Genomic DNA, 65,922 nt, shown 5'->3' on the forward strand with positions numbered 1-65,922 from the left:
AAACATGAGACATTGTACTTTCTCAACAAATTTTGCAGACAAATAAAGTCAATAATCATCATGATTATTCACAAATATGTTACAGAACATTTAAATACATCTACATTATAATAAAGTCAATAATCATCATGATTATTCACAAATATGTTACAGAACATTTAAAACATCTACATTAGATGTTTTAAATGTTCTGTAACATATTTGTGAATAATCATGATGATTATTGATTTTATTTGTCTGCAAAATTTGTTGAGAAAGTACAATGTCTCATGTTTATATGAAACCTGCATAAAATATGAATATGCTATATTATACAAATGAACATTTAACTTTGAGGATTTTGGTATTTGAATGGTTTTGTATGCATGTACTGAAGATGTCGACTTAATAACCTTGTCAACATAATTGTGTGTGTTTTGTTCACTTCATCTCTAAGCTATCGTGCGTTGACTGGTTATCTTGTCGGTTAATACATTTTCATTCTTTAAATATAGGTAGAAAATAAAACTCATACGAACTAAAAGAATTATAAGACTTCTGATATTGAGCACGATCATTGCATGACTACTAGATGGTCAAATCACGTGGAGACCTTCGATATAAATTAACGGCACTCGCTGAGGCAAATATCGTTTAATAGCCATACCTGTTATATGTGTTAGTTATTTACAATGTAGATTAATAAATACATTTTGCATTATACTTAACCAGTTATATACATTTATATGTCGTAATCATTAATATTTTGAGAGAAAACAAGTTCGTTTATTATTTGTTTTGAATTTAAAACATCTTTTTGTTATAAAACTAACAATTTGTATAGATCTGCTTTACACCAAAACCACGAGTTACACCCGTAAGTGTTGTACAAGGATTTTCAAAGGTTTAAAAGATTTATGGACTAGGTATTACAAAACTTTCATTTTAGTTATAGCTGGCAGTGTATTGCATCAAAATAGTCCCTTTTCAAGAATTTCCAATAACAATACTTAACTAAATAGGAATATATGATATAATCATATTGACCAACAGTCCTGGATTTGAATAATTCTTGAACAATTCAAAAAATCTGCAGAAACAATAAAGGACGTCTCCGGGTGCGGGAATTTCTCGCTACATTGAAGACCTATTTTTTTTGTGAATTTCTGCTGTTGTCTGTTCTATGGTCGCTCGGGTTGTTGTCTCTTCGACACATTCCCTATTTCCATTCTCAATGTTATTAATAGCAAAGGAGAAACAACATACAAGAACAGGGTACCTATAAAGTACTTTAAAATGTAATTGCATTATTAGAATTTTGTCTAGTTGTAAAACAGGAAATATTTACATATAATTAGTAGAATTTTTAAATGTCCTGTAATATATATCTGTGAATAATTATGATAATAATTTACTTTATTTGTCTGAAAATTTGTTGAAAAAGTACAATATCTCATGTTTATATGAATTATGAATATGCTATAGTATACAAATGAACATTTAACTTTTATAAATTTTGGTATTTGAACGGTGTTCTACGCGTGTACTAAAGATCGTAATTTATTAACCTTGTTAAGTAAAATTGTGAGTGTTGACTTCACTTCATCTTTAAGATACCGTTCACTGACTGTTGATCATTTCCGTGTTCTTTTTCCCCTTACATGCAGAGAACAATATCAACAATTCCAAATGCAAACAATACATGTATATAGCAGCTCAATGTTACTTTGTGCAATTAGAATCATTGTATATAGCTAGAAAATAAAACTCATATTAACTGAAAACATAAAAGGACTTCTGATTTTTAACACGATCATTGCATGAATACTTGTATATTAAGAGATCCATACGATGGCCGTAACAAGAAATGAGTTGTACTGATATTAATTATTATTTTTTATTCAATCTCATCTTCAACGCATGATAGAGGTTATTTACATGTACTTCATATTCTATAATCGGACAAATCGATTCAATACTAAACAGAAGATTTCATAATACATTAGCATGTTAATATCATGTATATCAATGTTTAATTCCACCTGGATTAAATGCACACCACAATTAAAGTCATATTTAAAAACAAATCCACGTTATCTATAGGGTTTGTGTGTTGTTTAAACGTTTTGACTCATTCCTAATATCTTAATTAATATTAGTTTGTTGTACATGCAGTACAAAAACCATAAATTGAATGCGCTTGTAAACTTATTAATCATAAAACAATAACAAAATGGTAACCTTAAGATTTTCATGTTACACACTCGAGCCAATCGTACCAGTGAAGATACATAAATACCGGTAGGTTGTGACAAGGGAACATCACCATCTATAGATGGATAACTAACGATAGGAAAAGAAAAATCATCTCTTTTATCATAAATATGTGTATTAAGCTTTCCGTTAATGATATAGATATCAATATCAAGATAGAGCAGAGGTCATTGTGTGTATTAGCTTTATTTAAAGTAAGTTCAACAGGATAATTTTTGTAGTATACATACTAAAATCGTAATTATTGACAACCAGTATATCATCAAAATATCCAAAAGAATCATTACATTTTTGTAGCAAATGTTTTGCGATGGGTCTTTGCTGATTTTCGTCAGGAATGAGACTCATAGCAATACAAAAAAAAAACACGTCCACAATTACACAGTAAGACCCTTATTTGAATTCCATTAACTTGATGATCCAAAGCGAACACAGATGACTTGTGCACGGTAGGACCCTTATTTGGATTCCAATAACTTGATGATATATGGAATCTCCAAAGCGAACACAAATGCTATCTAGTTAAAACATGAAGGGCGGTTATAGTATCAAAACATGTCCCATTGACATAGTTCTTTTGTTTATTGCTACTAAAAATGACATAAAAGAATTTTAACATATGTAATCACATTTTAGCTTTTTAAATACCCATTTAATTAGGTGTGTGATTTTTTTCCTAATGAGAATATGAGGCAAAGGGGGATATAGATTTTTTGACGCTCAATAAGTAATAAATTACATTACTTTCAAAAAATTCTTATATGGTCATTTTTAAAAATTTCTTTGAAATTTTCGACAACCAAGGATTTTCTTATCCCAAGAATAGATTACCTTAGCTTGTTTAAAACTTATAGTTTTATTGATTATTTGACCAATACAAACCACTGTTCAACAGTCCATTGAAGATTTTTTCTTGTGGAACAAATCTAAGAAGAAAAGAATGATCAGATAATTAATTAATATATTATGTAATGCACTTATGTATAGCTGTATAAGAGGGTCGCAAAAAAATAGAGGGACAGTCAAACTCATAAATCGAGAATAAACTTACAACGTCATGGCCAAAAATTGGAGATACGCTCTTAGCACCATCGTAACATTTTCGTAAAGCTAAGCTTTCGTTAGTTTTCTCTAAATGCAACTTATGATAGGTTTGCATGATACTAGTGAAAAATACCTAAATCGAAAACAAATACCGAACAACCTCTGTGATTGCACGTGTTATGTACATGCACCTGAATAATTAATTTAAAAAGTGTTTAATATGTACTGATTTGATTATGTAACAAAAGATGTAAGTATTTTCAATGTTTAATTTGCATACAGCTGTCATTTTTAAATCGATTAATCAGTAAGCGATTATGTATAAAATGATTTCCACATAACAATATTGTATTTTAAAGATCTAACAGTTTGATTGTCTGTAAGAACAGGTAATGCAATTATAAATTCTTATAAACATTTGTATGTTTGTTTTTAGAAATAGTAAATGTTTATTAAATGGACATATCCTTCGAACTATCAACTTAAAAACTTTGTTTTTATTTTGTGTGTGCTAGACAAACATTTTTTTTTATTCAAGTTATGAATCGTGTGTCCCGAAAATACCCTTTACCAAAATAGGATGAACAGTATGTATCTCATATATTTTTGTCTGTGTTTTATCTTGTTTAGGGTGACATCATATTTAAAAATAATAATGATAATACTTTTCTACCAATAGACATAGACTGCCTTAGGTTTTTCTTAACAAAATATTTTTTAGAACTACATATAGAAAAATGCAAGGGGACTATACTAAATAGCATAGCGGTAATCATGAAGATACAAATTACAACAGGACGGTACTTTTCTATCCAAAATTCATGTATTTAGTTTTGATGTTATATTTGTTATTATCATCGGATTTTGTCTTATGCTTATTTCGTTTTTGTGTGTTTCATTTTAATGGTGTGACGTTGTTCTCCTCTTATATTTAATGCGTTTCCCTCAGTTTTAGTTTGTAACCCGGATTTGTTATTTTTTTCTATCGATTTATGAGTTGCGAACAGCGGTAAACTACTGTTGCCTTTATTTATACATCCCTAAAATAAAAAAGAAAAATGCAAATATTCCAATTCCTAAGTAGAATCAACAATTTGTCCGCACAACTGTAAATTGAACATGGTTCTTATTTTTCTATTTTAAAAACTGTTGGCCTTTTCAGTTTAAATATCGGGAGCATAGCTGTAAGTAAGTTGATATATCAATTAACGCAAAATAGTAAAAGAGCAAGATTAAAAATAGAAATATATATACAATAAAAATTGTTCGTGATTTGTCCGGTTATTTTAAGTAACTTTATCTTAACTTTATCTGTCTTCTTAAGTTTTTGGGCAAATTGTGTTAAAACATGATCCTTCATCTTTTCCTTTTCGCAAATAATTACGATCATATGTCGTTCAAAATTATTATTCTGGCATGATGAGTTTTGTTTTCTATTCTTAACATTCATGTACGTCAACAAGGACCACTCATTTAGAGGAGAACCTTTCTGTATAACACTAAAGTTTGATGCTCTTGTGATTTGTAGATAATGCTTAAAGAAGAAATGTTGATAGATGGACTATCATTAGGGTTAAAAAATACAATGATTGCTGTTCGAATATACAGTGGTTATAAATAAGGCCATTTGAATGGCCTAAAACTGCTGAATTACACCATGTTATTATTATTTTTGCAAAATATAAGGCCCGGGGTATATTTGCATCTGATATGATGATATACGAAAGCTTCTGATTTTTAAATGTAAACCAGTAATGAAGTAAACATTGCACAAGGTCATGTTTTTCTCTGACTGTTTATGACGTCTTTACACTAAATCCATTGGATGTTGGATGTGTACGGATCGATAGTTTAGTCTTAGAGGCATGATTTTTTTTTATTTGTAAGTGGTTTTTGAACTAGCTGTCAGATAACTGCGAGTACTCTCATATCTATTCCTAGTGTCTTTTTGTTGTCGGGATGTACAAGTACCCGGCCACGTCCATCTGTATTTTTGTCCATCTGATGAGTTAAGCCTTTTTGAACTGATTTTTATAGTTCGTTCATATGTTTTACTGTTATACCACTGTCCAAGATTAGGGGAGGGTTGGGATCCCGCTTACATGTTTAACCCCGCCACATTATTTATGTATGTGCCTGTCCCAAGTCAGGAGCCTGTAATTCAGTGGTTGTCGTTTGTTGATGTGTTTTATATTTGTTGTTCGTTCATTTTTTTATATAAATAAGGTCGTTAGTTTTCTCGTTTAAATTGTTTTACATTGTCATTTCGGGGCCTTTTATAGCTGACTTTGCGGTATGGGCTTTGTTCATTGTTGAAGGGCGTACGGTGACCTGTACTTGTTAATTTCTGTGTCATTTTGGTCACTTGTGGACAGTTGTCTCATTGTCAATCATACCACATCTTCTTTTTTATATTTGAGACCTAGATTTTGGAATATTTTAATGATTTACTTTAAATAATGATATGAAGTTATATGATTATATTGTTTTGTCGACTTTTTTTCTGGATTCCCTTTTAAAATAATACATCAAAATACACAGAAAAAAAGCATTGAGCTGTTGAACCGTTACCAACAGTAAAGAGTTGAATAATATCATAATATAAATATAAATCAATTGCTTTAAAAAAGCAATTGTAGGCGGTCTTTCCCCCTTTAAAATTAATTGAATTTGGGGGGGGGGGTTTGTTTGTTTGTTTGTTTGTTTGTTTCTGTATGGGGTCTATATTATTGTTACCGGAGAAGTTTCATGTTTAGTTTGGAAAGTTTTTCTTTTATTTTAGGTACAGCGCGCGCGCCACATCACGTGACACGGGTTTATAATAACGAAAAGTTAGTCTTTTTATTTCTTTTTAGGTGGGGACTTTGAACAGACAACATGTATAGAGACGGAATAAACACAATGTAATTTCTTTTGTCATTGTAGGAAATTGACATTTGGATCACAGTTCACGGGCAGTGCATGTTTTGGATTTAATTGATCCGGTGTAACTTTAAAACACATTTATTGATTATTTTCTGATATTGTACATTTTTCAGCACCTGTTTGTAACACAGATTAGTATTTCAATCTCGGAGCGGACATTTTATTGTAGGTTTTTACTGAGATTTACGGACCTTGCAAGCGATTTTTACGGCATTGCCATTTCTTTTCTCTAGGAAAAGCTTTGAGAGATATCTGCACCAAGTTTTTTTATAAACTTTAGGTACATGTATGCCCTGCTGACTGCAAATTTTGAGGTCGATTGTACTTGTAGTTTCAGAGTACATGTTGATTTTTTTTCAGAAGTGACGCAAGAACAATATTAAATTTCAATTTTTCATGAAACATGATTGATTGATCATGATCATGATCATGATTGATTGATTACTTGATTTATTGATTGATTGATTGATTAGTTGGTTGGTTGGTTGGTTGATTAAACACGTTGGATAGGGTCAATTGAAACAGCGAAAAGGAAACAAAGAAGATCTTGGACCGTATATTAAACACATGAGACGGATACATGATTGATTGATCATGATCATGATTGATTGATTGATTGATTGATTGATTGATTGATTAGTTGGTTGGTTGGTTGGTTGGTTGGTTGGTTGGTTAAACACGTTGGATAGGGTCAGTTGAAACAGCGAAAAAGAAACAAAGATCTTGGACCGTATAATAAACACATGAGACGGATACATGATTGATTGATTGATTGATTGATTGATCATGATCATGATTGATTGATTGATTGATTGATTGATTGATTAGTTGGTTGGTTGTTTGGTCAAACACGTTGGATAGGGTCAGTTGAAACAGCGAAAAAGAAACAAAGAAGATCTTGAACCCTATGATAAACACACGAGACGGAAACGTGATTGATTGATTGATCATGATAATAATTGGTTGATTGATCATGATCATGATTGATTGATTGATTGATTGGTTGGTTGGTTGGTTGGTTGGTTGGTTGGTTGGTTGGTTGGCAGGCAAACACACATAAAACTCTTCAAGTAGTGCCCCAAATCACATATGTACATGACCTTGACCTTTGACCTTGTGACCTTTGTCAAGGTCATTTCTTCACAATGTCATTGCAGAAGACCCTATGGGTCAAGGTCATTTTGTTTAAGAGTTTTGTCTAATAATGGCTTTATATAAACCATCAATGGGGATTATGTCCCTTACACAATGGTAAAACCAATATAGTTATAATGTAACAAAGTTGCCCCTTGAAGTCCTTAACATTTTTCACTGCTTAAATTTTCTGTATCTATAACCATTTAAGAATTATAGGGAAATCAAAGACATATGAAAATCTCAAATATGACCTTGACCTTTGACCTTGACCTAATTTTCATTTTTTTGGACCAAGGACCTCAAATCAAAAGATCCTAGGTCTCTAGCACTTATGGTTTACAAGATAGAAATGCATATCACTTATAACAAATGCATAAGGGGAAATAACTCTCATATGGAGCGTTCATATCGCTTCGGTCAAAATAGGACAAATCATGCGAAGGATATAACGAGTAATTTTGTAAAATAAATTTGTTATGATATTTTACGGTTGCGAAGGAGTTGCGCTAACAAGGAAAACAGTGTTTGGGGAGATAACTCCTACAAAGAAAAGTATTCGTTTACGCAGGGTAAATTTCAAAAGCGCATAAACTGTTCGATATCATATACCAAATATCTAAGCGACATATTGCGAAACAAATGTTTATCGCAAGAACAAAATTAGGCGGAAGAAAAAAAAAAAAAATTAAAAACCAATTGTTCAGAGAACAATTGAAGGTCTTTCCATCAAAACAATGTATTTTGATATGAAAAGTTGTGAAACTAAGTTTAAAATGTCATTTCAATCGTCAAATGATAGCTCCTAATAAGCTGATTCCAAAAATATATTGTTTCCATCCATTTTTTTTTAAATAAAGGAGATAATTTGTTACTTCCGGTTTGAAAAATGTTACTTCCGATTATATTTGAATATTTACTTGACACTAATTCCAAAAATATCTGGTTCTATATACTTTTATATTAATAAAGTACAAAAAAATAGCTACTTCCGGTTTACAAAAGGTCACTTCCGGTTGTTTTTTTCAAGGTTAAATGGTTTGATAACTTTTTCTAAAAGTTGTATATCTTTATCATGTAAACATATAGAATAAAAGCAAAGGTCAAAATGTAGAACGTCAAATTAAGCTATGACCTTGAGATCAATTTCAAGGTCATAAACCAAGGACCTCAAATCAAAAGACCATAGGTCTAACTTATATCTAGTTAATGAGTTATATCACCAAACGCGTATTTTTAAATACAAGAGGGGAGAAAACTCCCTTTTACATTCAACGTACGCTTGCAATCAAAATTTACATCTTACGACATGTCGCAACTAACAATTTAGTAAAAATAAATTGTTGATATCTTATACAGTCTTTGGATATAAGTGAAAATAAGCCAAATTCAAATATTAGAATATGACCTTGACCTTTGACCTTGACCTAATTTTCATTTTTTGGAACCAAGGACGTCAAATCAAAAGATCCTAGGTATCTATCACTTATGATTTATAAGATAAAAATTCATATCACTTATATCAGATGCATAAGGGGAAATAACTCTCATATGGAGTGGTCATATCGCTTCGGTCAAAATAGGACAAATCATGCCAAGGATATAACGAGCAATTTTGTAAAATAAATTTGTCATAATCTTTTACGGTTGCGAAGGAGATGCGCTAACAAGGAAAACAGTGTTTGGGGAGATAACTCCTACAAAGAAAAGTATTCGTTTACGCAGGGTAAATTTCAAAAGCGCATAAACTGTTCGATATCATATACAAAATATCTAAGCGACATATTGCGAAACAAATGTTTATCGCAAGAACAAAATTAGGCGGAAGAAAAAAAAAAAAAAAATAATCAGAAGAAATACAATAGGTCTTTCCACAGAAAAGTGGAAAGACCTAATAATCAGAAGAAATACAATAGGCTTTCCACAGAAAAGTGGAAAGACCTAATTATCACACTACTAGTACATGCACTATGCCAGACTAGTTGGAATATTACAAGCATACAATAGTAAAAAAGTGATGGACACAACATAATTAAACTGAGTCTGTAATTAAAGATGAAATTTCACCAAATATCAATCTTCGACAGGATTGTCAGTCATGTCATATATTACTTGAATGTTTTATAAAACATTGTGTAAATTTTATTTTTATTTACCTTTGTACGTTATCTTATTTGTGACGTCATTTTGTCCGTCTACAGTTATCTTTTTTAGGTTTTATTTTTCTATTAATCTTGTATTTACATTGTATGTTATATCAAATATATACGTTCCGTATGTATGTTTACTTGTTCTTGTCTTTTAATTGAGATATATAGATTATTACATTGCTACAAGTGGATTATCGGATATATCCAATCGAGATAGTTAAATTATCAGTTTTAAAGTCCGAGCCTTGGCGAGGACTTTAAAATTGATAATTTAACTATCGAGATTGGATAAATCCGATAACCAACGCGTTACCATGTAATAATATGTTTCTCTAATGATTAAAAGATAAATTTCCTTTTTTCTAAACCAAAATCCCCTTCGAGTGCTTTCCACTTTCCACGAAGTTGTCAATTTCAGTAACACCTGTTTTTGATCTTTCAGGGGGCTTAGAAAGGTTATGGCCATTTGACTCAGCCAATCATCTTGTGAGATCACCCGCAACCACACGTTGATTATTTTTTTTTATACAACGGGTTCGGAAAGGGATATTTTTCCATAGAATTAGAGAAAAGCCACTATAGTGTTTACTTATATGTAGTGCCGTTACACTATAATTTCAGGTTAGGATAAAGCTAGGTTGCAATTGGCGCCTGTTCAAACGTTAAAACTTGCTGTATTTGTTAACATCTGTTATATGTCGTTCAATGCTTTCGTTTGTCGATTTGGTTCATAAGGCCTTCTCGTTTTTCATATAGATAAGACAATGGATTTCCCATTTGAATGGTTTCACAATTAGAGCTTCTTTTAAGCTTGCTGTTCGATGTGACCAAAGGCTCTGCGATGAAGACCGTACTTTTACCTTTAATGGTTTATCTTTAAACGTTATAGAAATTGTGACTTGGAATGAGAGTTGTCTCATCGGCGATCCTACCACATTTTCTGATATCTGAGTAAAACTAAACTAATCAGACTTATCAATATAAAAAAAAGCAGATGTAGATTGATTGCCAATGTAACAACTCTCAACAAGAGACTAAAATGACACAAATATTAACAATTTAAGGTAACCGAACGGCCTTCAACAATGAGCAAAGCCAATACCGCATAGTCAGCTTTGAAAGATCCTCAAAAGATAATGAAAACAATTCAAACGATTATCATATCCGTTTGACCATAAAAATATTATATCGATCAATATAATACTTCAGTGGTTTTACTATAAATGTTCAATTTTTTGTCATTTATGTGTTGATACATCTATAATTGAGAATTTGGGTTTTATTGACCTGAATCCTTACTCTCATTGAAGTTATACCGATAATACAAAGCGTTACATGCAATTGTCCTCATCTTTAAAACTGACCAATGTGTATTGATGGTATTAATCCTGACATTAACATGGAACATTAAGTTGAAATTTCGTAGATTTAAACGAGTAAACTCGGTACTACGGACAGTATGTACATGAACGTGTACAGTGATTTTAAACATAAAAAACGACATATCATATTAATGATAAGGTTATTTTCAATGTTCAACTTACCAGGTTAGGAATATGGCAGCTGTTATTTGTTAGATATATTTGAATTTTCAATCATGAATTTTCCTTTGATTTTTGTTATTTTACTTTTTCGTGTTTGTGTTAAGCTGTCATTTTTAAATCGATTAATCGGCATCCGTTCATGTATACATGTTCTACCTCCTTGTAATATTGTACTTTGACGAACTTTATTTTTTGGAAACAGCTGATTTTACTTAAATCGATTACTCAGCATGTGTTCATGTAGTTTCACACCTCTTACATTTTGAGTGTCGCCGAATAGAGGGTAATGCAACTATATTCGTCAGAATATAATTTTGTTTTTGAAATAAGAAAATATACAATTGACATATCCTTTGAACGCACCCATCATTCTTATTCTTTGTGTGCAAAGGAGGGAATCATCCTTTTTAAAACGAGTGTGTGCTTGACATACAATTTAATTAAATTTGTGTGTCCCGAAAATACTCTTATCTAAAGTTGGATGAATAGTATGTACCTTATTCATATACATTTTTTTGTCCGATTTTGGTACAACTTCGAAATTTTCGAAAAAGCGCGAATCTAAGGTTGATTTTCAAATTTATGTTTGTTGTAGTTTAACATTTCTTCAATTTGATTCGAACGGCACTAACGTTTTTGATGTTTACAGAAGTATAGACACACTAAAATATAACACAGTTCACGTGTACACTATATGACAACGTAAACTTTCTTTACTAAATTGACTTTTGAAATACGGGAAGTTATAAGATTTGCGTAACAAATTTGCAGATCTAAAAAAAATTATGATGATGCATATGTGAGCCAAAATTTGTTCCTTTTAAAAAAGTTCCAGTGGAACTAATTTCACAGGAAATATGTTCTGGGAGAACTTTTTTCACAGACAATTTCTATATAATTTGTTCCATCTCTATGAAATAAGTTCCACACTTTACTTGGTGAAATAAGTTCTGGGTTGGTGAAATTTGTTCCTTACCTAGTGAAATAAGTTCCATGTTTGTGAGATTTGTTCCTTACCTGGTGGAATAAGTTCTGGATTTGTGAAATTGGTTCCTCACCTGGTGAAATAAGTTCCTTGTCTGTGAAATATGTTCCACTGGTTAAACAAGTTTTCTTATATACTGAGCACTTGTCATCAGTGAGTTTAAAGTCATCATAAAAAACATGTATTATATTGCATAATGTAATAAATAAAAAGTGTAAACATCCAATTGGATCATGTGGAGTAAAGAAAAAGTTTAATAACATGTTCAAGTAATAATACTAAAAATGGCACTTATGAGCCAGGAAAGAGTAGAACAAGAAATAATAATAAAAGTCATTCCGAAAATTGTATTATAGTTGAAGATGAATATTTGTACTTTTTTGAAAAGGACAAAGTGGCTGATCAATTATATTAAAAGACATAAAGAAACAAAATACACGCTCTTTAAAAACTGTGCAATGACCATAGCTAAGTACATGTATGATTAGAACACCAATGACAGATCATCAGGAAACAAGGAGGTTGAATACCACATAAACGATCAAACATAGATACATTATCATCGCTTTTATTTCTTATCTTTATCCTAAAGTCATTCCTTCAATTGCAAATGTACCCCATGCAAGCACAGAACTTATTTTCTGTGAAATAGGTTCGAGCAGAACATTTTCATTGATTTCTATAAAATACCTTCGTTTAAAACTAATATCACAAGAACTTATTTCACTTTATTTTTAAATTTTAATATTGGAACAAAATTCATGGTGCTGTGATTTTTGTTCCGGAACTTATTTCACACTTAGTTAAAAAAATTAGTTCCAGAACAAATTTTATAGTGCTGGAACATATTTTCTGTGACATAAGTTCCGGTGGAACATATTTCCTATGAAATTTGTTCCAGTGGAACAAATGTCACGCCGGAACAAATTTTTTGTTACACATACACATCATTCGTCTCAACTCGGACGATTCCGTACCCTCGAGAGTAGCGGATTCTACCGAGGATTGCCGAATTTGCATACACATTCGACCATTTTGCTGTCAGATCATTTCTTGCATAAAAATTAACTCCTGAGGAATCGAGTTAGTTATAAAAAGAGGTTTTTTTTGGAATAGAAATAAAATACAAACAGTTGATATTTCTCATGGAAGTTATTGCAACGAAAGGACATGAAAAACAATGTCTAAATGTTTTGCTATGGATGTAATTAATGGATGTGTTTTCTTTTAAATAAGATTTTGACGAAGACCATGAAGCTTCTATGCAGCATAAATGTTCTAACACTGATTTTCTTAGTCGAGATGGTTTGTGGAACCCGTTATGGATATCATTTCAGAAGATATAACAGAGGAAAAGGTTTAACATATATTTTTATGTATTGTTTGTATAACAGTAATAATAAAAATTGTTTCATGAAACGCAATTTCTTTTTCTTATCTTTCATTCTATATTAATTGGTCGAAACTAAACAAGAAAAAGATATAATCGAATCAAACAAGTTTATCAAAGGATTTGCAACATTGAGAAAACTCGTCTTTAATTTAACGGTTTACGGTTATCTTTAAGCGAACATATGTGGTCTTTTCGCCTGTTTTTTTTTTTTTTTAATCTAAATTTTATCGAAAGTAAATATTGTCATCAGACAACAGTAACAAAAATCTAATTATACAAAACTTATAATGTAAAAACATTGAACATTTGCAGATTTCACATTCTTTTATATTTTGGTCTCGACAAAGTCTATAAAGCAGTGTACATGTATCTACTGCAAAGCAATGATCAATTGTAACTAGCAACATTGCACTGGTTTTAAATCGCCATTTTAACAACTTTTGAACAAAATGATCAAAATATACACAGTTTACAGATCGTGCAAATTCACAACCAAGTGTGAAGATTATTCCAATTCATATGCGACTGTAATACATCTGAGAGGTTTTAATAGCTATAAAACTTGGTTTAATTCACCATTTCTACACATGAAAATGCATGTACCAATCATAATATGAGATTTGTTATCCATTCGCTTGATGTATTTGTTGTTTTTTTTTATTTGATTGCCATTTTCTTAGCGACTGTCCATTTCTGAATGTCAAAGCTTAGTATTTTTGTGATTTTACTTTTAGCATAAAATTGTTTGCTTTATATTTTAGGAAACTCCTATTGGCATAAGAAAACATGTGCATGTAAGTACTTATCACTTGATTTATGGCTACATTCTTATAACTTTACAAATTTTATGTTTTTGCTCTGGCTAAAGTACGCAGAGGAAATTGCTGAAATTGCATAAATGCCCAAGACTGGACAGTCAATTAAACTAGGCACCATTATCTTTTTATTTTTCTTTTGTTCTTAGTTAGACTTTTTTCATTTTCAGGCTCTTAATACTTATCAAATATAACTGTTTATTTATTGCAAGGTCTTTTTTATGCGCATTTATCATTGTTTGATATCCTCGTTCCGTCATAATAATGTAACCTGGATTCCCGATTTAATAGAAATTCTGGTACAATTAAATTTTTAGACAATCCACAACATGTTTCCATTCTGTACAACTAATAATATTTTGTTTCTGATCCTTTTTGCTATGCAAAGGCAATACAAGTATAAACACCCTTGATATCATACTATGACGAAGATGTTGTTCACCGAGTCCATAAATGTGATTCTATCCGAGTAAATTTATCGACCAATACATTGGATGCATACTAATTGCTTCTCAGTCTAGTTTGTTTATCATTTGCTCTAATTGGCTTTGAATTGGCTATCAGTGACTGCAAGAACTCTCAGATCTGAATTCAGTGGTTTTTTGTTTGTTTGTTCTCTGATGGAGAGTTGTTTAATTTCAAAAAGTACCAAATGTTTTGTGCTTATTGTTACATCATTTGGTTTAATCACTTAACAGTTGCTCAAACTACATATAATAAAACCAAATAAATCCATTACATCAAAAAATGGTTTTAGTTATCTTATTGATAATATAATTTCAGACGCAAAATGTCCGTGTCTAAACAAAGACACCACACCAAACAAAGACACCACACCAGCGTTTTCAGCTGTACTCACGCAGAAGCAAACTGTTGCATCAAATACAGCTGTCAAGTTTGACAAAGTTGTTACAAATATACAAGACGGCTATGATAACGCTACAGGAATTTTCACCGCACCTACTGATGGAGTATATCATATCTCGAGTACCGTGATGAGCCCCGTACGAAAAAAGCTGTTCGTTAGTCTGTATCACAATGACGTGAAGATAACTAGTATTTGGCCTAATCCTAAAGGTGACACTAATGAACTGGGCACAACAAATATGGTATTGATGTTAAAGGATGGAGACGAAGTCGCCATTAGGTCACGTGGAAATTACCAAGTTCACAGTAATGCCGATGTCTTCAGCTCATTTTCTGGCTTTCTGATTTCAAAATAAAGAAAAATATTCGATCTCAGTATATATATTTTAATTTACGTTTTTTCATTAAGTTAAGCCTTCCAATTGATATTTTATCGTGTGTTTTGCTATGCTGTGATTTTATACTATTGTTTCAGAAAAAGGGAGAAGGTTTAGTACCATTAACACGTTTAATCCCTCTACAAATGTTTGCACCTGTCCTAATTCAGGAATCTGATGTACAGTAGTTGTCGTTTGTTTACGTAATGTTTACGTGTTTTTCGTTTCTCGTTTTTATATAGTTTAGACCGGTGGTTTTCCCGATTGCATGGTTTTACACTAGTAATTTTTGGGCCCTTTATAACTTTTTGTTCGGTGTGAGCCAAGGCTCCGTGTTGAAGGCCGTACATTGAGCTATAATGGTTTACTTTTATAAATTGTTATTTGGTTGGAGAGTTGTCGCATTGGCACTCATAGCACATCTTCTTATATCTATCATTTTACAACAGAAAACAAGCAAACATGTTTTGGATGTTACAACCACAATACCCATAACCTTTGACTATTCTAAGACACTGTATCAGAATAGTTTGAAAAATCAATATTTAATAGTGAAAAAATGCCAAGCTTCTCATTGTCACATTTTGGATCAGTTAAGACGATAACTCACATATAACCTGCCCAGAACCAGAAACCAGGGAAAACAAATGTGACATATTTGATTGCACAGAGTACATAAAAGTTGCAATTAAATCATGTGAAAAACATTCACATTCCCTCAAAACATATAAAAAAACACATTTGGATTAAACATGCATCCTGTCCCAAGTAAGAAGCCTGTAGTTAAAAGATTTTTCGTTGGTTTATGTGTTAATTTGTTTTCCTAAAATTGTTTTGTTATAAATCAGGCCGTTGTTTTTTTCTAGAATATTTTCATATTTTTCATATCGGAACATTTTATAGAGTGAATGTTGGTTTACAGAATATAAAATATCAAATATTATCAAAAACAGAGAAAAATGACCGGTAAAATAAAGAATAAAGAATAACAAGGGCCTAAAATATAAGGAAAAATAAAATGGGTAATGCATGTATCGGTTACCTAAACTTAACTCCGGGATTCGAACCCATGCTACTGTGATATCGTGACACCAAATCGCCTGCACTGCAGCCGTCCCGCTAGACCACACGACCACCTGGGCTCTCAAAAAAAAGAGCTTTCGCTGGCCGTGTGTTACCTTTCCTCGTCAGTTTTAATCTAGCGGCGTACTACAGTACATGATATATAAGGCATGAAGATGTTATTGTTACAGATCAGCTAAATTTTCTATAGTAAAGGATCCTACAAATTAATGTAATATATATATATATATTACGGATTACAAATGTGTCGAGGTTTGTGATTGGATAACAGCACAGAGATGTCAGTATATATTCAGGAAACTGCCGGGGTATATACGACGTTTGTATCCCCAATTAGAACCTCAATAACGTCATCATAACACCGGTTACTATGTGACGTAGTCAAAAGCTATACAGAACACTTAGAAATGTCAGAGGCTCACAGAGGGAAAATAATGACGTGCTTCAGTCAATAATACATTTTAATACAAAATCACGCAATTTACGCTTTTAATACTTAAATTGAATGTTAAAAGCGTATTATGATTTATTACATACACAATAAAATTATGTTCACAGCAAATTAGAAAATCCTTAACGTATGCCGAACATAGCAGGATGGGTTTTTCAATATATGTGTTGTAAAAAACAAAGTCACACACACATACAAACACAAAATATGATATCTAAAACCTTTATTGAAACTATTTTTTAACGGAAAAAAAATGTCAAGATAAAAAACGTGCATTTAAATGAATTACCCAAAAGATTAAAAAGACAATAAACATGTAATGGATATATACAGTGCTGCATTGTGAATGTTCAACAAATACCTGCACTGGAAAATAACGTTAGTCAGGGGTAATCCGTAATATATGTGTAATTCAGGTCTCAGACAGGGTATATACTGTGACATTCCCGGCTTAGGGCTTATATAAACTCTAAGCCGGGACCGGAATGTCACAGTATATACCCTGTCTGAGACCTGAATAACATATAATATCATATATACTGGAGGTGTGATGAAATGATTGAAGCTGTTATTTTCTCCTTCACCGTGTTTATGTAAGTTCTGGCAACAGTGTTTATCGACATACAGCTAAACGCGACTGGACGAAAAAACAACTGTCCATAACAGTCGTTCTACGACTGATAATGTTTGTTAAAGATGCTGTTTTTCACTGTTTCTGTTATTTGTAACTATTCAAACTTTAAAAGTGTTTGTCTCCAACATAAATCAACTGCAACAACGCTTGAAATAGCTGTCACAATCATTAAAGGACTTATCGACTATTTTTAATTTGTCATAAATGGTTTACAACTGGTTCAACTCCAAAAGCGTTAACGTTGTTAAAGTCATAGATAAACTGTTTAAACACCAGAAAGGTTGTAACAGTTAATATATAATTGCTACAATCATTATATATTAGTCATATAGTTGAGCAACTTACCAGACAAATCCTGCAAATGGTTTTACAAGCATGAAATTTGTAAGAACATATGACTTTAGATTATTCAATCATATAAAGGGAGTAGCCACGAAAAAAATCATCCTATCATAGTGGCCATCTTTGATTTTCAAAATGAGGTCTATCATGGTAAAATACATTAAACGTATTTCCCATTCTGCATACATATTGCTTGTATTTCATTCAAAATTTTATTAGAAAAAGTGAATGAAGGTTTATGTGGCTTATTGCAGTAATAAAACATCACTTCCGGTCAAATATCGGTCGATAACTGGCTTCCGATTTATAAATATCTTATATTTGATCCATTCTACCAGACGTCAATGTTTAAGTTGTAGAACTTTGATAGTAATTAACAAGAATAGTCGTTTATAAGTTGGTCATTGGATCTTATTTATATAACCAGTTCTTCACGTTAAGTCTTTAATTGTGACTGTTTTGCTAAGGGGACGACCATTTGATATTCTGGTGGGGGGGGGGGGAGGATTTGTTTTTGATCGGGTATTTATTTTTGTAAACTAAGAGGACAGATTATTCATTTTCTGCACTATTGAAGCAAGATTTTTCATTTTCATTAAAGCAAGGGACTGATTATTCCTTTTCAAACTATATTTATGATATTCGAAAACATACATTTTTTAAATCATTTGTTTATTATAAATAATACATGTATAGTCAAGTCATTGTGTACCATTTAATCAGAATTAATCATCATCCTCTGCAGAAATTAATCTTTTATATTTCCAACTTTATGTACATGTATTGCATACATATTTAGTATTAAAGATTGGTTGTAACTAACTTCTTTAAAAGTATTGGTAAACACATTTGGTCGAGCGGAGAGAGGCAAATTTTTTTTTTGAAGGGTTTTGGAGCCATTGAAGGCCCAAGAAGCTATAGAACAAATGATGTAAAATCATGCTCTTCTAATAGGTGTTTCCCAAACCCTTTCTTAATCTGAAAATGCAAGTTTTGTTTTAATAATTTTTACTTAAGTTTCTAGGGACAATATCAAAAGATCATTAATGTGCATGATAAAGCAAAAATGGATTTCACATAGTTAAGTCTGTGGCTGCTGTCTTTTTTTAGTTCATGATTAAGTTCATAACAAAATTACTAGATTACAAAAGGAATGCAACACTAACAGAATACAGAAGGGCAATCAATGAACAAAAGACAAATAATAAGGAAACATTGATCCCGAAAAAGCAGGCCTACGTCTGAGGGAAAACAGAACTTGCTTCTTGCAAGGCACTCGCCGTGAACACAATTTAATATGGAGACAAGCGTTTGGTCTTTTCCTACATGAGGCATTTGCCTCAATGTAGTTACGGCCCTGTTTAAAAATAAAAGTGAGGTTAGTTTTCCTGAGACAATATACCTCAAGTTAAATGAAACCAATTTTCAGACATTTCAAGTATATTTAAATAATATCTATACTTTAATTATTAAAAAATTGGGAAGTGTTTTCCGATTTTTGTTTGGGGGAAAAGATGAATTTATGAAGAATCTGGTGCCATGTCATACTTTCGATAGACCTGCTGAGTTATTTATTTTTTCAATACATTGCAAGTCAGGTAATTTATTTTCAAACTACCACAGAACAAACCATTTATTTTTGTGATAAGCCAAGCTGAGTTATTTATTTTCAAAATCCTCCCCCCCTCCAGAATATCAAATGGTCGTCCCCTAAATGTGAATTTGCATTGCTATAGGACGTGTCACGGTACTTTTCTATCGCAAATCCATGTATTTAGTTTTGATGTTATATTTGTCATTCTCATCGGATTTTGTCAAATGTCTTAACGTCTTTTCTGTTATATTCGTGTGTTACGGTAAATATAATTAATTACCTCCTTCATTTATTACATTTTAGTTTGGTTCAATGAAAGTTATACGATATATTTGGTATACAGTTTGATTCAGAAGAAACACCGACATAGCTAGATAATACAAATAATTATCTAATTACTACCACAATTTGATATTAATAAGTATTGTAATTTTTATTTTTATTATTAAATGTAATATCAGTATTACAAATCTAATCTTGAATCAATCCTAATTCTATCTTATTTGGGGATTTTTTTTAATTCAAATGTGTCGTTACTTTGTGTCTTTTTTTTTATAGAATTTCTTATGCGACGTCTCTTTGTGCGTTAAGGCTTTGGCTAACTCGCCTGTATATTTTCATGTGCTGGATTAAGTTTTTTTATGTAATATATCCGTTTTTATTCTGTAGTTAGTCACCACTTCGGTTTTATCATGTATATCTATTATATAGTCATTTAAAAAAAATACTGTATGCAAAAGTATTAATTATTCTAAATAATAAGGATGTTCTATCACAGACAGAAAACCTTAGCCGAACTGGGCACATCTTTTTGGAACTTTTGGTCCTTAGTGATCATCAACTTTGTACTTGTTTTGGCTTTTGAACTTGTTTCATCTGAGCGTCACTGGTTAGTCTTGTGTGGACAAAACGCACGTCTGGCGTATCAAATTTTAAACCTGGTACCTTTTGTTAGATATTATTCGTAGGTTTCTCTGTTCTATATATTCTTCAATTTATTTGTATTGTAGTCCTGTCATGTAATGTCGTCATTATTTATGTTATATTTAACATTGCCATAATGCGGGAGGATTGGAATGCCACTAAACCAGGGTCTATCCACCATTTTGTTTCTTAAAATGTCCTGTACCAAGTCAGGAAAATGACCATTGTTATATTATAGTTCAATTCTGTGTGTGTTACATTTTAATGTTGTGTTTCTGTTGGGTCGTTGTTCTCCTGTTATATTTGATGCGTTTCCCTCAGTTTTAGATTGTAACCCGGATTTTTTTTTCGCAATCGATGTATGAGTTTCGAACAGCGGTATACTACTGTTGCCTTTATTTACGTGGCATCCGTCTTTAACCATTGGTTGGTATCTTCCATTGTGAAGTTGCTTAACTTTGTCAAATGTCATTTATTACCAGTCATTTCTTAATGTTTATCACTTATCACTAGAAAGTGATGTTTTTGCACTTCCAGAAAACACTGGTATACATCACTGCCGATGATCACGGCATGGGGTCCAGAGTTGGCTTATTAAGATTAAAGTGCTCCCAAATATTTCATGATTGCCCTAATTATTAAGTCATGGAGTCGTACCTGAATCTACAGAATATTATAATGAAAGAGGAGAACCAAGCCAAAGAAGAGGGCCTATTCCTCTGGATAATGCATAGATGATACGGAAGTTAAATAATACTGGATGAACGATCAGGGTGTTTGTAGGCAATTTTTTACATTTTGTAATTGGATTAACGAAATGCAGCTAAGTTCAATATATAGGAATATAAAATAAATCAGTAATATGTATATATAAACATTGTCATTGCATTAAGTCATTGTTTTGTTAAATACATCTGTTTTCGTCACCAACTCTATTTCCACCTGGAATGAACACTAAGAATATAACGGAGATCTCTTCAATCTGAACTTTGTTACTACATATTTTAAGTTTCAGGAACATTTGTCCAACTAGCTCTGTAGCACTATATGAGTTTTTATGTACACATCTTTGTAATAATACAGTCAATAAATTTATGTGAATGTAACCATTTATCAAAATGTCGCTTATACCTGATAACTATTTTAGACAAACAACGCAAAGTGCATGTAGATCATTTCGAAACTTGAAAGTCATTGTAAGGAACATCGCAATACTAATTGTAAAGCTAAATACATATATTTGCAAGTAAATAAAATCTCAACATACTTCTCTTAAAATATTATGATAACTAGGCTAAGAATATAAAATGCTGGTAAGAAATAATTAAAGGGCGACGGGGGGGGGGGGGGGGGGGGGGTCAAATTGTTGAACTTCAAATTGAAAAAAAATAAGACATAAGTACGTAAAACGTATAAAAAGTGTAAAAATCTTTCTGATTGTAAACGTGATGTGTATTTTTAAAACAAAACAGGTTAACGTTGTAAAGGTATTTGTAAGATACTATTTTGTCTGAATAAAGCAGTTCCTATTTATACTATGATATATTCAAATGACATTGTGTTGTGGTGTTGTTTAAAAACAATGCATGTTTTGAAATCAAATAAAAGTTTAACAATGATTTCTTTGAATGCAAAAAGCAGTTAAAGATTTTTCAAGGTTTGATCGTTTCAGCATAGGATCGTCACTCCTATATTGAAACTCCTTTGAACACAAAGTGGGTGACGAGTCCAAGTCAGGATCGAAAGGGGTCGAAAGAAATACCAAAACTTGGTACGACTGTACCCGTTATACCATTGTTAGAACGTGGAAATAACACCAATTTTGTAATAACTGCTGTTACTTGATGTATGAATTGTCACTGATGTTTGTCTGATAATACGACCATTAATTTGTGTAAAACACTAGGTCCAAATTTACGACAAATATACTATGACAACCCAATATAAATTTAAATGTTGTTATGGTATTACTATTGACAAAACCGTTTGAAGGAAAACAAATATATGACTTTATGTTTTTTGTATATGAAAAACTTGATTATGTTACTATCTATCACATTGTGATGTAACAAAAAACGGCCTTGTACAATGTATAGTATGTAAGTTAACTTTTGCTATTTAACTTGAAAAATTATGTGTAATTGTAATGTATAATTCTACAGAAAAATAAGGTGAAGGGGGGGGGGGGGGTCATTTTTATCTCATTGTTGTACGTGATTTTATACGTTTAGCCTGATCCATACCAACTTCAAATTCGTGCCTTAATTCTGGAGGAATATTTCTTCCGGTTCCCATGAATTGCTTGTGCTACCGAAACCTAACCATTTTATGTAATAATGCATTTTATTGTTTATACGTTTTGCTTTTACTATCCGTTCTACTAGATACAGATCTGAATCATCGTTCTTTCGGTCATCATTTGTGTGCCGTTGAATGGCTATAGGTTTCGGAAAGATGTCAAAATGTGAAAAAGTGATTACACGTGCTGCTGGATCACCTACAAGCACAATAATAATTATTTGTATAACATTATCAATTGAGAATATGTTAAAGACACAACATCCCGAACAAAGAGCAGATATCAGTAGAAGGCCACCAAAGGATCTTAAACGCATCGGGAAATATCACTTCAATAAAAATGTGTTCTAGTACAGTGAAAATGGACTTCATACTTAACTGCATAAAAATATAACTGAACTAAAATTAAAAAAAACATACAAGACTAACAAAGGCCAGAGACTCCTGAATTAGGACAGGTGCAAAATGCGGCAGGGTATAACATGTTTTGTGGAATTTGAATCCTCCCCTATACATCGAAAAATATAACCAATAAAGAATAAAGAAACAGTAGCGAAATGCACAAATAAAATAGTTGAAACAAGTTAAAATAAGTCCAAGTCTTACGTCAGAATAGGTAACAAATGAAACTAAGCAACATGACAATGATACAATTAACAAAGGACTACTAGCAGGTACTGACATGCCAGCTCAATACCTCAACTAAACGTATTGAAAGATTATGACTAAGTCTTTATAATATGAAAATCATGCACATTCCCTCCCGTTACGTGTTTAGTATCATTCCACTGGTTTTAATATAATTTTTATTTCCAATGCAAAGTTTATGTTGTTCATTGTTTGTATATTCACCCACCCTACTTATCCTTCAATAATGGACACAATTTAGATTGTAAAAGGATTAAAACGATAAATTTAAGTCACTAGATAATAATAAAACATCTTTCAACCAGAGACCGTACGACCTACAAAAATGTACGAAACCCATACTACATAGCCAACAATAAAAAAGGAATGATAAATGAAACAATTCATATGAGAAAACTAACAGTGTCATACATAAACAATACAACAAACGAAAAATAAATATGATATACAGCACCAAATTAAATGACAACCGCAGACTTACACATTCCTAATTTGGCAAAGAAACATAATAATATGGCTGGATAAATATGTTTGCAGGTATCGACGACCTCCGATAATCTTGTAACAACACACCATTAAAACAAACTTTTAAAATTCATTGAAAAAGTTCTGACTCAATTTGCATGTTTCATCACTTAACAGATACACACTCAAAACTATCAAGGAGACTTGTGATCATAAGAACTTCGAATACAATTATCGGAATCAAGCTCGGAATTTAACCAGTCAAATCACTAGTTATGCTGTAGCATATCAAAATATTTATATAAATAGTACTGAGTAAAGCTCTTTGCCGCAAGCCCTGCTCTGATAGTGATCACAGTTACTGTAATCAAGCTCAAAGCCAAAAACACGTATAAGGTGTACCCGTTTAATGCATTGATCGTAAACAAATCTCAAACAGCAACAGAAACTTGCTAAATTAACGGTATCGACAGAATATAGGACAACCGGACGTTAAAGTTGTTAAAGTTAAATCCAAATCAAAATTAAGGCGCGACGGAGAAAGAATGAGGATATTCAAAGAACAAAAAGCTATGTTAATTTTTCCATGTGCGGAACTGAACACAATAAAACTGATCGACTTCTTTCCAACCTTAAATTATGATAGAGAATATATAGATAACGTTAGACTCAGGTACGACCGCGTGCATTCAGAAAGAGTAAAACTTGAAATCAAAAGTGTCCATTACGAAAAGAAATTCAAAGAGCTGAAACAAGAGCATAAGAGTGTGGTTCGCAATCTAGAAAAACTTCAAAAACAATGTGTAGATAATAAAACAGAAATGGAAAAATTACAGGAAAGCATTACTGACCTAAAAGGGGCTAATCTTCGGATTTACGATCAAAGATGTGAAGCAATCGACCAGCAATAACAGTTACAACGCAATAAAGAACATATGCAGGATCGAATCACTAAACTAGATGACGAATTGGACAATATTCGGAAAAATACACGAGAAGATAATCATTCAAATCAAAACTATCGATACAGAGGACGTTACAACCATAGAAGAAACTTGCGGAACAATTTCAGATGAATAGTAAGACCCGGGACGTGTCTTCATCGGCCACGGGAACGTATGACCGGGTTGTTGGTCACCTCTGTCATATTAAATAGTTTCTGGGGAAAACTATCGGTAGTTGAGATAAAGTCCAAGTCGCTGGAAAGTTTATATATTTATTCCACATATATGTTAAATATTAAAACATGACTGCATAACAACGTTAACATACTAACAAATATAAAATACAAATTCAAATTCAAAAGACTGATTGACATACGGAAAATGAACCAATCAAATATCCTTTTATTAAACAATATTAATTCGCGTTTTTCCGAAAGTGGGGATTACGGATTAAAAACAATCTTCGTATATAAGTTTGTCAAGAATGGCCGTCGGCAGTTATCCCTTAGTGTCAAATTATCTATGTTCTTTGTTACAGAAACTTTTATCTTAAAGACGGATATAAATCTTTGATAATTAATCTAAATGAAAGGATTATAGTTAAGTGTAAAATACAAGTAACTTTTGAATAGCGTAAAATACAATAAACTAATAAGGACTCGGAATAATAATAAAAAGCATATAATTATTATAAAAACATACAAAATCCTATATGTGAACTTTGAACGAACAATTGTCGGGTCATATACGTATGCATATTTATAGATTTGAAATCAGTCGATACCTGTATCTTGGCATTGCACAAGGTCATGTTTTCTCTTACCTGTTTATGACGTCTTTACACTAAATATATTGGATGTGTACTGTTTGATAAGTTAGTCTTAGATGCAAGATTTGTGTATTAGTTGTTATTTTTTAAAAAGCAGCCAGTAACTGCGATTTCTCTAAGATCTTTTTTTAAGTTGATAAGATGTGAACACTATGTTTTTGTTAGATGTATGTCTATCCATTTTATGAGTTAAAGGGGCACTAGCTACGAAATATATAAAAATCAAAAGTATGGGGTTTTTTTGGTTCAATCCTTAATGAAAAAGAAAAAGTGAAATAATAATTTGCTTTGATCAGCTAAAATGGTCGTAATTTTGTCAAACTAAGCTATTAAACATTGATAATGAATTATTCACTTGCAAGTGAATAATTCGACCTCATTAAATCCATATTCATGCGAGCTCCAATTTAACCCCGTAAAAGTTGATAGAATAACGCATGCATTGTCCGTGTACGGGTATTTAGAGGAAAAGAATGTCAACTTTGAAAGTGAAACAAAGGTAAATAATTTGATTAACTGATTCGATCCCCACAAAATCATTCTTATAAAGGTAAAAACGACGATAAACATAAATTTTTGATATATAATACAAAATTAGCAGACCCATAAAAATCTAATTGCACGAGTTGCTTAATCTATTTATATCTGTCTTTATGTTTACATCGCTTATATGGTCATAGAAGGTCAACTCGACAGTCAATAAGATGGCTCCTTGCCTTAATTTCACACGAAACGAAGCAACATCTTATTGAGACAATGTCCTGTAAATTGTTTATTTGATATTTTTGTGTTTTACATTGTCATAAATAAAATATGAGAATTTTTGTCAAATCGGTGAACATGAATTTGGCAGCTAGTGCCCCTTTAAGTCTTACGCTTTTTCCACTGATTTTATAGTTAGTTCTTATGGTGTGCTATTGTGTAATACATAATAGTGTCCACCTGCCCAATTTTTCCTAGAATTTTGTTTTTTAATAATGTCCACTACCATGAAATATTGTCCCTCAAGTGGACATATTTTTTACTTCAAAAGCCATAAAATAGTGTCCATCCACAGGACAAGTTTTCATAGTAGTTGCTTTTAAATTGTGTCCTCCAAGGGAAGTAATACAAAGGTCATTAAAATGTTTTAATATACTTGAGTTTCAATTAAATCTAAACAATTGAATAGAAACTAATTAATATGCAAATGTAAACAGACAAATAATGGATGGAAGTGAATATCATAGACATTTAAGTTAAATTTGAACAAATTTACAATATTTATTATGAGAAGAAGGCAATAGAAAATATAGAATTTTGATATTAAATTATATCCATAGTAATGAAATGCATGTTGTCCTCTAAGTTGACAGCATTTAACATTAACTTATGAAATATGGACTATTTACAGGACAATAGTTTGTAGTTATTGATATTAAATTGTGTCTGCCTAGGAAAATAATACTGAAAAACATCTGTTACTTTTTTTTTAACTTAAATCATTATACTGTATACATGTTTATATATTAAAAATATAAATTAGAAGATAAGGATGGTATGAGTACCAATAAAACAACTCTCTTTCAAAGTGGCAATGTATTCAAGTTCGCAATTATAGGTCAAAATACGTCTAGTAATAACAAGGCAATGGATATCATTTAATACTTCAATCATATCAAAAATTGTCCTGATGGATACAATATCCACCTGGACAGAATTATAGTACTAAATAATGTGCATGTTCATGAACACTTTTTCATATCTGAGGACATATTTTCATAGGAAATTGTGTCAATGGACAGTATTTACTATCAAATAATGTCCAGTGAACACAATTGCATGGGGGACACTATTAAATCCTACAACTGCACCACTGACCCAGATTAGGGCGCCGCTATAATGTTGAACCATGCCACGTTATGCATGTGTGTGCCTGTACTAATGCAGGAGCCTGTAAATCAGAGGTTGTCAATCGTTTGTGCTGTGTTTGCCAATTTGTTTTTCGTTCATTATTTTGTAGTACATAAACTAAGTCGTTATAACCGTCTATGAGGTATGGGCTTTGGTCATTGGATTATGTCTTATTGTGACCTATCATATAGTTTGTTAATTTCAGTGCTATGTGGTCTCTTGTGAAGAGTTGTCTCCTTGGAAATGATACTGCATCTTATTCTTTTTTTTTTAAGATGGAAAGATCGAGAAAAATGGACCAAATTATAAAAGAATACATAAATGCAAATCCCTATTCATATCATTCATCTGATTGGGGTTTTTTTACTCATAATTCATGTTTTGCCTTTTTTAATCTAATTCAAGCAGCCACATCCTCCTTTTTCCACTAAAAATCTAATGGTAGTTCCCTTAAGGGATGGATTGAGTTAACACAAAATCTTACTGTATAGATTATACAATTTTGCTATTAGGTATGGGTTTTACTCATTGTGCAAGCCTCTAGTGTGACCACAGGCACCCGTCTCAAATTTTCCCCCTTGACAGGTATTAATATAGGGGGAAATCTGAGACAATTTCCAGTGTCTGTGTGACCTATCGTGGCTTATTCCGCTTTATTTTGACTCTACCCAGTGGTAGACAGCCGAAATCATACAAAATTCATTACGTTATCTCAATTACACCTCACAAAATTAAACCAGACCTACGATAATCATGTAAGAATAAACCAATGTAGAGTGGCCTCATCATCAGACACCAAGATAGACACGGATGGAAGTATTTTGGCACATGTGAATGTTTTTATTTTCTCCATTAATTTTCTGCAGATTCCTTTTTTATGCGTGCAATTTACTGCCCTTTCCTCTCTGGGAACGGCCATAAATAAACAAAAGGGATGTAAAGGGGGGGGGGGCATTTGACCACGAAAATGAGGTCAAGAGCATATGAAACCGACTTAAAAGTACATGTATACCTAACAATTATACCATTCACCAAACATAGTTGCCTTATATAGCTATAGATTATATAGAATTATAGGAGAGAACCTAACTACTGAAACTTAACATTAAAACCAGGTTCAAATTACCATTTTCTACACAAGAAAATACCTGTACCAAGTCAGGAATATGACAGTGGTTATCCATGCAATCGCTTGATGTGTTTGAGCTTTTGATTTTCCCATTTGATTAGGGACTCTCCGTGTTTGATTTACCTTAGAGTTCAGTATTTTTGTGATTTTACTTTTGACTACCGAACCATGATAATTAGGTCAAGGACAGATGATACCTCCCACATCAGGAGCATGTACTTCATTGGTTGTAATTTGTTTCTGTATATCATACTTGTTTTTCGTACATTATTTGGTATATAAATCAGCCAGTTAGTTCTCTTGTTTGAATTGTTTCACATTTGTCATTTCAGGCCTTTTTAGCTGACTATGTGGTATGAGTTTAAGTAGTTGTTGAAGGCCGTACAGTAACCTATACTGGTATTTAATTATGTTATTTTCAGTGTCATTTTGTCTTTTGTGGAGAATTGTCTCATAATATTGGCAATCATACCACATATTTTAATGTTTATAAATATATATGAAGACAGAAAGAAATCCATCTTCCTGTCTCTACCTCATCTAAAGTTCACGGGTCAGTGATCAAGGTTAAAGTTACATGATTTAGTATTATCTCCGAGTCAGATACTGTAAGCAGTAGGTCAGTGAATAATCCTTTATCTATGGAATGAATGTACATTTGAGAATCACCTTAAAAACCTGAAATGGTTCTCTATAACTAATACATTGTAATACAAATTAAAATATTTAATCAAAATAACAAATATTTTGTTTTACTATACATATAGTATTAATCACATATGACATACATGTATGACATAGGTTTTTATCAAATACATGTACAACATTAACTTGATTCTTGAAATACATCTTTCTTGCATAATTTGTAATGTTCCCACAAATCATATTTACAATCATATGTTTGAGAGCATGTTGAACAAGTAAATGACTTTGTCTTTTTATGAGTTGCCATATGTCTAACAAGGCCACTTTTGCGCAAAAAAGTCTTGTGACATATTTCACATGCAAAATTTTTTTTCGCAAGCCCCGAATGCGTTTCTGCATTGTGTCTCTCTAAAGAACTTTTTGTCGCCAAATTTTTATCACAAAGGTTACAAAAAAAAATTTGACCTGTATGAATCAACCTATTATGCTTCTTCCTACTGTATTTGTTGGGAAAATCTATTGAACACTTTTTGCAGTGAAATTTTTTTCTTTTTCCGTGCACCAATTTTGCATGGTTTTCTCTATCAATTTTAGCATCAAAAGGAGCTTTACATATACCACACAAAAATATTTTTTGATTGCTATGTTTTTCTATGTGTTTTTGTAAAAGAAAATCGGCTACAAATTTTGCATTGCATATTTCACATGTATAGGTCTTTTTGCAAAGATGCCACTGCAGGCCTTTTAAACATTTGAACTCTTTGTTACATATTGAACAGATGTGTAAGTTACCATGGTTACTGTCTTCTGTTTGTGATAAACAGTTCATGTGTGAAATCAATGGTTCCTTTTGCAACTGTTCAAAAATAGTTGCACTAGCTTGAGCTTGTAATTGTGATGCTTCCAGAATAGCTTCTGCATCCTGTTCCAAAGGATGAATTGTGGGTAATCCAGGTTCTTCCTTTATACAAAATCCAATTGTTTTATCCTGATTATGATTTAAAGAGAGTTTATGTAGTTCTAGGTGTTTTTGTATTCTGTCGTGATTGTGCATTGCATCTCCTTTTGAAGAATGCATTGTGGGTAATTCGGTTTCTTCCAAAGTTACAGATTCTTTCGTATTAGGAACACAAGAAAGGTTTTTTATTTCTTGGTGTTTTTGTAATCCTTCATAATGATTGATATGTACTGCATTTTGGTCTATCACATGAAATTCAGGCCAAGCAGGTTCTTCCTTAATGTGCACTTCAATTGTATCATGATCAGAAGCGACTTTCTGTGTTTCTAGGTGTGTTTGAAATCCCTCTTTCATGTGTACTGCATCTTGATTTAAAGGATGAACGGATGGTAATCCACCATTGGTATGTACTGCAACTAATTCCACAGGATAAACTTTATTTAATTCAGATCTTTTCTTTGTTTCTCCTCGTGTTTCTTGTCCTTCGTTATTGTGTACTGCATCTTGTTTTAAAGGATGAACTGAGTGTATTTCAGGTGCTTCCTCAATTTGAGTTTCTACCCTATTATAACGACTAGACAATTTCTTTGTTTTCAATTCAGTCTGTAATTTATCGTTGCCACTTGGATGAACTGCAACTAATTTTATAGGGTAAATTTTGTATGATTCAGGTTTTTTCTTAATACAAAATTCTATTGAATTAGGATTTGAAAGTTTCTGCATTTTCAAGTGTTTTTTTAATACATCATTATTATGTTTTCCATTTTCATGCAAATTTAGAGATGTGGGTGATTGAGGTAAATCTACCAACTTATGATTATATGAAAGTTTATATGCTTCATATCCTTCAGGATTGTGTACTGCATCTTGGTTCAAAGGATGCATTGTGGGTAATCCAGATGTTTCCTCAACTTGAGATTCTATTGCATTATAATTACAAGAAAAATCCTCAATGGGTCTTTGTTGTCCTTCGTTATTGTGTACTGCATCTTGATTCAAAGGATAACTTGTTGGTGATTCAGGTTCTATCTTTATATAATTTTCTGAAGCATCCTGATCATTATCAAAAGGAGGACTCACTGTTTCTGGTTGTGTTGATGATTTATCATTGAGATTTACTGCATCTTGATTCAAAGGCTGAAATGTGGAAGATCCAAGTTCTTCATTAATATGAATTTCTATTGTTTCATGATCGCCAGAAAATACCTGAAGTTTATTCTGTGTTTGTGATTCCTTGAACTTATCCATAGAAACGATTGCTTGTAAACTTGTTCCCTCCTCAACAGGAATGATTTTGCGATAATATTTATTTTTTTGTGCTTCTATTTGCTTTCGATATAAATCATTATGTACCATAAAGTTATGTTTAAATAATTCTTCCTTTGTTCCAAAGCATTTCCAGCATGATTGACAAATCTGAGGCATCGTACCAGTATGAGTAATTTTGTGCATATTGAGCTCATATTCTGTATCAAATGATCTTCCCGTTTTATCAGTACAGCAATACGGACAAACGAACTGCTTTCCTTGGACCCAGGGTAATACTTTAGCATTCTTGGAATAGTTGTGCTCAAAATCTGATCTAACAAATTGGTAATTATTTTTGGGGATTTCATCAGCACCTTTGGGCAGTCCAGTCTTTACTAGGTACATAGTAGGGTTACTATCATCATCATCCTCATCATCATCATCATCAACTGTGTCTGGAAAATAATTCAAGTGATAAAGCAATGAACATGTATATTATATAAAAACAAGAATGTGTCCTCAGTACACGAATGCCCCACTCGCACTATCATTTTCTGTGTTCAGTGGACCGTGAAATTCGGGTAAAATCTCTAAAATTAGAAAGATCATATCATAGGGAACATGTGTACCAAGTTTGAAGTCAATTGGACTTCAACTTCATCAAAAACTACCTTGACCAAAAACTTTAACCTGAAGCGGGACAGACGGACGAACAGACGGACGGACGAATGGACGCACAGACCAGAAAACATAATGCCCCTCTACTATCGTAGGTGGGGCATAAAAACCTTGATGAATGCAACATTTCACAATTTTTTTGTTGTTATATTACATGTATTAGCAACATATGGAATTTACTGACCCCATATTTATGGTATTAGGTCACAAACACACCATCATGGCTATGTAACTAATACTATAAAGAGGAGGGATAGGACCTTTATCAGGACTCTGGGATCAGGTGATTTTAAGCTGGGGATTTCGGGATTGACCCTTTCAGGATCCAGGAATTCTTTTTTTTGGATTTCGGGACGTCGGGATTTACTTTATTTAAATTGGGGATTTCATGTTTTTAAGACCAGTGTCATATGGTATTTTGAACCCCCTAAAAATTGAACCCGGGGTCAATATACAGCATGGTATTTTGACCCCGGGGTCATTTTTCACATATGGTATTTTGAACCCCCTGCGGTATATTGAACCCCCCTGTTTTTGAGAAATAGTATTGCAGATTATCTAATTTACAATTTATTGGCTATTATTTTTTTTTCTAATATCTTTCCCAGCATGTTAAAATACATACAAACTACTTATTGGAGTATTATTACTATGTTAAGGAGTTTGAAATGGTTTTAAATGGTATTTTGACCCCCCTGTGGTATATTAATCAGAACAATAGTGTATATGTGAGTGTATGGGGGTGGGAGAGAAAGGCTTTTCATTTTTACTTCTTGTTATGAGCCCTATGATTAGGAAATAAAATATCTTTATCTTATTTTATCTTATCGTATCTACTATAGACCCTGAATTTCAAAAATTCTAGCTATTCCAACTCCTAAACATAGTTAGTAATACTCCAATAAGTAGTTTGTATGCAATTAGCATGCTTGAAAAGATATTTTTGAAGAAAAAAATATTTTCATGGTATTTTGACCCCCCAACCATGGTATATTGAACCCCCTACTATAGACCTTGAATTTCAAAAATGCAAGCTATTCTAACTCCTAAACATAGTAATAATACTCCAATAATTAGTGTGTTTGCATTTAACATGCTTGAAAAGATACTTTAAAGAAAAAAAAATTTCGATTGTATTTTGCCCTCCCCCTTTCCATGGTATATTGAACACCCTCCTATAGACCTTGAATTTTATAAATCCAGGTTGTTCCAACTCCTTAATTAACATAGTTTTAATACTCCAAGTAGTCTGTATTTTTTTTATTAGCTTGAAAAGATGTTTTGAAAATTTTACTTTTTAGATTAACTGAGCCATGGTAATTTGACCCCTCCCCCTTTTTTATCATGGAGAATTAAAACTTAAGTCTACCATTCTATATAAAAAATTTAAATTTCAAAGAATTAAAGTGTCCAAGCTACATGGTCTAGTTATAATGCTTTAAGAAGTTTTTTGAATGAAATTTTGTTGGTTAAGACTTCAGAGCACTTATACCAAGCAAATATTTTTCTTTTAAGCAATCATTGAAAATTGACCTCCCCTTCTTGTATTAATGATTTTTAATATTTGATTAGCTTTTATATAATGTTAAACATTTTATTAATCATCTAGAATGAAAAAAAGAGGGGGCTCAATTTTCCATACAAGGGGGGGGTCAATGGCAGTCAATTTACCATAGCGGTATTTTGACCCCGGGGTCATTTTACCATGGGGTTCAAAATACCATATGACACCGGCATTTTGGGATTAGGACCCCTCTATTAACTGTTGTTTGTCTTTTGATTCTATTTTGCAAAAGCATAGTATCAGTTTGTTTTCATCTAATTATGAGATTGATTTGCCATATATATAAATTGTATTTTTTGTCTCTATTTCATTTTTCCTTTTTTTTAAACTTGGATAAATGGTTGGAGAATTTTTAAATTGTAATAGAATTTTAAATGTATGTATGCACTATTAAATAATGTTGACGACCATGTAACAGCTCACATGAATATGTATCACCCAACACAGACATAAAATTGAGAATGGAAATTGGGATATTGTGTCAAAGAGACAACAACCCGAAACATAGAACAGACAACAGCAGAAGGTCACCAATAGGTCTTCAATGCAGCGAGAAACTCCCGCACCCCGAGGCTGGCCTGTAGACAAATATCTATACTAGTAAAGTGATAATGGAGGCCATACTAAACTCCGAATTCACCACAAGAAACTAAATTGAAAATCATACAAGACTAGCACACAAGGCTCTTTTTTATTCTGACTGTGAGCAGACCAGCCTTCCCTCTTACTTCTATATGTAGTGAACATTGTGAAGCAGCAAATATTAAATTCAAAGTCTTTCATAAAACAAAGCTGGGAAAAAAACCTGTGGCCTCGAAGAATGAATTGAGCAGGCTACCATGACACACAACAAAGCTGCATAATTAATTCTAACATTGTTTTTTGTAGTAAATATATATCTTATCCTGATTAAGAGTAATTCCTTGTAATTTGATTGGTTGATATTTTCCTAATAAATGTTAGTGCAATTTTTTATTAAGTCAATTCCAATTATCTCCCTTTTACCATTGACGTAATATTTAATCAATAAACCAGGTGCTCCACCAAGCGCAGCTTTATATGACTGCAGAGGTTGAACCCGATGAACAGTTTGGGCAAGTATGGACAAAACATACAAGCTTGATATACAGCTCTGAATTTGGATTGTGATCAAATTTTTGACATAATATGGGTTTATTACACAAAACAAATGTCAAGATCTTACAAATCAATTGCACAACATTGTTCAGTTAAAGATTCTTCTTCAAACATTTCAAAAATTTGAAAAATTTGGGGAAAAACATTTGAAAATTACCACACACCCATTTTTTTGGCAAATGGTCCAAAACTGGACATTCCTTTTTACATTATTTTCAAGTAGTGTAAAGAAGGTAAATACGAACATATCCAACATTGTATGTTAAATGTTTTTGAAATACCTTAGTAACCTTACACTGCTATTAAATTGTCTTATTGTCCAGAAAAACCTAGTTTCCCCCTTTTCTTTGCCCTTTATTCCAAAAATATTTGAGCCATAACCCCACAAAGTAAGTACTAACTATCCCTTCATTGTATGGAAACTTAATGTGGTATAATTTCAGAGAGATTCATACACTTAAACACAAGTTATTGTTTGAAAACTATAAAAATGCTTATTTTTGGCCCACTTTTTGGCCACTTATTCTTAACTATTGGCACTACAACCCCAAAAATCAATACTAACTATCCCTTCATGGTATGAAAACTTGTGGTATAATTTCAGAGGAATTCATACACTTAAACACAAGTTGTTTGAAAACTACAAAAAAGCTTATTTTGGGCCCCCTTTTGGCCTTCTAAGTCCAAACTATTTGGACCATAACCCCCAAAATCAATCCAAAACTTCCTTTGGTAGTAATGAACCTTCTGGTATAATTTTATAAAGATCCATTTGCTAAAACTAGTTATTATGTGGAAACTAAATGTGTCTTTGGACGACGACAAGGCAGACGAGGACACCATGATAGCATTTTACAACGCCAAAAATGTTTTGAGGTCGTATTATAAGGGAGCTACCATTTGATTTTTATGGGGGGGCTAGGATGAAAAATTTTGTCCTGCATTTTTTTTTTAGCTGTAATCTCTGTCCTGCCTTTTTATTTTTCACTCTGTTCGGTTCTGCCTTTTTTTTTTTTTAGTTTATCCTGACTTTTTTCTACCTAAATTGTCGTCCTGACTTTTTTTTTTTGCAAGTGTCTCATCCTGCCTTTTTTTTTTACTCAAAACTCCTGTCCTGCCTATTTTTTTCAAATTTCATCCTAGCCCCCCCATAAAAATCAAATGGTAGCTCCCTAAGTCTAAATATTTTGCATTCATCACAGTTTTAGAAAAAATATCTAAACATATTTGGTTGATATTGTCCATATAATTGATAGGTTTAATACTATTTTCAAATTACAATAAATGTATGTGTGGTGTGATAACAAAATCAGGATAAATTAGTTAGACAGTGTACAATTGTCTTAGCCTTGAAATTTATTGACCAGATAAATTCCTGTATTAGGACAAATTCACACTGTGTTACTAATAAAATTATTGAAATACACATCTACAAACAGTTTGTCCTGAAATTCAGGAGTAATGCAAGTTGCAATGACAAGCTTTGGAGCAGTATACTTGGGTTAAAATTTGATGTTCGAATTTTGCCCCCGTCTAATTAATAATTATATTTTACTTTATCTTGTTATAAAAGTCCTGAAAATTTATCAAGTCAGCCATGCTAGGATTGTTATTCCATCCACCCCCACCCCCTTAATTTTCTTTTAAGGACATGAGTTATACCTTGAGAACATGTGACATCTTGATTTGAATCTTGATTGGTTAAATTCTCTGCAGGGACAGATTTGACTTTTTTATCTTTTTTTCTGTTGGTCCTTGTATTATTTGGTCTGATGTCCACTTTTCTTTTTCTTTTTCTGCTTTCAGAAATAAATGCCTGAAATAAAATAAAAAACAACAATTACATGTACATTTAATAATTCTTGGATTAATGGAAAGAAGTTTTAGCTATAATCAAAAGTTGCTGACACTAATAATATGTCATCTTTCAGTGTGTTAGTTACATATTATATACATTGTAACTGTACATGTATATATGCAAGTACATTTCTACTTCTCTTGAACTTAATTTTAATGTGCGGCCGTGTTGTTATGCGTTTACTTTTCTACATTGACTTAGAGAAATAGGGGGAGACAGGGTTGAGATCTCATAAACATGTTTAACCCCGTTGCAATTTTGCACCTGTCCCAAGTTAGTCAGGAGCCTCTGGCCTTTGTTAGTCTTGTATGATCTTTAATTTAAGTTTCTTGTGTATAATTCGGAGTTTAGTATGACTTCCATTACTACTGTACTAGTATAAATATTTTATAAGGGGCCAGCTGAAGGACACCTACAGGTGCGGGAGTTTCTCGCTACATCATGCACATTGAAGACCCATTGGTGGCCTTCAGCTGTTGTCTGCTCTAGACTATGGTCTGGTTGTTGTCTCTTTGACACATTCCCCATTTCCTTTCTCAATCTTATATTCAGTAATGGAAAAAAACATTTAACTTCAAGGGGGGTTATGGTTTTTTGTCTGTGTCAGAAAAAGATTTTGGCTCTCAATTTTGTCAAGTTCTTCAACGCTAATTTCAATCGAAGTATTTTGTTAAAAATATAACACTTTAAGGTATGGGGAAATTTAAATCAGCATACAACAGAAGATATTCTATTGCAAAATTTGCAATAAAATTTATCATTTTAGTCTACATTTATACCTTTAATCATGTTAATTGAGCAATGAAAAAACATTAAATTCAGATTTCTTGTTAAATTATTGCTAGAAAATGATGACATTAAAATGTGTTCAGATTATACATCATCATGTATAAGTTTTGTTTTTTTACCTCTTCAAGTAAACAATGGTACATGTAAATAAAAATAACTTGTACAAGTAGTACCCCTGACTGTAAGTATATTATGACGAATCACTGTAAAATTTCAACCAATTTGTATTTGAAAATGACAGTTTCATGCTTGACGTGTAAATTAGGGCATATATATATTCTTCCCTCTGAGTCTCACTGGCGAATATATCACATGTACAATCCACCAGAGCTGTAGTGTACATGAACTTCATTTTATATTTTTTGGTTACTTATAAATCAGAATAATTTAATTTTGGATGTAACGCGTCTTTTGATTGGCTGACGTTATTTTGTTATCATCCCATAGACATAATTTAGTCATGTGACCTTGACATCATCAACGTTTTTTCAAGGTTTTCTACGGTTTAAAATGGAATTTAGAATTAATAAGAAATGACTGTAATATTTTTTCTGTCTATTCGAAATAACATAAAAAATGTGGTGCACACTGTTAAATAATTATTTTTAACCCGCTACGCGCGTTATTCAGTGTGCACCAAATTTTTTATGTTATTTCTTCATAGACAGAAAAAATATTACAGTCATTCCTTAAATAAATTCAACATAACAAATGTTTTACCTCACTTTCCCATTCATTACCTGATTACTGTCATCAGTACCACTTCTAGGTCCCAGAGAACAACCAACGGTCTCTGAACTACATGTATCAGCTTGTTCAAGTCCCAGTGAGCAACTAACCGTCTCTGTATACATATTATCAGCTTGTTCAAGTCCCAGTGAGCGACCAACATTGTCTATATTATTAGCTTGTTGATCAAGTTCAAGTGAGTGACCAACAGTCTGTATATTATCAGCTTGTTCGAGTCCCAGTGAGCAACTATTATTATCTATATTATCAGCTTTTTCAAGTCCCAGTGAGCAAACAACATTGTCTATATCATCAGCTTGTTCAAGTCTCAGTGAGCGACCACAAGTCTCTGTATTATCAGCTTGTTCAAGTCCCAGTGAGCGACCAACAGTCTCTGTACTATCAGCTTTTTTTGATACATTTTGATCACAATTATGAATTGAAGAGGGTTTTGCAGCAATGTGTACATACTTTGCTAAGTAAGTAAGTTCATTAAATGAAAAAGCCTCGTTACATGTGTCATTTTTTTCTACTCGGTTTGAAGGGTCTCTGGGGATCGGTGAACATACAGTGTCACTTTGTTTACTTGATTGCTCAACCGTTTCTATTGATTTTAATAATCGAGCCCTTGTCTTTTTTGCTTCCTTTTCTAATCGCAACACTCTTTCTACTGCTCTATAACACTGTCGACAGACACCGTTATCATCTTTCTTTTTCCTTTTTAAATTTCCAACTACCTTTTCTATCTCGCAAAAACGTTCTGAGGTCAATTTCAATTTTCGATGAAGAAATTTATTAGTTATTACAATGCCGTCGCTTTTTGTTTCTTTCTGTATAAACAAAAACCCACAAATGACACACAAATTCTCTACAAATTCGGTCAAATTAGACGAAGATTCTACACTGGGCGCTTCCATGTTGTTGTTGTTATCATCGCATTACTTGTAAGCACCGAGGAGTTCCGATAACCTTTATTAACTTGTAGTGAAATGAAAGCAGCGATCTGATTGGCCAAAATTAATGTTCTCCTGACCCACTTATCATCCTGCACCTTCCGGGGGTTGGAACCCCCCTTTTTTGTGGCCGATCTATGCATTTGAATGGGAGCATATAGTTGGAACCCCCCCTTTACTCTGGGTTGGGAACCCCTCCTTTTTAAAATGGCTGGATCCGCCACTGCACATGAACATTAAACATTGTTAAATCAAAACCATCAGTGAAATCAAATACTTAAAGTTAGAGGGGGAAAGGGGATGTATAAAATAAAATCTATTTTAGATAATGATTCTCAGTTCAGTTTTCGCTCATTTAAAAACGTACTTTAAGTTGTTAATGTCTGTGTCACTTTGGTCTCTTGTGGACAGTTCTCATTGGTAATCATACCACATCATGGCTTCTTTATTTTTTTATAGGCAGTTGCTATTTGTCCGGCTAGCCGGACGAATAGTACCAGGACTATTTGTCCGGCCAATACAATGCGCATGTCACTATAATATTTGTGTGTGCGTGTCAGTGGCGGATCCAGAGGGGGGGTTCCGGGGGTCCGCACCCCCCCCCCTTTATTTTGGCCGATCAATGCATTTGAATCGGGACATATGTTTGCACCCCCCCTGCACCCCCTCTTTGCCCTGGGCTAGCACCCCCCTTTCGAAAATACCTGCATCCGCCACTGGCGTGTAATATTATCTTTAGCATCACCAGGGGGTAGCACATGTTTGAAATCTTTAGTGTTAGGGCCTAATCTTGTTACTGGTAATTGGAATTGTTTTCTTCATACTAGTATATAGTCCAATGTGGATAACGAATAATTAGAATAAAATCATATATATCCCATATTTTTTTATATAAGAAGAGAGAAGAATTTACTTGTAAAACAAACTTGGGTAGTGTCGGTAGTGTTTGACTCGTGCATTTTAAGTTAAACACATTCTGTTTCAACTTGTCAATATTCTGATTTGTCAAATCTCAAGGGTTGAACTTAGAAGATATATTATTCATTATAGTATACCATTCATCATTCAACGTTGTTTGCAATGTGCATCATTTCATTTCCATTTTATTTAAAACGTATTAAAACGTCAACCGTGGTCCAATATAATATACGAAATAAAACAAAAAACATAAATAATACGCCAATCAATACAGCTAATTGAGTCGACCACTGATGAAGCCGGACTCAGGGATCTTTTCCCCAAACACGGCAGAAACACCGGGCCTAACATTCATGCTCATGGGTGAGCTCGGATGGGCTATTTAAATACAAATTGCATTGTCAAAAACAGTCCATATTTATGTAGCAGAATCATTCTACTGTCTAATAAATAACTAAAAGTTTACATTTTAACAATTTTGTAAAACTGCCATATTTTGGGGCCAAAAAGGGGTCTTACTGGACCTACTCCTTTGTATGTAAGTATGTGTTCCTTCTTCAGTGAATATAAAAGAAGAATATTGTGGTTCATCTCTTAACTCTAAGCCAAATGTCAATTGTATTTGATGTAAACATGGTAAAGTGTGTCACCTTAAAACAACCTATCCAAATTATAATAACTATTTTTAAAGTTTTATTTTACTTGAATTCAATAAATGATCATGGTAAAGGTCAAGATATTCATATGTAAAGATAACTAGTGTCTTTATAGTCGTTAATTGTAAAATATATGCACATGATAACATCAAATTTAAAGATAAAATTTCTTTGTAGGTAGAAGAAGCTTTATCAGCAATGGACAACTTACAGTCATCAAAGGTATCGGGATTATAATTTAGTACGCCAGACGCTCGTTTCGTCAACATAAGACTCATCAGTGAATCTCATACGAAAACATTCATAAAGCCAAACATGCACAAAGTTGATGAACATTGAGGATCCGAAATTCCAAAAAGTTGTGCCAAATACGGCCAAAGCAACCTAGAAGTTAAGATTGGCAATTGAGAATAAAAATTATATAGAGATCAAGATAAATAAGAGAGGAAACTTTTTAATCATAGTTACAGGTTTTTTTTATATAGAAAGTAGCCTCACTAATCATAATGGAAAAGACAGTTTATCACAAGCATTGCTACCAACCGATCGCGACCCAGTCATGGCTATATATCTGTTTTGCTATCAACGCTACTGATATTGGGATGTCTATACAACACTGTTTCTAAAATGAATATGTTGCTGATAGAAGTACGCCTCCTATAAGTAGTAGCAGCAGAAGATTACCTTACTACACTTAAAGAGGTTTCAAGGCATAATAAACAGTCAATAGGAATTAAGACAATCTGTTTTGATGTCTGAAAACTACAAGATCACTTATTAAACATCTATGATGTGGATAAAACAGGGAAAATGCCCTGATCATAATGTATAAGACAGAACGATAATAATATGTGACTGAATTCAGTCATAGACTTAGATTCAAAAATTGTTTGTATATATTGTATAGATATTGCTTCTGTTTACTACAAACCGATGTACTTTATAATGTTAATGAATAAGTGTGCCAGTGACTGAATTCAGTCAAGATTTTCGTTATTGTTAACATTAATATGTATATTAAGAATCAACTTGGAATAATTTTTCTATATATTATAATCTAGTTTTGAAAAAGGAAGATGATTCTTGATGTTTGTAAATTGACTGAATTCAGTCAACAGTTTTCTATAATGCACTTCTGTAAAAACTGTATATACCCCTCAGAGCATTTACTTATTGTGTAGGATATTGCACACAACCAACTGCTATTAATCTCCAATTTTTAATGTATTATCAATTGAATATTCAATTAATAAATTAAGATGAAAGTAGTAGTCCAAGATGACTGAATTCAGTCATGACTTTGGTGTCAAATATGCAGTTTTTATTCATACAGATAACTGGGACAAACAGATTTTCACCAAAAATTAGTCACAATTTAACAGTTTGAATAAAACGTAAATTCTCATTTATTTTGTTTTTGAACATGCTAAATAAAACATTGTTGAACTGTTTTCTTTGGCTTCTTGCATATTTTAAAAGTCCTATTTGAAAAAAATAGTATATTCAGCCACATATTACACAAATGAAAGCAAGTACCCATTGTGCCTTATATATTTTTTCTAAAAAGGGACCGAATTCCTCAGACTAAAAAAATAGTGTATGTACATTTGCAATCGTGTACTTCTAACAAAATAGCTGAAAAATACTTAAGGACACGATTTGCATCAACAGGTGTCAAATTCTTCTAAGATATGGGGAGAAACCTCAGTTATCTAAATTTTAAGGAGGTGTTATTAAGCAGATTTTTGCATTCTCTCCATATTTGACAAATCAGAATATTGACAAGTTGAAACAGAATGTGTTGTTAACGTAAAGGATTTTGTCTAGCTGAAAAGGGTACAAAATTATTATGTCTGTAGCTGTCAAAGAGAATTATAGACCCCTTGACATAAAGTTATCCATATTTTGAGTGAGGGGATCGGGTGTCACAGTGTACTCCTTTTCTTTTCTTGTCTTGCCAGACTAATTTTTGGATTATAACTAAGCTAAATTTCATTCAGTTAGACCTGCAATTGTAAAGGCCTTTTTCAACTACACTTGCTTTGGGCATCTTTTCCACCTATACACAGCTGTAGCGAATCAAATAATTTTGTAAAACTAATTATCCGATCAATTATATATAATTATCTTTTATTTCCCATTTTCCTTGTGATTTCAATTTTTAGAGTCCCTTTCATAAGATTATATCATTCTTGGAAGCTCATAATATCGTGTTCCATTAATTGTCACCTGACCCACACGATAGGGTAATTAATCACCTTGCACCTCTTCTCTTTCATAATAATTTTGATAACACACATGAACAGTAAATCAAACAATCAGTGAAATCAAATACTTAAAGTTAGAGGGGAAAAGGGGAGGTCTATTTAAAATAAAATCTATTTAAGATAATGATTCTTTTTTCGCTCATTTCAAAACGTACTTTAAGTTGTTAATGTCTGTGTCATTTTGGTCTCTTGTGGACAGTTGTCTCATTGGTAATCATACCACATCTACTTTATTTTTCTATATTCATAGTTTTCATATATATTATTATACATTGTATGGGTCATTTGCAAAAAAATGTAGAATTTTCAGTACACCCCTGCTAAAAAAAATATTTTTAATGAAAATTTCAGTTGTAATGGTCTTTAAATGAAAGTGGGTATTTGTGTGCGTACTGTACAGTGTCAGAAAAAAACTTTTTTGGCTCAATATATAATATAAGAAATAGTGAACTTATATGATACATCAATAAATGATGTCAATTTATATATGTAATGCCATAGGTCTGAACCATTTATTGTTTAATGAGTTTGTGCCAATAAAAATATTTGTATTTGTTGCCGCAAGTTTTATATCATTTGAACAAAATTAATGTTAAATTCAGTGGAGGGACGGAAAAAATATTAATTATTAGATCTATATTATATATGAGAAATATCAACACTTTTTTCTATCACTTCATTAATATTCGTAGCGTTATCAAGTTTACCATGTTTACGCAAGAAAAATCTGTCTGGTAATTTTTCTTTTACATTTTTTATTCCAAAATTCTTCAGCTTCTTTAAAAAAAAATGTAAAACAACATAATATATTTTAACACTCTTCAATATATTTAAAGCGTATATTGGCTGTCCGGTCAACGTTTTTTTTTAAGAAACTTTGTAAAAAAAAAAAACGACGTTTTTCAAGCCCGCAAAAATTCATATGTTTGCAGTTCACAACATTTTTTTTTCTAACTTGGTAATACATTAGGGAGCTACCATTTGATTTTTATGGGGGGGGGGGGGTGGGGGGGGGCTAGGATGAAATTTGAAAAAAATAGGCAGGACAGGAGTTTTTAGTTAAAAAAAAATAAAGGCAGGATGAGACACTTGCAAGGATGACAATTTATGTAAAAAAAGTCAGGATAAACTAAAAAAAAAAAAAAAAGCAGGACCGAATAGAGTGAAAAATAAAAATGCAGGACAGAGATTACAACAAAAAAAAAATGCAGGACAACATTTTTCATCCTAGCCCCCCCCCCCCCCCCCCCAATAAAAATCAAATGGTAGCTCCCTTAATCAAAAATACAGTCCTAGTCGTCCTAGAAAATCAAATTAGTAATCATGAAATATTTGGTCTATATATAGTAATCAAATAAAATGATCAATAAAAGTACGGCCAAGTTATCACACAATCAAAAACACCAGGGGGAGCTATATAGGCTCTATAAAACAAATTCTTCTAAAAAGTTTTTAGCATCCTAAGTACGTTACGCATTCAATTATTGTAAGGTGGTATCCAACACTTTCACTAAAATTAATTTGGCTCGTTCAATTTTTATAAAATTTTGTCAAAGTATTTACTTTGACCCTTTAACAAAAATATTAAAATTTCAAAAAATTTGAACCAACGGTTTTGTCAGAAAAATTACACTGGTTATATAGAAGTTTGACAAACACCGATTTTGATCATTGAGAAGCTTAATATTTATTCCCTTTACAACACAACTCTGACATTACAGAGTTATCTCCCTGTAGTGTTAGGTACCACCTTTAATTGCATAGAAAGAATCATTAGTTTTGTACAATGTACTCTTCCAATAAAAGTGTTAAAGAAAGTCAATATCTGGTTATGGGCGAGACGAAAATTTGTGTTCTAAATACTACAAATGTACATCTACTAAAGTGTGTATGCTGTAAAACATATTGTACAATTTGGAGTTTAGTATGGTGTTTATTATCACTGAACTAGTATATATTTGTTTAGGGGCCAGCTGAAGGAGGCCTCCGAGTGAGGGAATTTCTCGTTGCATTGAAGACCTGTTGGTGACCTTTTGCTGTTGTCTGCTCTAAGGTCGGGTTGTTGTCTCTTTGGCACATTCCCAATTTCCATTCTCAATTTTATTAATGGTAAACATTGTTTGTTATTAATAACAAAATAGATATAATAGTAAATTATAACATTGTGTACAGAGATAGTTTCAGTTTTGTTACGTTAGAATAAAACGAACAAGTTAAGTGTTTCTATATGGTCCTGGAACACAGCTACCGTCCCTTGATTTCCGTTATCTACGAATATTGTCTCTAATGTGGACAGTGTGTTACTTGCCTTTTTTTTTTAAACCATTCAAATTTTATTTCTTGATATTTTATACATTTGTACCCAAAATAGCAAGTAGGGGGATGGAACTATACTAAACCAATTGGTTCATGAATTTGTCGGTTTTAAAGTTACTGATTCGGTCCAGCTAAAAAAGGATAAAAATCAGCATTTCGGAAACTGTTAAAATATATAGGACCCTTAACATAAAATTGTCATTATTTTGAGTTAAAGCTGATGAAGTTTTCTATAGTTTTTTCTATAATATTGTTATATTTTGTCACAAAAGTAGTTCATCACACTGTAAAGATATTATTAAAAAAGCGCTGCCCTAGCTGTGGGATCTTTTTAATTTCCATTTATTGTCTGAAGAAATGCATTTAGAAATAAATGTGTTCTCGGGCACATGCATATAAAGATATCTAGCTGATACCATTGTCTATTGACGCATATGTGATCAAATACAGGTGACTGCATAACCTTCAAGAATGAACAAAACCCATATAGTCGCTAATGTGGACAGTGTGATACATGTACTTGCCAATTTTTTTTAGAAACTATCCAAATTCATTTCTTCACGTCTTTTGCCTCAAATAGCAAGTCGGAAAGGGGGGGGGGGGGGGGTAGAGGCGAAACTACTCTAAAAACATCTAATTCATGAACTAAATATGAAAGGTAATTATACATCACACTGTAAACATATTATTAAGAAAGCGCATATTTTTTTTTGTTTCAATTTATGGTCGAAAAGAAATACACTACGAAATATATATGTCAAGAATTTCAATAACGGCCGGGAAACAGACTAACATGGCCGTCTCCATTTAAAATTTGCATAGATATTTTGAAAAGAATATGATTACATGACTGTCCCAGGGGAAATTTAGTTTGGAAACTTGAAACATTTCAGTTAAAAAAAATGTTTTTTACATACAATTTATCAAATTGTAAAGTACGATCGTTTTGTACTAAGTGTAAGCTCCAAAAATTCAAGTTAATTAATAAATTGAGCTACATATCAATTCAAATCAATAGGTTTGCAATGTTTTGCGGAAATGTCCGAGTTTAATTTTCGTTCCTTCACAAAACTTTTACGACCAAAAAACCGAGATTTGATTTCGCGAAAATTATATTTTGGCTTTGATTACTATACCAATAAAAAGTTGAAGTTGTTACACCAAATTGTAATAAGATAACTGGGTTATCTATAAAAAATATGGATTAATGAAATTGTCTTGAAAGGTTGTCTTTTAACACTATTTGACGTCGCCACAAGCGTAATATGGACGGCATGAACTGCATTTCCGAGTTCCTGCCTCCACTTAGGTGACGACCATTTGATATTCTAGGGGTGGGGGTGGGGTGGGGGGGGGGGGGGGGGGAGCAGGAGGATTTTGAAAATAAATAACTCAGACTTGATAACCACAAAAATAAATGGTATGGTCTGTGGTAGTTTGAAAATAAATTACCTGACGTGTAATGTATTGGAAATAAATAACTCAAAAGTATGAGATGGCACCAGATTCTTCATAAATTCATCTTTTTTTCCAAAAAAAAATCTGGAATCACTTCCCAAATCTTTTAATAATAAAAGTATAAATATTATTTAGATATACTTGAAATGTCTGCAAACTGGTTTCATTTAACTTATCATGCATGCCTGATGTAGGAAATTTCAAAAGCAAACGCTTGTCGCCATATCAAATTGTGTTCACAGCGATAGCCTTGCAAGAAGCAAGTTCTGTTCTCCCTCAGATTTAGCTTTAATGCAAATGAAAAATCTATAAGACGATCAAAAAGTTCATCATAGCTATAAGCCATTCAAATGTCTCTTGTTCCAATGCTTGAATCAAATCATACTCGGGTTGTTTATATGCAGGAATATTCCCCAAAAAAACACCTATAATCCATAGGAGTAAAATTTAATATTCTATGTAAATTATAAAATCGTATTGGATTTCAATCTCTCGGCATTTCTACTTGTGTGTTATACTTTGCATTTACACAACAAGGAAAGCACGCGTTTCTAATTGAGTTACTGTTCTGTTACGGATTTGGCTATCCTTTTTGGACCTTTTGGATTATAGCTCTTCATCTTTTATATAAGCTTTGGATTTCAAATATTTTGGCCACGAGCATCACTGAAGAGACATGTATTGTCGAAATGCGCATCTGGTGCAAGAAAATTGGTACCGTTAATTTTATTACTACCACTGGGTCGATGCCTCTGCTGGTGGATTATTATCCCCGAGGGTATCACCAGCCCAGTAGCCAGTACTTCGGTACTGGCATGAAAATACGGATTTTTTTTGTGTTATTAAAATTTGCTGTTACAAAATATTAAAAATTATTTTAAATTAAGGAATGTATCTCCCTCATGCAAAGCTCTGATTCCTTTCACGGATTTGGCTATACTTTTTGGACCTTTTGGATTATAGCTCTTCATCTTTTATATAAGCTTTGGATTTCAAATATTTTGGCCACGAGCATCACTGAAGAGACATGTATTGTCGAAATGCGCATCTGGTGCAAGAAAATTGGTACCGTTAATTTTATTACACTAAATGGTAGCAATATCTGACGTAGCGTCCGTACGGTTTCCTATAATTATTTACATCAACTTTATTTGAACTTTGATGGATAGTAATTAGCTGTTGTCTGATTGGCTATCACACCACACCTCCTTATTTTTTAAACAGGCAATAACTATTGACGACTCCTAATTAACAGGATTAAAGATAAGTCATATGCATAAAGAATGCATAAGAGCTAAACCCTGCCCTGAAGATTCGACAGTGATATGTAACGTGCTGATGTAAAATATCGGTAGCGAGTCACAATATGAAGGGTTCTTTTTTGAGTGAGCACATTCAAAAGTTTTAATAAAAGAGAAACAAAAGATACCATAGGTACATTCTAAATCACAAGTCGAAAATAAACTGACAACGTCTTGCCTAAAAAGTAAAAAGGTAGTGCAAAAAATACAATGTTAAAAACAACAGACTGAACAACACGAACCCCATCAAAATCTATAGGGGTGATCTCAAGTGTTCCGTTAGGGTAAGTATATTCTCTTCGACATGTGGTACCAGCCGTGTTGCTTATGCATCATGGAAGTAAAATCCGGTAATAAGTCTAATTAATTTAATTGGTAGTTCATATTCGATAAAGGGGACGGGATTGTAGTCTTGACACTTAGAAAATATCCGCTATCATCTGTGAAAAGGACATTGATTCGATAACGGTCAACCAACTCGTGACGGTGTCCGTTTTTACGAAGGGATGATTTCAACGTCATCACTTGCAACTCTTGGTTTATATCTTGCAGTGGCAACCCTCTATCAAGAAAATCATGATAGGCCGGAAAACAAGCTCTGTAATGTCGTATCAGCATGGATCGATTTTGCGAGGATTTGCATTTTTTTTTTTAATTTGACCCAAAAAAAGTGGTACAGGGAGAGAAACACCGAAGCTATACGTTCTCCTGTGAACCCCATACATTTTTTTTGTGCAAACAATTGTAAAATATTTAAATGATTCAAAGAAAAAGTTTCAATGCTGATGTTTAATACATATTTACAAAAAATAAAATAATAGACGTAAAAACTGTACAATGTTCATTAAATCCTGCTACTGGTTCATCCGTTCTGTCATTTCTTTATCGCTGAGTATTTAAGATGTTTACTGCAAATATAAAATATCAAAACATCAATAATTAATATTTGTTTTTTATTGTTGAACCTATGCTGAAGTTATCTAAAAAAAATTCAAGATTCAAGATTTTATTGGACACTCTGACAGTGAACTTTGAAATCCTCAAAATGTACTAAAAATCTTGATGTTAAAGCCCAATAGTAAACATGAGGTAGAATTTTCTAAACAGCAACATTCTATTCATTATATTATTTGAATATTTATTTATTGAAAAAAAGCAACCTGTATTTGTCTTTTTTTTTTAAATTACACAACTTTATAAAAAAAACAATCATTAAATGAAAAACAACTAGCAATATTGTGAAATATTTCAATTGAAAAATTAATGTAATATAAGGATTTACACTTATCAATAAATTATGCTTGCCAAATGAACAATACAAACTTACAGGGGTGTTCATATCCATGTCTTTTAAGGTTTTTTCTTTTCTACTGAGGCACCTGTAATATGCAAAAAAATCATCATATATAAACATAATAAATATGAATGTTTAATCAATATGAACACCCCTGTAAGTTTGTATTGTTCATTTGGCTAGCAAAATTTATCATATATAAACATAATAAAGCTTATATAAATATGAATGTTTAATCAGTACTCGTTTCAAACCTAAAAGAATTTGGTTTTTTTACTATCATTTCAGAAATAAAGAATACACGTATGTTAAACGACATGCAGTTCTTAATTCTTGGTAAAATATTTCAACAAAATAGCATTTATTCAAGTTGTTTATCTACTTTGATAAGTGGTGTCATGAGTCGAATAGTGTAACAGGGACGCTTGAAGCGGTATGTTAGTTCTAAAGAAACAAATAATAAGATGACAGCACTATGACTATAACAACCCCTTTATTAATTTATCGATAAGTAAGAACTACTCATTTAAGAGTGCATCAAATTTCAAATCGTATATGAATTTTACTTTCACGAAAAATGTAAAACAGAGCTGTATTTTTTTTAGAGTGTGCCCAAGAACGTACTTTGACCTATGGTGGTTGACTTTTACAAATTGTGGCTTAGATAGAGAATTGACCCATTGGCACGCATACCACATCTTCTTATATTTATTTACGATCACCTTTGGCACATATTGAAATACCGTTCGTACACGAGTTTGATCGATGGCATCTGGTGTACACATATTTCAGTGGTTGTCATTTGTTGATGTGGTTCATAATTGTTTCTCGTTTTTTTTATATATATATATATATCAAACCGTTGGTTTTCATGTTTAAATGGTTTTACACTAGTCATTTTATGGTCTTTTATAGCTTGCTGTTCAGTGTGAGTCAAGGCTCCGTGTTGAAAACCGTGCTTTTACCTATAATGGTTTACTTTTACAAATTATGCCTTGGATTGAGAGTTGTCTAATTGACACTCATACCACATCTTCATATATCTGTATATACATAAAACGTATATAATGAACATAACAACACAGTGTATCTTATAATGGTCAAAATCTTGTTATAAACAGACGGTGGAGGATCTACGGAGGATGCGCACTTTAACGAGTGCATACATATTACTGTATCTAGTTCATAGCGATTCACTCTCAAGTAGATCTTACGCGGTAAACAAGTGCGTACTTATACTACAGTACCTAGATCATGGCGAGCTTCATTCTTTAATAGTCGATTGTAGATTCAGAGTTTGAAGAAACAAAGAGATTGAAGCAGAGCTGATCGAGGCAAAATATGTCATATATAACGTTATTCTTACAATTGAGGGGACACGTACAGCCTCTACGTCCCTGGTATATGCCACTGGTAGTCATTATATTATACTAATGTTTTGTTTATTTGCTTTACTTGAGACCGATTCACACTCATTGTACACCGGTTTGTTTGTTTTCTTATACTTTATTTTATTCTATGAATCTAAGGGATATTTCATAACATTTTTAAGCTATCCTCGTCTCATGGGTTTTCGTACTGTTAAGAATGCATTGTGATGTCACAATTTTCATTGAAAAAGCATGCATAATACGAATTTATATGACGTACGTAAAAATACGATGATACTTACTTATACCCTGGGCACATATCCTCGTCACCAAAGACTCTCGAATGGCTTGCAGTCCATTTGGACTTTCTACTTCAAAAACATTGGCTGGGTTGTTAGCAATACGAGCCAATTCAGCAGGGTCTCTATAAGGTCCGACTCCTACATAAAAGATTTATTATTATTATTAGTAGTAGTAGTAGTCTTATTATCCCTTATTCGATGGTGTCCCTTTTTCATTTTAACATAGATTGTAAGTAACTTTAACTTGTTATTTATTTTGACTGTTAAGTCTATTTGATCAATTGCAGATACTGTTGACATACAGTACATAAGCATGATACATTTTAATTTAATAATATATTTTCCACATATAGGTTTTCGCAAACCTAGTTTAAGATTGGTTTTAAAATGATTTTGTAACCTCAATGCTCTTCAACTTTGTACTTATTTGGCTTCATACGTATTTTGATATGAGCGTCAATGATGTGGACGAAACGGGCGTCTGGCGTACTAAATTATAACCCTGATACCTTTGATAACTATTAACACCACTGGGTCGATGCCACTGCTAGTTGACGTTTTGTCTCCGAGGGTTTCACCAGCCCAGTAGTCAACACAACACCGAAGTGACATGAATATCAATAAAGTGGTCATTTTTATAAATTTCCTTTTTTGAATTTTTCGAAAAAACTAAGGAATTTCTTATCCCAGGCATAGATTACCTTAGCCGTATTTGGCACAACTTTTTGGAATTTTGGATCCTCAATGCTCTTCAACTTTGTACTAGTTTGGCTTTTTAAATATTTTGATATGAGCGTCACTGATGAGGGTTATGTAGACGCGTCTTGTGTACTACATTATAATCCTGGTACATTTGATAACTATCATCTCTTGATAAACTTATGTCTCATTTCAAGTCATGGTAAAATAAACAATGTTTGGTTTTCACGTTTGAATGGTTTTACACTAGAAATTGGAGTGGCCCTTAATCATGTTTATAGCGTGCTGTTCGGTGTGAGCAAAGCACAATGGTTTACTTTTATAAATGTGACTTGGATGGATAGTTGTCTCATTGGCTCTCATACCACATCTTCTTATATCTATTGGTAGGAACATTTTTAAAACGTATATATAATTACCTATGGCAAATAACAAGTAGTTCAGAGAGTGAAGCTTTGCCAGTTCTTTCTTTGTTTCATAAGGATTTGTAGATACACCATCTGTAATGATTACAGCGATTTGTGGAACATCATCTCTAGAACCATATGCTTTATTTAGTCCTTCTGTCCTCAACATTCTTAATGCCTTATCTAAGTAGGTATTGCCTCCTTTCCACTTTATCCTAGAAACGGCTGATGCTGCTTCTTGCTTGTCTGTATAGTCTGTTAAATGAAATTGCATCTCGGGTTTGTCGCTAAATTTAAGAGCTCCAACTTGTGTTTCTGAAGGCGATACTTGAAGATAATCGATTACACCAGTTACGAAGTGTAACGTCTTGTTGAAGTTTGCTTCTGTTTTTATGCTTGAAGATTGGTCAAGTACAAAGAAAATGTCTGCCAACAGTTCCTTGCAGTCTAAAATAAATTACAGAAACAAAATTACGAACGAAAGCATATACTTATCATGACTATACTGTTTTATGTATCTTGAATGAACATTCTGGTAATATGTAGACCACATCAGTTCTTTTAATGTTGGCTTTCATCTTAATTCTTGTAATATATGTTTCTGTTTCCTTTGTGTTTAATGTTTTAGCTTTTTTTTTCTATATTAACAGTAGCATAGTCGTATAAACTTACATATGTGGCAGTTGCTGCTACCCATCAAAAATATAACAATGAGAATTTTACATAAGATTTTGCATGTTGACTTGGCTTTTTTTCTATTAAAGATTTTTCAAGTTATTATACCCGCCAGTGCTTTCAATACAACATATTTATATATAAACTCATCATAGATACCAGGACTAAATTTAGTATGATATATGATTGTCCTCGTGTTGTATGCCTTGTAAAGAATCCGGTGTAGCTGTAAGTAGAGGTAAAACATGACAACGACTCTTGTATCAATTATGAGGGCCCTCATGGGGTTTTTGATTATGTGATTACTTGGCCGTTTTTTTAATGATTATTTGATTATTAAGCCAAATATTTCATGATTATTTGATTACCTAGGACTGTATTTTTAGTTTATGATTATTTGATTACTAAAGATAAGCAAATATTTAATGATTATGTGATTATATTGGCAAAAAAATGGTGATTATGTGATTACTAGGACCCCCCCCCCCCCATGAGGGGCCTCAATTATTATTAACAATCATTTACATTTCAAGTATGACGTCACTACAAAATAACATAAGGTACTTACCTTCGGTTTTTTGTTTGGCTACAACGATAATGAGAGAACATTACTATATTTATAATGTTGACAAACACATTTAAATATGGTAAAACTATTATTTCAAAACTTTTTTTTCATTGTAAAATTCACTTTTCCTATAACATTTACAATGACTTAGTGGTATGTTCTGCTCAATGTTGAACACTGATCGGTGTCATGTTGTTATGGTTGTCCTGTCATGAGGTCTCTGTTAGGTAGAAAGTTTACCTTTTTTTTCAAATTTAGATATTGAATATTGAAATTCTAATCGGTAAAGAATATGGAAAACATCTTACGATTCTGGTTATTAGATTAACATTTCAGATAGCCAATGGACATCGTCTGTAACTTGGTAAGACTACATTGAACCTTCGTGTATTTGTTCGATAAAAAAATACTGTTCTAATTCTACTTTGAACACTTCATGCAAAAAATTCTACCCTCAGTGAACAATTTGACATTTCGTACATAAACAGTTTTCGTCCTTGCCCATTTTTAGAGAAAAAAAAGTTTGGTAAAAATAAGTTCATCCGTTCTGCTCGATTATATGTGGTTATCGCTCAAGCATCAGGGACAAACACATTCAAGGATCGGATTTAAATCAAATTTTTTTTTTTTTTTTGCCCTCAATATCGGAGTCAAGTTTTTCACAAGTTAAACTTACGTGTTGTTGTAGGTGCGGGTGTTGGTGCTGGTGTTGTCTCTATTTCTGGAATATAAAAAGCAAAGCATTCCTTAGAGAAAAGAAAATTTGATTTTATGAAGTTACAAAAAAATGTTCTCAAGTATCACTCCACCAAGAAGAAAAAAATATTGTGAATCATATTTTGAAAGCAGGTGCATTTCTTTTGGTACTTTGTTAAGAATGCAGTGGTATAAAGAAATGCCTTCGAAGAAAACATATGGGATACGAAATTTTGTAAAAGATTCCGCAATATACACTGACGGTTAAATGGACAGAACTTGGATATTACTTTTTCTTTTATTTAGTTACGTAGCTCAAGAGAAAAAAGTAAAATCACAAAAATTATTGAACCCCGAGAAAAATTCTAAGCGGAAAGTCCTTATGATGCGTTTAATGATAATTGATAGAGACATTTATAAGTTTTGTCTAAGGCCAAAAAAAAAATTTATGTCTGTTTAAGGTTACATGTAATTTTTATTTCATCACACGAGTAGCGAATTTCCTTAAAACAGCTATCATATTCACGATCATGAACATTGGGATGTAACAGGCAACACTATCTTCACTTTTGACACAAGTTCAGTTTATTTTTCACTTTACGACGAAAATAAAATGGCTTTAATAGGGTCGGCGCTCAAAATAGGGTCGGTCGGGTAACCGTAAACAAACATATATTTTTTTTGGCCTAATGTAGATATACAATCGAAATTATCATGTAATACGTAAGGATAAAGTTTGGTTACATTTGTCTCAGTTGTTTCAGAGTTGAAGATTTTTGTAAAAGATAACAAAAATTTACAAAAAAATTATTCTCGTGGATACTTTATTTCGCATTTTACCCTTTTTGGTGCACCTGGCGGCTATTTGATTTCGAGATTTTCTAATTCATTTGATGTAGTTTAACAATTATTAATCTAATTCTTACTTATTCACGTTATTTTACTACTCGCGAGAGTCGCGAAAAATATCACCGGAATACATAAGTCGTTTTACATTATATATATTATATACTTACCAACACATGCACGTTTTAGCAACATCTGCTTTACTTCATCTGAATTTAACTCATTGAAACCTGACACTTGGATGGTAAATCTTTGATCTGGATCACTGGATATTCCATTGAGTTCGTTGACATCAACCCCCCTTCCAACTCCAATGGCAAATATATAAGCTCCTCTTTCTTTAATTTTAGCTGCTTCATTTTGGGTCTTTTGTTTTCCCTGGCTTCCAGATAACCTATCATAACTGCCAGGATTTGTAGCTCCGTCTGTCAAGACAACAACAACATCTACTACATCAGGTCGTTCCCCATTACCAGGTGCGAACAGTGTTTGGTGTGTGTGTTCTAAAGCAAGATATGTCCTAGTTGCGTCACCCATGGAATGCTTAATACCATTGATGGCACCAAGCACATCAGTCTTGGTTGTGTAATCGTTAAATCCAAATTGAGGAAACAGGTGATTACTGAAAGATACCGCAGCAACTCTAGTCTCGTCTGAACCAACATCAAGAAAGTCGACGATGTCATTTACAAATTGTATTTGTTTTTCGAAATCGTTTCTTGAAATACTTCTGGAGGAGTCAATAACAAAAGCAAGATCAATCCGGGTCTTACAATATGGCGCCCGCTTGTACCTGCCGGATGCCATTCCATTTGAAACTGTGAATTAAAAATCATGACAAAAATATAGATTAAACAGATGTACAAACATAAAAGAACAGCCACATTCATTACGTTTAGCTTGGAATTGCTTGAGTTATGATCTTTTGAATTGGAAATAAAGAAATGAACGAGACAAAGGTTCACTCGCATTATTAAAGTTTGCTGTTACAAAATGATAGAAATTAATATAAATTAAGGAATGTATCTCCCTCATACAAAGCTCTGATTCCTTTCACGGTTTTGCCTATACTTTTTTGGACCTTTTGAATTATAGCTCTTCATCTTTTGTATAAGCTTTGGATTTCAAATATTTTGGTCACGAGCATCACTGAAGAGACATGTATTGTCGAAATGCGCATCTGGTGCAAGAAAATTGGTACCGATAATTGTATTCAAGCTCCCATCATAAAAGTTGTTCGTAAGAATGTTTTAGGTAGTAGCCTCTTGCTGTCATTTTCAGTTTCCTTCTCCTTAGATGTTAAAGTAGGTGTTCATACTTCATTAGTTTTAAAATATTTGGGTGTGCGTCATCCTGGTGAAAGCAAATCCACCAAGGCTGATAAGTTATAACTTATAAAGTGTAATCTGTATCTTGTAATTACACTGGGTTTCATCAGCTAACAGTCAGGGCTTTGATGCTGACATTACTTAAAACACAAACATTTGTAAGTGTTATTTTCACTAATAAGAAAAAAAATATCATTTAAATTATGGTAATACGAAAGCAATGCATCCTACGCGTACACACAAACTAACAATTACACAATGTATATCACTTGAAATTGGCAATAGAAAACAAGATAAACTATTTAAACTTCCATACATAATTTGATGTTATATTTCAAACCGATGAAATAAAGTATAAGCAGAGAAGACATATATACATCTATATATGTCTCATATATACATCTATATATGTCTATGGTATCAGTAACGAAAATATAAATACCATACTTAGTATCAGTTGTGATGTCTATTAATCAAATCTAATCGTTATAAAGAACATTCTAAAAATTAATTTAAAGAAACCCAAACAAAAACTTTAAAATCTGTTGCGTTCGAAGCAATTACTAAAAAAATTACCATCAATGAGTATACTAGTTATAGGCTTAGAAAAAGAGACAAACGCATATATACACAATAATTGTATATTTGTACTCACCGCTGATAAAGAGGACCTAGAATACAATTAAAAAAATCAAATTAAAGTTCCCTATTAAATAAAGCATTGGTCGTTTTGTATCTTTATGGAAAATTCAATTTAGATTTACAAGCAGATTACAAAAAGTAAAATAACAAAAATACTGAACTCTGATAAACGGAAACCAAACAACATATTTTATAGAAATTGGGCATTCCTTGAATTTCTTTCTTGAAATTTCTTAGAATGGATCCAATATATGACGACAAGGATATACAATTAGTTATCATTACTAACACACAATAGAAAAAAATCTATATGCATATACTAATGAATCCTAAATCTACCGACTCCTTGTTTTTTTTTCTTTGGTAAATGCACAGTAGACCATACTGACGCAGTGTGTCAGGGTGGTTGTTTCCGTGTCATCTCATACTAAATTCTAACTTGTAAGTCCCTTTACCAAATCGTACTTGTTTTCTAGTTTGAATTGGTTTACACTAGATATTTTGAAGCCCGTTATAACTTATTGTTTGGCGTAAGTCTCCGTATTATGGTTTACTTTTTACACATTGTGACTTTGATTGAGAGTTGTCTCATCTGCACTCATACCACATCTTCTTATTTTCATATGACTACATAATACTCACCATTAAGATCATAGAAAACCATCAAATAAAAACAACAGTAGCATACCACTGTTACAAAGTCATAAATCGATTGAGACAAATATACACAATTATCACCTTATACGTCAAACGCGCCTTTCGTCTACAGAAGATAATTGACGCCCAAATAGGCCTAGGAATATCTGGAATGCCAAAATCTAGTTCGAAGTTCAAGGGCATTGACAACCAGCACTTTCCAATATAATTTTAAAAAAAATGCTTTGTATACTGTAAACCAACTAATTTTCTAACAAGTACAATAATGTCGCGAATGCAAAAATGTAAAATTTAGATTTTTCCTTACTGAACTTCATAAAGTAATTTGAGAATAGAGAAATTAAATCGCTGCGAAATGGACTAGAAAAGGGCCTTAACGCGAAATAAAGTGTCCGCGAAAATTTTCAGGTTAATTAATAGAGTTTCATAATTGAAAGAAAGGGAACGGTGTATTTTTGAAGTTGATCTATTATTTCATGTAGGTACATTACTCTTAAACTTACAGATCAATACTTTTGATTCAATGTAGTTTTCATAAGGTTATGTAAGGCATCTAAGTAAAAGAATTGTTTTACATGACTGTTTAAAAAAAGCATTTTAGAAGTTGCCATTGACAAACATATGAGTTTGACTGTCCCTCTGGTATTTTTCGTCCCTCTTTTATAACTACATGTAATAAAAAAGAAAGTGTTTTTTTCCTAAAACGAAGTCTATACGTGGAAAGAAAGATGTATGAGTTAATCTTTAAACTTTTCTGGTACTCCTATCAATCAATATTTAAACTTTGATTTCTTTTTTATTAATATTCGATTTCAACATCTGATTAACCAATTTAAGCTACATTAGATTTGAATAAAAATAAAAGAAATATCTAACAGTATTTCGAAAAGAGAGAGTCGACAAAGAAAAAACTTCACTGCGCATTGAAAATAAAGGAAATATTTAATATTTAATTATTAATGTTTTATTTATTCTTGTATGTCATCCCTTAAGGTAAATTTGGCTACTTCGTTTAAAAAAATATATATATACGTAAAATTTCATCGAATTGACACTTGAAGACTCATATACATATACTTACAAACGAAAGCAGCACAAAATGTAGAACATCCATGTTTAACAGAATCGTTGTAAATGTTGCTTTGTACGCTCTAAAACACCTCTTTTATATCATATCTTTTACCGTAATTGTAAGTAATTTCTCGCTCATTTGCATAAAACCAGTTAAAACTATTTGATATTTAGTGATAACATAGTTAAGTTAGTAGTCAGCCGTTTAAGCGATATATAACACTCAATACACCAATTATGTTAGAAACATATATGAAACAACGACATAATCACATAATTGTTTTTGTTGAAAAAAGCGGAAAAGTTAGTAGAAATAATGGTCTAAAATATAAGTCCATAATCACATGGCAAAATCAAATAAAAAAACGCATAAAAAAGGAATGGACAAGAACTGTCATATTCCTGACTTGGTACAGGCATTTTCAAATGTAGAAAATGGTGGATTAAACCTGATTTTATAGCGCTCACCCTTTCACTTTGATGACAGTCTCATCAAATTCCGTTATATTTACATTGATGCGTTAACTAAACAGACACAATAAATAAAATAGTCAGAATATGGGTACATCAGTCATCATCGTATACCAATTTTAAAAGGAACAATTTAACAGAACACAAAAACATCTATCTACAAACACATTCATTGATTTGTGTGTCTGACGTCAGAAAATTGTATACGGCACATAGATTTGTCGTTCAATGTGCATACAAACAATTTTAATATTTACCTAGGCAATGTTAGCATACAGGGTTAAAATATCCAAAGTATGTAAAAATAAATTTCAGAAATAGACCGAGATTTAAACTAGTCCAAAAGTTATATGTAGAATTTATAAGAATCCACAAATAGTTAATTCCACTACGCCATTGAATGATTTTGACATTTATGGTTCAACATATATTGTAATTTATAATAGAAATATATCATAATGACATAAAATAGAACAATATCATACTGACGGGATCTTTTAAAGTACAGAGTCACGTTATACATGTAAGAACCAAAGAAATACAAAAAGTCGCATATACAAAACACACCACCAAAAAATGAAGACAATACAAACACATTGACGAGATGTATAAGTACCGAGCCACGTCAAACGAATATCACATAAAACCATTCAACAGTAAAAGTAATATTAATAATAGAACAAAGACAAATGAAAGAACTATAAAACACGTTGTTAAGATGATAAACAACATCAGTAACCAGAATCTATACATCAAGACCATCGTGTATTATTTGTGAAGTTGATACGGAATATTTATCAACAAGGTATTGGTACCTTCCGATGAACTTTTTTAGAAAAAGGACGAGACGTTCTTTGACATACCCCTGGTTCATTAAATTTCTACTCAGACACTGATGACGTTTTACAAAGTCTGAGTAGGAGCTGCAAGCTCTTGAATATCGAATAAGTTGGGAAATATATATCCCATATGCAAGTTAAAGTGATATATTGCTACTCAGGTGGGGGAAATTTATAATTTCAAAAAATGAGCCAAACCTAACGACTTGTTTCGCTAAACAAGAACTTTTGCAACTTAAATTGACTTTTCCTCGTTAAAAAAGGACGTTCTTCACCTTAACATTTCAGATAACTATAAAAAGAACAGTTTACATTTCAGATCACCTTCGTCTTTTGGTAGTGTTTGTATTGCTCAGTTTTTGGTTTTCTATGTTGTGTTTTGTGTTCTATTGTTTGTTTGTCTTTTTCTTGTTTTAGCTATGGCGTTGTCATTATGAATATGAATGTAGAATTTATGAGAAGTATTTTCATTGACGTATGCGATGGTCTGTGTGAGCCTTAAAAAGTCGATATCAGATTTAGACAAATCTAAAGCCCGGGACCTTTTCAAACCAGTGATAATATGCGGGTTATAGTCATACGTAACATTTTTCACATAGAATATACCTTTATGTAAAATTTTCCTTTAAGGGCATACGATACAGTTTTGATCCCGTATTTACAGTTTGATGAAAATTTCCATATAGGCTATTTTTGCCCGATTAAATCAAATATGTAATAAAAAATATACCTTCTTGTGCTACTTTTTGAGTTAAATGAGGTCGAAATTTTGTATATTTGCTCAAAATTCGGATTTGTGACCGTATTTTCCCATTCGAAAGAAGGTGATAACTTTTTTGTTTTAAAAGATACACACAAATTGTTTTTTGTTAAATAATTTGTAATTTCTGTATTTTATAATTATCCTAAAAATTTATGCATTTTTTATTCGGAAATCACTCATATTAATCAAATGGTCAAGAATAGAGAAAAAAACGTAATTTTTTGCTGTATATTTATCAAAATTAAAAAAATTGCACTATTTACAGTTTTATAAAATTTGGTCCACATAATCTCCCTGCAAATTGAAACAAAATGTCGTTTTAAAAAATAGGGGTCCATGCACTTGTTTTCAAATTAAATCATTTTGAATGATAAGAATTAGTCGAAAAATGCATCTTTTCCCGATATGTCATAGTTTGACGTCGCGAAAATAACATATTACGTTAGCAACGTCATTACCTCCCCTGTATCTGTATCGTATGCCCTTAAAGTAATAAATAACATGAATACAAACCTAAGAAAGAGATAACAGTAGTTTCTATGCAACAAAATAATACTAAGAAAACTAAAAAAAATATGGTCTGTATCAAAATTTGTACTTTTAACGCACAATGTTTTTTTTAAAGATATGATAATTAGCGGAATAGGATATTCAGCTCTCAATTTTGACAAATGAAAGCATTAGTTTCGCCTTTATTATTATCTGTGATTCGGTCCATCATCATTTTAGATAGCTTAATGTTTCATATTTGTATAATTACTTAACAATGATAATTGAATGACTAATTATTTATTTGTCAGAGTTGGCCTTTTGAGTAACGAACAATTATAACAATGTTGTTTTTTTTCTATTAGACAGCTATGTATATAACATTCTGTAATGAAACATTAACTCATAATAAATAGCAAAATTAAAATTCTCTACGCATGTCGCGAATTTTGATTATAAAAGACTCATTAGTGACGCTCGAACCAAAAACAGTTTCAAAAACAAAGAGAAATGTTTTAGAGCATTGACAACTCGAAGATTCGAAAATGTTTGCTAAATATAGATTAAACAATCTTCTGTTGGGTAGAACATCCTTAAAATTTCGAAAAAGTGAAATTTATAAATATTAATTACCACATCAACAATAATTCATGTCAATGTTCACAGATGCACAGAAACGCAAAACATAGACGGGAAGTCTTGCACCATATATAAAGTAAACCAGAAAGTTTTCTGATCTAGAACATAAGATGTAGGTTTCGCACTCATTTCATAAATACTCCCATTTCTTTGCTACACAATTACATATTGACTGCTTGGTTTAACCTTTCAAATTTTGAAAACGCTTAAATGTTAATCACTGGCATTGATATATTTAATTTATATATGAATGCACTTTAGCTGAAATGCAACAGAACACAACTCGAAGTCGATTGACTTTATGTGCTGCTTTCCTTGGATAGCATGCTTAACGATGCTATAATCTCAGTGTGTACGCTACATCGAAACAATCAAGGCGATTATACTTTTTAAAAAAATATTAGAAATCCGGCTTGTAATCGAAACCACGTCTTTTCTCATAAATACCGGACTGCCTAGATGTGTGAAGGGATATATGGACATTTTCAAGTAATAACTGATTAATTCTTGCTTGAAATCCATCCATAATATGTTTTTGATTGGTTTTAAAGATTTTAAAGACAACCTTTCAGTTACCATATAAACGCCAATTAGCTTTATTTGGCAAAACTTTGGTCCTAACTGCTCTTCAACTTCGTACTTTATTTGACCTTTATAACTTTTTTGGATTCAAGCGTCACGGAAAAGTTTTTTGTAGACGAAACGCACGTCTGGCGTAAAAACGAAATTTAACTCTGAGATCTTTGATGAGTTTATTTTCAACTGAACAATCATTTCGACCAAGAAAATTCTCAAACATGGTTAATACATGTAACTTAATAAAAGTACAATGATACTGTAGATTATATAAAGAAAAAGCTAGAGAAAATCAGTACATATATATATATCGGTAAGCTAATTATTTATCTCAAATCGTAACTAGAGTTTTGCTTTTACAAGTTCACCTTTTTCGGTTGCTTTTTTATCCATTCAAATAGTAAGTGAGAATTATATGACCTTTTTACAATGATTTACGTAAAGTGTTTGAGGTTTATATAATCAGCCTAATTATATTACGTAAGAGGACGAAGCATGAGAATTACTTTGAAATATGCAAACTTCATAGTTGCTAAAGTAATCCTCGTTAGATCGAACAAAGGGAATCGTGAGCGATTACTACATGTTTTAGTTATATAACAAAACTTAGCAGGCTTATAATTATGTACGCCAAACACGCGTTTAATCTTACAAAAACACACCAGTCACGCTCAAATAAAAAAACTGTAAAGGCCAAATAAAGTAGGTAGTTAAAGGCCACGGAGGAACTAAAACCCCAAAATGCTTTGTCAATATATATTTGACTATGAAACACAATTTTACTCCGAACTGCGATGGTCACGGTCAAATATGATGGTTTAACGCTGAAGTCCGTTTTTTGTTTATCAAACTGGCGTGCCATGTTTCTATAGTGACGCTATCTTTTTGTTTGCTACGACGAATGGTGATGTTGGTAACGCTGAAGTGCAAAGATCTACATAATCTGTAGGTTCTATATTGTTCATGTTCACATTTAGTAAAGCATGATTCATGGGATGCAATGGGAACGAATACGAATTATATTTGACCATTGTTTACATATGAATATCGACGATTCTAATGCAATTTGTATGTAACACCTTTTTTCATTGGCTAAAAGTTGCCGTCAAATCCACATTTGACTAGGCGTAACTAAGGAGAGACAACCATTTTGAAATGATTGAATCAACAAATGTTCCATTACTACTATATAATCCAAAGTAAAACAACACCTACCTCGAATTCGCCGTTTTAAAGTTATTTTATCCGAATTTGAAGCGTACAAGTAACGTGATAACCTCCAGTTTGTAAGACGTCACGTTTACCCATGACGTCTTTGCGCCAAAATCGTTCATGAAGTTTCGCGGATTTTTTTTTTATTTGTTAAATTAAGACATTTTTTCAAGTTGTATTGTATTATTTCTTTTTGAAATGCATTAAAATCGGAATAACAGTACTGTAGTTGAAGAGTGGCCACCGTCAATTTTGATTTGACAGTCGCAAATCTCCGTTTTACTGTCTCCGCTACGCGTCGCCAGTAAAACTGCATTTGCGACCGTCAAATCTACAATTGATGGTGGCAACTCTTCAACTACAGTACTGTTATTCCTTAAATATAATGATTACCCATTTTAAAATAAGCATGGATGTTCAGATGTTTTGGGCAACAATTTAAATGTTAGCATGCTTTTCATAAAAAGAAATAGTATAGTTGATTTTTGTATTTTCAAATTTGCATTTATAACACAATCATCTCATACTTTCTATATTTCATACATCATGATCAATACTACTACATGTTTATCTGTTAGGAGTAAGTTAAAATAATAGCATTCTAGACAATAAAAACTAAATTGAACTACATTGAAAACTAAAGACGGAGCAATACGAACCCAACCTAAAAACTGTGGATATATATATATTTTTCTTCATTTGCCCTGTTGTTTGACAAACTTATATCAACATTAACATGACAGTGTTTATCATTCCTATATCAGAGGGATGGACTAACTATATTTATTAATCAAACATTATTCTAGAGAATGTAGTAAGTTTTTCACAATACGGATTTAAATTTGTAACTATTTTGAACATGTACATATATGAATCGAATTATGCTATAGGTAAAAGTGTCTGGATTTTTGAAAATGTCTATTTCAGTGTATTTAACGTTAGAATAACCATTTATTTACAAAGTAGGCTGTCTCGACTGAGAAAGTAAAACATATGTCTTTTGCAACTTGCTGTACTTTAGGTTTTGAATGCGAAGTTGCTGAATGTTTATTTTGAATTTAAGGTTAAAGATTGTAGTAAAGATTTTCAAAAAAACATTTAAGTTGTTTTAATAATTATTTTACAATTTAAGCATAAAAATGCAATCGTTTACAAAACGAAAAAAAAAGTGAAATGGTTAAGGTATTGTGCATAAATGTTTTTTTAAAGCATTTTATATTGTGTCATACATGTAAAAAAAAAAAAATTGAATCACTTTTTATTTCTTGTTCATTACATATTGACATTTGCACTCAGGGTGAGTGTTCGCAAATTTATAAGTTTAATGATAAATAACTATGTATAATTTGTGTAATTTAACGGAGTACACAAAGGAAGTTTTAATTTTCTATTTGTTATCTGGTGTAACTTGAACAAATAATTTACTTTGCACCGAATCGACATTCATTACAAATCATGAAGTTACATATGTTTTATAATTTCCATTGTCGGCTTTAAATAGTACAGTTGAGATTGTGCATGTAGACTACATAAAAACGCGAGCGGGTATTTAATCTTAGTCAAGTTTATCCGAGATCAAATATTGAAAAGCCAAAACCATGAACTTTGAAGAATTCAAACATCATATGTCGAATATTCAAAATACTCTTAATTAAACTTTTGTAGAGAATTTAATCCATAGATTTATTATGTTTCAAACCACATGCGTATTTATACCATACGCGTACGGTTCGAACAGTACGCGTACTTTTTAAAAATACGCATACGGTCGGACTGTACGCATACGGTCTGTCTGATTATAAGAAGTTGTTCGAGTTTCTTAGATACAAATGTATATTACAGATCAACATAACTGAAATCTCAAATTAATATAAAATGTTTAATTGTGATTGGAATAAAAACCTAAAGTTTTAAATATTTAAAAGTTAATATCATGTGAATTTATCGTATTGAACTCTTGTTATGTTATGGGTGATAAAGAACTTTTGACACGGTGATAAAGAACTTTTGACACTCAATAAAAGTTTTTTGGTAAATGTTTGTCTCAAATAAACCCATATGCTCCAAATACATGCATGGTTCTGCTCGTACCAGACCGTTTGCGTGTACTCGTTCGGTCCGACTGTAGGCAAATGGTTGAACCGTGCGATTATACGCATACGATTTGAACCATACGTGTCTG

General features: G+C 32.2%; 2 protein-coding genes across 2 annotated transcripts; both read right to left on the minus strand.

The window, feature by feature from the left end:
- Nucleotides 1-29,432: 29,432 nt before the first annotated feature.
- LOC139527727 (zinc finger protein 865-like) lies at nt 29,433-39,294 on the minus strand. Its single transcript, XM_071323354.1, has 3 exons — nt 38,339-39,294; nt 36,614-36,767; nt 29,433-32,027 (listed from the first exon to the last, which is right to left on the minus strand). Exons 1-3 carry the CDS (start codon nt 39,242-39,244, stop codon nt 29,548-29,550), a joined length of 3,540 nt encoding a protein of 1,179 aa, XP_071179455.1. The 5' UTR covers nt 39,245-39,294; the 3' UTR covers nt 29,433-29,547.
- Nucleotides 39,295-48,970: 9,676 nt separating this feature from the next.
- On the minus strand, nt 48,971-58,902 carry LOC139527728 (cartilage matrix protein-like). The gene is made up of 9 exons (XM_071323355.1): nt 58,762-58,902; nt 57,037-57,052; nt 55,224-55,871; nt 54,188-54,232; nt 53,512-53,529; nt 52,281-52,715; nt 51,163-51,300; nt 49,524-49,575; nt 48,971-49,104 (listed from the first exon to the last, which is right to left on the minus strand). Exons 1-8 carry the CDS (start codon nt 58,792-58,794, stop codon nt 49,547-49,549), a joined length of 1,362 nt encoding a protein of 453 aa, XP_071179456.1. The 5' UTR covers nt 58,795-58,902; the 3' UTR covers nt 48,971-49,104; nt 49,524-49,546.
- Between the last annotated feature and the right edge of the window lie 7,020 nt (nt 58,903-65,922).

The sequence above is a fragment of the Mytilus edulis genome, chromosome 6, assembly GCF_963676685.1.
Source record: "Mytilus edulis chromosome 6, xbMytEdul2.2, whole genome shotgun sequence".
Lineage (NCBI taxonomy): Eukaryota > Metazoa > Mollusca > Bivalvia > Mytilida > Mytilidae > Mytilus > Mytilus edulis.

Coding starts and splice junctions, on each gene's coding strand:
- LOC139527727 (XM_071323354.1), bottom strand. CDS start 39,244: ATGGAAGCGCCCAGTGTAGAATCTTCGTCTAATTTGACCGAATTTGTA. Junction 36,768..38,338: donor GTACTGATGACAGTAATCAG/GTAATGAATGGG, acceptor ATTTTATTTCAG/GCATTTATTTCTGAAAGCAG. Junction 32,028..36,613: donor AGATGTCACATGTTCTCAAG/GTATAACTCATG, acceptor ATTATTTTCCAG/ACACAGTTGATGATGATGAT.
- LOC139527728 (XM_071323355.1), bottom strand. CDS start 58,794: ATGGATGTTCTACATTTTGTGCTGCTTTCGTTT. Junction 54,233..55,223: donor GCTAAAACGTGCATGTGTTG/GTAAGTATATAA, acceptor TTTATATTCCAG/AAATAGAGACAACACCAGCA. Junction 49,576..51,162: donor GATATGTGCCCAGGGTATAA/GTAAGTATCATC, acceptor TGCATATTACAG/GTGCCTCAGTAGAAAAGAAA.